Source organism: Jaculus jaculus, chromosome 12 (genome assembly GCF_020740685.1).
Source record: "Jaculus jaculus isolate mJacJac1 chromosome 12, mJacJac1.mat.Y.cur, whole genome shotgun sequence".
NCBI lineage: Eukaryota > Metazoa > Chordata > Mammalia > Rodentia > Dipodidae > Jaculus > Jaculus jaculus.
The window spans coordinates 14,445,656-14,517,744 of record NC_059113.1 but is presented as its reverse complement, the minus strand read 5'-3'; the positions used below and the strand labels follow the sequence as shown (position 1 = coordinate 14,517,744).

The 72,089-nt window shown below is 44.1% G+C and overlaps 1 protein-coding gene and 1 pseudogene across 1 annotated transcript; both read left to right on the top strand.

Moving 5' to 3' along the window:
• The first annotated feature begins 25,726 nt into the window (after nucleotides 1-25,726).
• Stc1 (stanniocalcin 1) lies at nucleotides 25,727-38,548 on the top strand. Its single transcript, XM_004665815.3, has 4 exons — nucleotides 25,727-26,001; nucleotides 28,006-28,148; nucleotides 28,859-29,070; nucleotides 35,447-38,548. Exons 1-4 carry the CDS (start codon nucleotides 25,884-25,886, stop codon nucleotides 35,715-35,717), a joined length of 744 nt encoding a protein of 247 aa, XP_004665872.1. The 5' UTR covers nucleotides 25,727-25,883; the 3' UTR covers nucleotides 35,718-38,548.
• A 21,583-nt stretch (nucleotides 38,549-60,131) lies between these two features.
• Nucleotides 60,132-60,591, top strand: LOC101602930 (annotated as a pseudogene).
• Nucleotides 60,592-72,089: the final 11,498 nt, after the last annotated feature.

The following is a 72,089-nucleotide window of genomic DNA, read 5'->3' as shown; positions in this document are numbered from 1 at the left end:
CACACTACACAAATACACACACCAAAAAGAAAGGGAGAGAGAGAGAGAGGAAAGAAGGAGGGAGGGAGGGAAGGAAGGAACAAAGGAAGGAAAGAAAGGAAGGAAGAAAGGGAGGGAGGAAGGAAAGAAAGAAAGGATGGAAGGAAAAAGGGCTGAAGGAAGGGAAGCAGCAGTCCACTGCCTTTCAAAAAAAAAGAGCATACAATCCTGTGTATTAGAAAAAAATAGAGAGTGAGAGTTATTAGGATCAGTGTGTTCTACAGTCTATCAGTATTGGGTACAAACCAGAAATTAAGTGAGCCTAAAAGTACTCGAAGATAAGAACAAGAGAGATGTGCTATGCTAGATAACTGATTTAAAAAAAAAAAAAACTGCCTGCATTTGTGGCAGAAAACTAGAATTCCTAGTCAAAGGCATGAAATTCCTAAGAGGGTTATAATGTAATATAATGAATATTTAAAATGGCACTCTAGATCTTTAGCGTTAAACTGAACTGAAAAATGTTTTAGCTCCTTACCTTTTCATTAAAAATAGAACCACCTAGTCACAAAAACATTTGTACATTCATTACCTTTAAAACCATCTCAGGCTCTTGCTAAGTACACTGTGAAAGGACTTCAGTGACAGCAGGAAATAGGAACAAAACTTACTCTAAGATTGCCAGGGAAATGCTTTCTGGGACACACTTCAAGGTGAGATCTTTACCATGCGGATGTCTTTTATTAAAACACTTATTCTGTAGCCAGGGAAAGTCAAAAGCAGTTCATACACTACAGAATGGCTATCCCCTTTACTGCCACCAAGAACCATCCCATTTCCATGGAGAAGGGAGAAGATATTTCTGGATTTGGCCTGTCACCGTAGCAACTGGAGTCACCCTTGAAGATAACTTATATCAGTTATTAGGCAATGCCCCAAGCCATCAAACGAGCAACCTTGTTTCTGTTTCATGACATGACAAGATGGTCCCCATATTGTCAGATCTTCCCATGGATAAAAGAAGCCATGGAGGCAGACTGAGATGCACATTATTTTCCCATGCTTTGCATGTTTTAAATTAGGGTATGTCTTAAAATCAATGGTTTTAAATTGGCAGCAAATTTTTCCTTCCTGGTGGTGTATAAAGTAGTAGGGTGTCTTTATAAGCAGTCATGCCATCCTAGCTTTCGTGGAACATGGAAGACAACTCTCCAGATAGCTTGTTGGCAAGAAATTCAATCATAAAATATGCCAAAAAGAAAAAGCCTAACAAAGTAACTATTCAAGGGTTGTTTCTAGCTAACAATTTTTAGTAAAAGGTCTATGGTACTTACCTTCTGCAATGTTCTTTTTTTCTGATGCAAAATTTTTAGAAATTTTTATTTATATTTCTTTTTGAGACATGTCCAGCAGACCGCCCATGCAAGAGGGCAAGAGAGAGAGAGAGAGAGAGTGAGCAAGAGAGAGAGAGAATTGGCATGCCAGGGCCTCCGCCACTGTAATCAAACTCCAGGTGCGTGTGCCACCTTGTGAGTATGTGCGACATTGTATGCCCATGTCACCTTGTGGGTCTGGCTTATGTGAGGTCTGGAGAGTGGAACATGGTTCCTTAGGCTTCACAGGCAAGCACCTTGACTGCTAAGCCATCTCTCGAGCCCTACTGGCAATTTTTATACATGTACGTAATGTATTTTGATCAGAATCCTCTATTACCTTCTTTTGTTTCCCCACCTTCACTCACCCCCTCTACTGAATCCCTTCTTTCCAACTAGTCTCTCTGCTGTTGTGATGTCTTCATTTTAGCCTCCTTAATCATCCATGTTGGTGGGACCAATATTGTACAAGTCTGATGCTGTCTGTTAAGGACACCTCCTGTGAGGCCATGAATTCAAGACCACTCCATGTCTGGAAGACAGTGTTATAAAGCACTCCTCCTGATCCATTGTCCTTTATATTCCTTTCTGCTTCCTCTTCCACAATGTGCTCTGAGCCTTGGAGAGCATGATAGATAGGTCTCACTTAGCACTGAGCACTTGATAGTTGCTTACCCTCAGCAGTTTGATAAGTTTTGAGTCTGCCTTGTAGTTACTGCCATCTGCAAAAAGAAGCTTCTCTGGCCAAACGTGAGGGAAGCACCAATCTATGGGCATATGCACAAATATTTAGGGGGCAATTCAATGGTCATAACATATCCATTTAGTCAAATAACAGTAGGACCTTCCCCCACTGGGGCATATGACCCCTCCGGCCATAGGCTTTCAATACCAAGTATGAATTCTGTCCCATGAAGCAGGCCTCAAATTCAGTCAGAAAGTAGATGCTTACCTTAGTAACACTCATACCACTATTGCACTGGGGAGCACATCTTTTCTGGCTGGTCAGTTGTCTGGCTCACAGGGTTCACTGGTGGGTAAGACTGTTGATAACTATTCACCTTGATGGTGCAGCACAGCACTTTCCAGTACTGTGACAGATCGACATCAGGAAGGAGGCTTCTAGCTCAGTTCCAGCTTGATTGTCATTAGGAACAGAGCAGAACCAAGTTTTTTTTTTTTAATTTTTTTTTATTTATTTATTTGAGAGCGACAGACACAGAGAGAAAGGCAGATAGAGGGAGAGAGAGAGAATGGGCGTGCCAGGGCTTCCAGCCTCTGCAAACGAACTCCAGACACGTGCGCCCCCTTGTGCATCTGGCTAACGTGGGACCTGGGGAACCGAGCCTCGAACCGGGGTCCTTAGGCTTCACAGGCAAGCGCTTAACCGCTAAGCCATCTCTCCAGCCCAGAACCAAGTTTTAAAAAAGCATTTTCTGCCAGGCATGGTGGCACACACCTTCAATCCCAGCAGTCAGGAGGCAGAGGTAGGTGAATTGCTGTGAGTTCAAAGCCACCCTGAGACCACATAGTGAATTCCAGGTCAGCCTGGGCTACAGTGAGACCCTACCTCAAAAACAATTTTTTTCCCATTATGTGATTGGTTGGATCCATGAATGGGAATCTCATAGATATGAAGAGACAACTGTAATGCCAGTGAATTTTCATGTTAATTAAAATACTTTGTCCAGACTGGCCTACTCCTGGGGCCATCACAATGGACTGATAGTTCCTTAAACTGTGAGTTAAAGTAAGTTCTTCCTCCCTCAAAATTTAAAAAAAAAAAAAAAAAAAAGCAGAGCTGGGGAAATGGCTCAGAAGTTAAAGGTCCTTGCTTGCAAAGCTTACTGTCCCAGGTTCCATGCCTCAGCCACATGTGTAAAGCTAGATGGGCATTTATCTGCAAGGGCAAAAAACCCTGGAGCACCCATACACTCTCACATACATGCAAATAGATAAATAAAAAAAGAAAAGAAAACCAACAACAAAACTCTAAATTTCTCTTATCTCCACCTGTTCGAATTTAATCTTATTGATAATTTGGAACAACTCCATCCATTGTCATAAATGTTCCAGCTCATCTTCCCATTCTTGATACATAGTAAATATTCAGTAATAAATGTAAGCTGAAATAAATGAATCCCAACCTTTGAGCAACTGTAGATTTGGGAATCCACAGGAGTCCTAGAACCACATTTTGGATGAGAAAACTGAAGTTCACAGAGGTTAAGATATTTCCATGTCAATGCTGGAGAGATTGCTTAGTGGCTAAGGCACTTGCCAGCAAAGCTAAAGGACCTAGGTTTGATATTCCTCAGTATCCACATAAAACCAGATGCACAAAGTGGCACATGCATCTAGAATTTATTTACAGGGTCTAGAGGTCTTGGTGCACCCATTCTCTCTCTCTCTGTCTCTCTCTCTCTCTCTCTCTCTCTCTCTCTCTCTCTCTCTCTCCCTCCCTCCCTCCCTCCCTCTCTCTCTCTCTCCTCATTTCTATCTGCCTCTTTCTCTCTCAAATAAATAAAATATTTAAAAAGATATATCCATGTCAGGTCTCTCATGTCCTAAATGACTTATGCAGGATTTATTGATTTTCACTGATTACAAGAGCTGTAGACTTCCCTCCTAAAGTCATGAAAATGTAATACCTGAAAACTCAACTTAGGTACCCAAGAGAAAAACTTTGACATTATGTGACAGTATGTGTTTGTGTAGATATTCTTACTTTGTAGCCCCATGTGACTTCAAACTGAAGACTCTCCTGCTTCAGCTTCCCAAGTGTTGGGATTAAATGTGTGTGCCAGCAATCAGCTGTGGTTGTTTGTTTTTGTTTTCTTTACTTGCTTTTTCTTTCTCCCTTTTGGCTTACAGGGTTTTTTTGTTCTGTTCTGTTGTTTATTAAGTAAAAACTTTGTATGACACATCATTGTGGTGCCATCATTTCTCTCCTCCCTGACCCCATTCCACTGAGGGCCCTCCTGATGGGATTGCTGGCATTCATCATGGGGTTCTGTGGGGGGGGGGGATAGCAGTGGGAGCAAAGCCTCTGGATATACCTACCCTGCGGCTCTTACAATCTTTCCACCCCCTCTTCCACAAAATTCCCTGAGCCTTGGTGAGTGTGTTTTAAGTCTACTGTAGTGTCGAGCTCTTGGCAGGTTCTGGATTTCCGCTTTTGTATGTGTTGAGTATCCTCAGTGTCTGTCTCCATCACCCCGGTACAGGTTATCAGGCTTGCCCTGGAAGGAGCACGGTTGCTCATCTCGCCAGTTCCTCTGTGGTTTCACCTGGGCCCTGGCTGATGTGCAAGGGGTGGCTCATCTCATGATAAGGAGTCAGCTATCTTTTCTTGTCTTGCTGATAGATTTTGGTTGTCCCCTATTCTCGCTGCTTTCTGATTTCACCCTTGCAAACCTCGCATGGTTCTGAGGCTGCCATCTTGACAAATTGCAATGCTTTGAGAAGACACTTAGCAAAAGTTTTTATGCAAAATAAAACTGCTATAATTGTTAGAAATTACTTTGTTTGTCAAAGACAGAGAAGATGATGATGATAGATATGTAGATAGATGATAGATAGATAGATAGATAGATAGATAGATAGATAGATAGATAGATAGATATTTGTATAAAGTAAAACTTAAGAGCTGTGTACCATGCACATATAGCATATATCTACTAATCTAGTAGTCTAGTAGTCAGGAAATATTTTTAAAAGTTAATCATACATTGAGCCTTTTAAAGTCTTATTTATTTACTTCTGTGTCGGTGAGTGGGTATACCAGGACCCTTTCCCACTGCAAATGAACACCAACACTAGCTGCTTATGCCACTTTTTATGTCTGGTTTACATGGGTAGCTTGGAAAATGATCCTGGGCTGGCAGACTTTGTAAGCAAGTGCCTTTAAGCACTGGGCCATCTTTCTAGTCCAATTGTTTTTTGGTTTTTTTTTTTTTTTTAAGTTACCAAACTGGGGGCTAGGGAGATAACTCCATGACTAAGGCACTTGCTACCCAGGTGTGAGGACCTGAGATCAAATCCCCAGAATTTATATAAAGCCAGAGGCAGTAGCATACATCAATCATCCCAATACTCCAACCAGCAGAATGGCAGGCAGAGATAGGAGAATTTCCAGAAGCAACCTTGTGAGACAGATAGCTTGGCAAAATGCAGAGGCAAAACCAAAAGACCCTGCCTCAAACAAGGCGGAAAGCGAGGACTGACGATTGAGGCTATCCTGGGCCCTCCACAGACGCGCTATGGTGTATGCACACAGCACCACCCCGCCCCCGCGCCATACACACACACACACACACACACACACACACACACACAGAGAGAGAGAGAGAGAGAGAGAGAGAGAGAGATTAAATTCTTCTAAAGCTCACCAAAGTGCACAAGTTAAAACTAGTTGAAACCAAAGGTCAGCAAACAGACCTGCAGACAAACTTCAGCCTGTTTTCTGCTCTTAAAAAGGAGGTTTAATTAGAAGCAACCTTTCATAGCACAATTCATGTGTTCACACAGTGTCACTGGCCGTTTTCCGGCCCTGATGACAAATCTGGGCACAATGTGGCTGTACAGACATAGTATGGGGCCCTTCATAGAAGCTTCCAACCTCCCCATCTAATCCAAGACCTGCGAGCACAATATAGTTTCTAAAACACAGAGAAAATGATAACAGCCACTTTAATTTTTTTTTTAATTCATGGGAACACACATCTTAAAAACTAGAAAACACACTATTATTCTGGATACAACTGGAAGTACAAATCTTCCGTGGTTTGAATGTAAAATGTCCCACCAGCCTCATGTATTTGTGATTTAACTTCATACTTAAACCACAGCTGGTGGAATTTTGTGGAAGGTTGAGCCTTGATGGAGTACGTATGTCACTGGGGTGGGCCTTGGGATTTTATAATCCAGACCCACTTGCCAGTGATAGCTAGCTCAATCCTCCTGTCTAGTTGTCTGCCATGTTTTCCCAACCCCATGATGAAACTTCATTTTGAATCTATAAGCCAAAATAAACCCTTTCCTTCAGTAAGTTATCCTGGTCAAGTAACTGCTGAGAAGATAATTGGTATAAAAATAGAATTACTAATGATCTACAACAATTAGCCAATAGGACACTGTGAGGGTTCAAATCAGATGTCCTCCATAAACTCATGGTTTGAGTGGTTGGTCCCCAGCTCGTGGCAATGTGGCAGGTGCAGCCTTGCTGGAGAAGGTGTGTTTCTGGGGGTGGGTTCAGGGATATTATAACCAGCTCTGCCTGCCAGAGCCCTACCCACTCTCCTGTGGCTGTTTTCCTCCTGCTATGACTGTGATGCCCAACCTCTGCTCATGCCATGCTGTCCCCTGACATCATGAAGCTTCCCCTAAAGACTGTAAGCCAAAATAAAAACCTTTCCTTCTATGGGCTGCTTTTGGTCAGGTGTTTAATCCCAGCAAGGAGAAGGTAACTGCAACAAACACAATTTTACTAAGCTCAACTTTGGGCTGACATTGTTCTTACAGGAAAACTGTTGTCTTAAGTTTTTTTTATTAAACATTCAAGCTTTCAAAAAAGTCAAAGAAAAACAATTTCTATAATGTTTAAAATAAACTAAGCCACAAGAACCAGTGGAAGGCTGATTGGTGATTTGTTTCACCAAGTTATCCAGGAAGCAGAGAGAGATGGATGTTGGTGCTCATCTAGCTTTCTCCTTTTCTCCCTTTCTGTTAGTACAGGGATCCAGCCCATTGAGATGAGGGTCAGTCTTCCCTCCTCAGCAAAACCTCTCTGGAAGTGGCCTCCAAGATATGCCCAGAGGTATGGCTGTCTTTTAACAGATTCCAAATCTAATCAAGTCTGCAATGAAGAGTCGCCACCATAATAGGATAGAGGTTAATAAATCTACCAATTATCAAGAAAAAAATTAATTAATGAAGTCATCAATTCATCCCAAAGCTATCTTTTGCTAGACTAGACTGCAAACACAGAGTTCATAGAAACATGGATTCTGCCCTCAAGGAACCTAGCCTTGCATTTCATCCAAAGGCTTACATACACACACATAACCACTGATTAAACAGCACCATGGAAAATAACTCCCTTTAAAAATATCACAACAAAAAAAAATATCAGAACAAAGATGTACCTAGATGGAAAAAATGTAGTATTGACAGATATTGCGTTGTTAAATTGATAAAGTAGCAAAATTTATTCTTGAAAACAATGACCCCAAAAAGATAAAAAAAAATGCTTACTTGGGGCTGGAGAGATGGCTTAGCGGTTAAACGCTTGCCTGTGAAGCCTAAAGACCCCAGTTCAAGGCTCGATTCCCCAGGACCCACGTTAGCCAGATGCACAAGGGGGCGCATGTGTCTGGAGTTTGTTTGCAGTGGCTGGAAGCCCTGGTACACCCATTCTCTCTCTCTCTCTCTCTCTCTCTCTCTCTCTCTCTCTCTCTCTCTCTCTCTGCCTCTTACTCTGCCTGTTGCTCTTAAATAAATAAATTTTTAAAAAATTCTTACTAAACTTAGGAACCAATTGCAAATCAAAAGGATTTTCAACTATACAAGTTGGCTTTAAAATTACTAGTAAAAATATACGAGCAATCTCTCTAATTTTGTAAAATGATTAATGAAGAGAAAATAGTTCTGTCATACATTAAAATGTATCATAAAATTACAAATAAACAATGATATATGGCATGTGAATGGATGGATCAATAAAACAGTCTAGGAGATCCAAAAATATACTCAAATAAGAATTGATATATAATAAGTTATCTGAGGCACTTCGTGTAAGTTGTTAACAATGAAAAGTTTTCTTAAATAAATGGCTTGGCTATTACAGAGTAACCATCATGAGGGGAAATGAAATTGGCTCCATATTTCATAACATGCATCATCAATATTATTTTTAGCTAAATCAGAGATTAACTTCTCTAAAATTAAAACCATAAGTAGTGCTAGAAAATCATTATTGGGTGATTTTTTATTGTAATCTCAGAGCAGTGACAGTTTGTCTAAATATCCCATGAAACTGGGATAAAAAGGCGGATGGGGCTTGTGCTTTGGGTCCCAGCAGAGTAGCAGTTGCGTCTTCAGCCCCTTGACCATCAACAATTATACAGCGGCACAAGATGCAGGAAGAGACTTTTAAGGCATTGGATAGTAGGTAGGACAAAACCTTACTTTCTGAGAGGAGGAAAATTTAAGAAATGAACAAAGCTTAACTGTACCACCGAGATAAGGAGGCAGAAGTCAGAGTTCGGAAGACTTGATTCTATGGGGGGGGGGGATGTAAGAGCATAGGGAAGGTGCATAGAGCTGAGACTGACGTACTTGTCCAGGTCTAAGTGGGGACTAGACTGTACCAACACAAGACGGGCTTATCCAACAGCAGCTGCAAGAAGGCTGAGGTGAGAGCAATACCAGAGAGTTTTAACCCTGAATGAGAGTAGCATTCTCATTCATTCTTTACCAACAAGCTGAATTATCCAAAAAGGCCTTCCTGAAGAGTTGCATAATACTTATTATTGTGAACCATTCTAAAATCAAACAGTATTTAAAATCCTATCCAGAAAAGAGAATTAGACAGACTATTCAAAGATGTCACAAAGCCTTCACAGGGAATACATCTTTCTTCAGCATATATAAAATTTTACATGCTTACACTTTGGTCCAAACATTTTGCCTTGAAGATCTTACCCTACAGGACATATGTATGCCCAAAAAAGACATCACAAGCATGCAGATTTATTCTTAATATTAAAAAATCAGTATAGGGATGGAGAGATGGCTTAGCAGTTAAGGCACTTGCCTGCAAAGCCAAAGAACCCAGGCTCAATAAACCAAGACCTATATAAGTCAGCTTTATGAGGTGGCACATGTGTCTGGAGTCTGTGGTCAAAGGCCCTGATGTGCCCATTCTCTCCCTCCCTCCCTCTCACTGTCTCTCCCCATATTTCTCTCTCAAGCAAATAAATTTTTTAAATTTTTAAATATTTTTTAATCAGAATATAGTAAACATCCTACACTAACAAGTTAGCTGTACATTTTGTATATTAATTCTATAAAAAGTTATCTCTGTGTTTATTTAAATGAAAGCTTACGACAGAAAAAAACAAATAATATAGCCACATGTACAACATAGCCACACTTAAGTTTTAAAACAATGAAAAGATGGCATAGTACACTGTATTTAGCAGAATATTTCCACAAGTTAATGGATCATCACATTAAGAAACCAAAGTGAGCAGAAAATGTGTAAAGAGAAAGTAAAAGGAAAAATAAAGACTGCAGATGTATGTATTCAAGCAGTAGACTTCCAACAAGTATGCCAAAGAAATTCAATGGTCAAAGGATAATCTTTTCAAGAAGTTATACTGGAGCAACTGGATATTCACATGCAAAAAAAATAAAAAATTAAAAGATCTCAAACTTTCCCTTACCCCATAAACAAAAGGAATCTCAAAATCAATAATAGTTCTAACTTTAAGAGCTAAACATAAAATTTCTAAGAAGATAAAATCTTTAAGGACTTTTGATTTATCAAAGACTTCATAAATGCGTGTCAAAATACACAAGCTATTTTAAAGTATGTACAAATGTGACCATCAAAATTAAAAGATGACATTAAGAAGATGATAATGGAAATCTGAGTGGGTAGCTCAGATGATAAAGTACTTGTCATGCAAACATGAGAACCTGAATTCAATCCCCAGCACCCATACTTAAAAAGCCAGGCATGGTAGTGCACAGCTGTAATCCCAACATAGGGAGACAGAGACAGGTGGCGCCCTGGAGTTTGCTGTCAAGTTAGTCTAGCCTACTTAGATTTAGCCAGCTCTAGGCTAATGAGAGACCCTGGCTCAAAAACAAAAACAAGGAGGATGTCACACTCAAAAAATAAAAATTAAAAAAAAAGAAAGAAATAGGGCTAGAAGGATGGCTACGCAGTTAAAGTGCTTGCCTGCAAAGCCAAAGGACCCAGGTTTGATTCCCCAGGATCCACATAAGCCAGATGCACAAGGGGGCACATGCATCTGGAGTTCATTTGCAGTGGCTGGAGGCCCTGGCCTGCCCATTCATTCTCTCTCTCTCTCTCTCTCTCTCTCTCTCTCTCTCTCTCTCTCTCTCTCCCTCTTTCCCTCTTTCTCTGTCAAATAAATAATAATAAGATATTTTAAAAAAAGAAGAAAGAAAGGAAGGAAGGATGGCACCTAAGAGGAGAAACATGCGATGTTGTCCCCCAGCCTCCACATACTCGTGCACACATACAAACAAAACATTTATAAAAGGAAACAAAGACTGGAGAAAATATTTTATAATCCTATATCCAAAAAAAAAGGACTCATATCTAAAATTCATGAAGGTTCTTACAACTCAGAAAAAGATCAAATATCTTTTTTTTTTAGTGTGGTAAAGATTCAACTAGATACTTGCCCCCCAAAAAATCTCTCTGGATAACACTAAACACTTTGGAAGAAACTCAACATCATCAATAAGCAAACGTGCAGGTTAAAGTCATATAAAAACCTCTTCAATTTTCACTAAAATTAAAAATACCAAGTGTTAGCAAGGCTATTTAGTTCCTATTTATTACTAATGAGAATGGTGAAATCACTTCATAAAAATACTTTTTTCAGAACTGAAGAGATGATTGAACAGTTAATAGCACTTCCTCCGCACGCATGGAGGCTTGACAGACCAGTCAAGTTCAATCCCCAGGTCCCACATAAATAGTTGGGCATGGCCATGCATGTCTATAACCTCAGTCCTATGGGGAGCAGAGACCAGAGAATGCACAAGCTTGCAAAAAGAAAGAAAGAAAGAAAGAAGGAAGGAAGGAAGGAAGGAAGGAAGGAAGGAAGGAAGGAAGGAAGGGGGGAAAGAAAGAAAGAGAGAGAGAAAGAAAGAGGTCAGCCTGAGACTCGGGCTCAAGTAAGAATGAGTGGAAGAGTGACAGACAGGAACAACCAATATTTCCCGGTAACCACCACAGGGAAATGCACAGGGCACTGTATGGGCAGAGAGAGAGAGAGAGATTGAGAGAGAGAGCACATCATTTTACATACCAAAAAAAAACCCTCTTCTTTAGGGCTGGAGAGATGGCGTAGCGGTTAAGGCATTTGCTTGCAAAGCCAAACGACCCAGGTTCGATTCTCCAGGACCCATGTAACCTAGATGCATAAGGGGTACATGCGTCTGGAGTTTGTTTGCAGTGACTAGAGGCCCTGGCATGCCCATTCTCTCTCTGTCTCTCTTCTCTCTCTCTCTCTCTCTCTCTCTCTCTCTCTCTCTCTCTCTCTCTGCTTGCAAATAAATAAATTAATTTAATTTAATTTAAAAAAAAAAAAACTTCTTCAACTTCTTAACATATGACCTAGACATGAACTCTAGATGTCTACCCTAGAAAACCTACTTGGTCACAAATGTTCCTCACATCTATATTTGTAACAGCCCAAAAGGCAAAGTAACTCCACTGTGCATCAATACTTACATAGATAAAAGCCACTCAGTAGATGCTAAGCAGCAATAAAGATGAATAACTATGGACAAACACAACATTCTGGACAAATCTGAAGGGAAGAAATGTATGCTGAATGAAATAGACCAGACTTCTTCTTTTTAAATAGAGTACATATTGTGTCGTTTCAACATTCTCTCCTCCAAGCATCCCAACCACTTCCGTGGTTTATAAACACTAACAATGATCAAGGTTACAACTCCAGCTAAGACTTCTCTCCTGAGCTCCAAGTCCAGATTCCTATCTCCTACTTAAAATCTACCATTAGACACCTTAATTTTTTTAATTCTATTTGTCCAAAACTGGAGTCACCATCTTGCATCACATGGCTCTCTTCCTGTGTGTATCATATCTCAGCGTGACCCTCATGCACCAAGTCAAGACAGTAACCCCAACATTTCCTCTATACCCAGCCCCCTTCTCTCTTTACCATCCCCACACTACAAATAAACATCAGTCATCTGGTCCTCCTAAAAGTATCATGTAACTATTGCTCAGATCCGTTCATTTTCCTCCGGTTCTACCACCAAGCCACACAACCTTCATTATCCCTCCTCTCCTATTAGCCTTCATATCCTCCCTTAGTTCTCAACCAATCCATTCTCTAATTGTTGTGTGCAGGGAAGGTGACCTTCTTCATCTCCAGCTCTATCTTTGAAGATTCAACCAAAAGTAAGTTGGAAAATACTTGGGAGGAAAACAATATCTCCAGTGAGCATGGACGGGCAACTTTGTAGCATCATTCCCTAAACACCACAGCATAATAGCTACTGATACAGCATTTACATTGGGTTGGACATTACATCCCAACCACAAGACCACTGTGGCTTATATGAAAATATACTACACCATCTTATAGAAGGGACTTCGGCATCCTTGGGGTTAGGTATAGTGGGAGAACCAATCCCTTAAGAATCTTGAAGGAGAACCATACAGATTGTTTTTCTTTTAATGAAAATCTCACCAACGTATTTGGCTATATAAAAGTCCACCTCTCCGTCATGCCCAGAAGCATTCCCTCCCCAGAAAAATTACTGAGTTTTGCTCTCACAACGCATAAACCACAAACCCATGGGGAATGCTGCAACCCCACTGAGGAGCATCCCAACGGGATGGGGGCAAGGGTAAGGGCAAAGAGGGTGCCAACACATGATGTATCCATATAAAATATGTTGTTAATAATAATAATGATAATAAACAGTTTAAAAAGCCTGTCTCTCATCCTTAGTAAAGAGCACTTACCAAAGAATACAAAGAAATGTTTAAACTAGCCCCATCCATATTCTTTGAGCCCACCTGATATTGCTCTTCCTCTCACCACACTGCACAGCTCTTGGCCATACCTGCCATTCCTCCTTCACAGGACCCTCTCGCTCGCCACCACATCTCCACACACCTCCACACTCAGGGCTAACGAGGCCGAGCAAACTAGAGCCGGTGAGCCCTAGAGGTGTGTCACCTAACCCCTGCCTCACTACCTTTTAGCTGTTGTCCAGCCTCCAGCATCCAAACATCACTCTCCAGAAAAAAAAAAAAAAAGGCTCGGGTGACTTACTAAAGCTTGCTTTGACTGTTTAGGGGGTAGCATTCAGTACATTCATGAGTATCTCTTCAGGGTCATGCTACAATTTCCATGCAGCCAAACTAGTCAAGCTAATAGAGAACGAAGAAGAGTATAGATGTAAGAATATAGTAAGACATTGCTCTCCATTTTGGACCAAGTGCCTAAGTGATAGTTAACAATGCATCCTTTATACTCGTCACCACTGATGATCTTGTCATACAAATAATGTCAAAGCAAACAATAAAATAGCACAGATAGTCCATTTCACTTTGGTTTTTTATACTATATATATTTTTTTACATATTGTATTTCTCCCATTTCAGTAATTTGGCTGTTAAATATTTTTGTCACTTTCTGCTGCTATGAAGCCTGGAGAATACAGGTGAGCAAATTTCTGTCCCCTTTGCTAATCCTCGCCACAAGAATCTGTTGTGGAAGGTTTTAGTCATACAAAACCACATAGACCTAGCCGGGCGTGGTGGCGCACATCTTTAATCCCAGCACTCGGGAGGCAGAGGTAAAAGGATCGCTGTGAGTTCGAGGCCACCCTGAGACTGCACAGTGAATTCCAGGTCAGCCTGGGCTACAGTGAGACTCTATCTCGAAAAACAAAATAACAACAAAAAAAAAAAAAAAAAAAAAAAAACCCACACCGACCAAAGGACCTTGCTGATGCAGAATTGGCCATTTGGTAGCACACAGCTGCTGGTGTGTGAAGGGAGATACTTAAAAGCACTGGAGGGCTGGAGAGATGGCTTAGCGGTTAAGTGCTTGCCTGTGAAGCCTAAGGACCCCGGTTTGAGGCTCGGTTCCCCAGGTCCCACGTTAGCCAGATGCACAAGGGGGCGCACGCGTCTGGAGTTCGTTTGCAGAGGCTGGAAGCCCTGGCACGCCCATTCTCTCTCTCTCCCTCTACCTGTCTTTCTCCCTGTGTCTGTCGCTCTCAAATAAATAAATTAAAAAATTTAAAAAAAAATTTTAAAAAAAAGCACTGGAATTTTTTTTTTTTTAACCTTCATCATATGTGCATCCTTTATGCTCCACAGGACTGAGTAAAAGTAAAAGCTTTAGAATTTTCCCAGAAATTGAGGAATGAAAACTTGAGAGACAAGTAAGCTGCAAGGATAGGTGTGACCCTTACGTCCCTCACCTCACATGGAGGGAAATCCCAGAAGCCATCACTTACTTAAACCATACCTGCTTACCATGTAAGTAGCCATCGTGGTATCCCATCCTCTTCTCAAGAAAATGCCCCTATTAATGGGGTCATTCCTTAGGCCAGAGCAATTTCAGGGGGACAAGGAAGGAAACCAATGGGTGACCCCAATAGTTCTGTTCGGCTGCAGTCATGGGGGCAGAAAGCAGCAGGCTCAGCCGTGAAAACTCCAATGAAAACATGCTCCTGAGCCTCTGGGTGCAGCCTGGCCAGACAGCCCTATACTCCTGGGAGCAGCAGAGAGTTGCCCATCTGGAGAAGTGCCTGCAGAGCCCTGTGTTTATCCCCTCTGCTCTATCCACCTGTCTGAAAGGGTTTTGCCAGTGGAAGATAGAGTTCATCATGATAAAGGACACATTCCCTTTCTCTTACTTTCCATGGTAGTAAAACAAAATAAATGTGGCACTGGCATGTCCAAGATGCCTTAATAGAGTTGTTTCTGGATGTGGTGTATTTTTTGTCTTCTATAGACTACCATTAGTTATAATCATGGCCTCTGCCATTATGGAAAACAGCATGGTGATTTGTCAGAAAGAGAGAGAGAGAAGAAAAATTCCGTATGACTCAGCATTCCCAGTACTAGGAATACATCCAAAGTAAAGAAGTGTCAAAAAGACACTTGAAGTCTCATGTTCATTGCAGCACTATTCACAATAATCAAGATATGAAGCTAGTCTAAATGCTTAATGATAAACGAATTGGAAAAAGAAAATGGACATATACATGCACAGGGATGTTGCTAATCCATATAAGTGAATGAAGAAGCTCAGGACAGAAAAACATATATGTTCTCATGCATACATAAAAGTTTAAAGGGCTGGAGGGATGGCTTAGCAGTCAAGTCACTAGCCTGCAAAGCTAAAGGACCCCAGGACCCACAAAAGCCAGATACACAAGGTGGCACATGCTTCTGGAGTTTGTTTGCAGTGGCTGATTGTCCTGGAGTGACCATTCTCTATATATCTATCTCCCTCTTTCTCTCTCAAATACAAATTTAAAAAAAAAATTTAAGTTTTAAGAGTTAAGCTCAGGTTGGAGATATGGCTTAGTGGTTAAGCACTTGTCTGTGAAGCCTAAGGACCCCGGTTCAAGGCTCAATTCCCCAGGACCCACGTAAGCCAGATGCACAAGTAGGGTCATACATCTGGAGTTCATTTGCAGTGGCTGGAGGCCCTGGAATGCCCATTCATTCTCTCTCTCTCTCTCTCTCTCTCTCTCTCTCTCTCTCTCTCTCTCTCTCTTCTCTCTCTCCCTCCCTCCCTCCCTCCCTCCCTCTTTCTCTGTCTGTCGCTCTCAAATAAATAAATAAAAATAAACAAAAAAAAAGAGTCAAGCTCATAGAAGGAGAACAGAAAAGAGGTCATCAAAGGCTACAAGGGTTGAGAGGAAGAGATATAAATGAGGGATGGACACTGGACACCAACATGCAGTGAGATGGGAGGAATATGTTCCAGTGTTCCAAAGCACTATAAGATGAAGGTTGTAGATAATAATTTACACATATCACAAATTAGACAAGAAGAATTTTGAATGTTCTTATGGTGGTTAATGTTGATTATCAACTTGACAGGATCTGGAACTTACTCAGAAACCTACATCTGGCTGGGACTATGAGGGCGTTTCCAGGGAGGAGTTTCAGAAGTGATAAGACCCTCCCCCAGAGTTGGCCGCACATTCCAGTAGCAGTCCACAAATAAAGAGGTCCCAGGAAGAAGCCATGCTACTTGCCTGCCTGCCTTCCATCTTTGCTGATGAGTGCCCCTACCCAGTGGTCGTGGCTCCTGCCATTCCTTGCTCCCATCAGAACCGGCTTCTTTAGCCTTCCAGCATGGACTAAAGACTAGATACTCTCCAGGAATGGGCTCTTGTGGGGAACATTTCATTCAAACCACCACAACCCCATAAACACATACAATTATTATGTCCACTAAAAACATCTTTTAAGTTAAAAAAAATCATGGCTGTCGAGTGTTAAGTTAGCTAGATTCTGCCAAATTTTACTCCTTGTGGACATGCTATTCCAACAGTGAAATGCCTTCAGTGAGCTACGTGCACTACTCAAAGCCCCGGAGACTCAAGTAAAGGCAGTTCTATTTTGGAGTATGACCTTGAAGAAGGACATGTGAGATTTCAAGGATACAAGCTGGTCCAAGACAGGACCAAGATACACTCAAAGGACCTAGTAGAAGCTAATGGGCTTCTAGCCACTAGTTTCCAAATTTAGTTTCAAGAAATATTATGGCCTGTGGACATTAATAAGCATTGCTCATTCTTAAATATGAAGCTCCCTGAACCAAATGCAATTTGGATTGAATATTGAATATTATAATATTGGATTGAAATGGGCATGGATGTTTCCAGGACATGAGACTTATTCTTCTTGGTGTATTAAAAGGATAATTGGAAGACTTGCTTTAATAAATTCAACTTGGTTTAAAAGAATGGTCCTCTGGATCCTGTTAACTCCTTTTCTGAACTCAACACCTAGTGCCGCCTTATTCACTAGCCCTGTGAGATTACACCCAGTGTTGCAGCTACCTTATGGCTGTTGGGACAAAACACCTGACCAAAAGCAGCATATGGGAGGGAAGAGTTTATTTCAGCTTACAGTCTTGACGTGAAGTTTCATCGTGGCAAGGCAGAGCAGAAGCTAGACATCACATCTTACTACAGCATCTGGCAGGAAGCAGCAAGAGAGTGAGACAGCTGTGCCTAGTGGAGCTTGAGCAGTAAAACCTCAAAATGCAGCCAGGCAACACGTCTCCAGAAATCCTCCACCTCCCAAACGGACATCAGCTGGGGTTGGAGCATGAGGACCAGTCATAAACACGAGAGGCTGTGGAGGATGTTTCACAGTCAATCTGCCACACCCGCCATTCATGAGCCTCTCAGAAGCTTCCAGGTGATTGAGAATTGAGGGATTCCACAGGGAAATTTAAAAAATAACAATAAAACTTTAAAATTTTGCAACAGATGCTTAGGTAAGTATCTGTAAAATATGACATTGGCCAACTAGTCAGCTATTGTTAGAGATAATAAATATCATTGCTTTTTTTGGAACACAGCTGCATTTTAACTCATCTGATATACTATGATTTAGGGGAAGCCCTACCTTTTGACCCAGGCCCAAAATTACAGCAACTTGGCAGTCTGAGACAGGAGAATTCTAAATCCAAGAACTATATGGACCATAGGATCAATACAAGTCCAGCCTAGGCAACTAGTGAGATCCTGTATCAAAATAAACAGTCTAAGAGGTAGGAGGATCACTGTGAGTTTGAGGGCACCCTGACAATACATAGTAAATTGCCAGATCAGCCTGGACTAGAGTGAGACCTACCTCAAAAAAAGAAAAAAAAAGAAAAAAAAGAAAAAAAGAAAAGAAAAAGAAAACTCCCAAAAATAAACAGTCTTAAATGGACTAGGGTTACAGATGAATGGTAGAAAACTTGCTTAACATGAAAAAAAGGTAACTGAAAATCTAAAAAGGACATGTGACTTTGATAAGGACCATATCTTTTGAACTATGTATCTACACACACACACACACACACACACACACACACACACACACGCGGGAGCTGCATAAGTTCCAACCAATAAATAGTGAAGTTTATATGCCTCACCCCTATCTAACCAGAGCAACTGCTAAGCCTCGGTTAGCTCAGCCAGCAGTAGAACAGGGCTGGTGCGTCTCCAGCCCCACCTTCCACGGCCCTCAATGCCCAAACCCACTACAATCTGGGTTCCTTGCTGAAAAAAAAAAAAAAAAAAATTCTCAGTAAACTGATGCCCTCCCTGTGAAAAGCCATTCAGGGCCCCTATTTTATAGCTAGTGGCTTGGCATTCACTGCTGCTGAAAGGAGCTGGGGTTCTCAGGGCTTCTCTGTACATGGATGGCAAGAGGCAGCATTTCAGGAGTCAAGGGAGGAGCTGAAAGAGAATACCACAGTTTCCAAAGGTCTTCCAAAGAAATGGAACTGGCTCAAGACGACATGCTCAGTTGTGACGCAAGGCACAGACACTCAGCGCCTGCTCTCTGTGGACCGGAGGCCGCTCTACAAGTCCTCTCTGCTCTGCAGCCTCAGCCTGAGGCCCAGGCGGGTGGGAACATGGAGAAGATGAACAGGGACCTCTAGAATGAGGGCTCCACCTGTATTCACCTTTCTTGTCATCCTGTCCTCCAGAATGACATGTGGGCTCAGGGATCAGCCTAAGCTACCAGTCTATTTGCAGGGGGGAAAAAGCAAAAAGGGAGAGAAAAGGGGAGAGAGAGAGAGAGAGAGAGAAAGAGAGAGAGAGAGACTCCTCTGACCTTTCTTTCAAACAATGCATTTTTCAAGGTCTGTTAAATACCATGTCATGAACTGCTCTCTTCTCACTTCTCCTACGTGAGTTTCGCGGCATGACTCATTCCTCATTGTTTCCCATATTCCAAAGTCTGTTATGAGTGGTTTAAACAGCGAATGAAAATAGGGGTAAATACGCGCGTGTGTGTGTGTGTGTGTGTGTGTGTGTGTGTGTGTGCATGCACACACACACACACACGCACGTACGCACATATGCACGAATGTTAATCTAACAAGAGAAATGGTGAAGATGGTTGACTCTGGCAACCTGTTATTTGCACAAACAGGAGAGGCAATGAATACATTATTCAAATGAGCTGCCTGCAAAGGGCCCTCTTCTGAGGCTACACACTTTTTTTTTTTTTTTTTTTTGAGCTAAATTTCCCTGTCTTAGCAGTGGTGCCTACCCTCATGGCAATTTTGCCCTGAAGGATTTCACCATTCCTCTGAAAGTTCAACTTTCTCTATCTGTCTTTCATCTATCTCTCCCTCTCCCTCCCTGTGATCACCACAGAGTACAGAACAATGTATTCAAGAAAATGCCTGCCTGTGTCCTTTGCACTTGGATTTTTCCATTTATTCCACTACATTTCCTAACAGTTTTTAAAAGGCTAAGAGAGTGTGCTTCTCAAACAGCTGACAAGAAGTGTGCTCCCCGGAAGCTCGTGAAATGGCACTTGGAAACCATTTTTGCTGCCACTATAAATTCATGATGATATAAGTTCTGACTGCACGTTATACTTTAGTACCCTGGTAGAGAGTTGGCAATATGTTTACACTCCCAAGATGCCCATCCAGAGTGAACAACTGGTTTATCTTAACTGCACTTTAGCCTAAAGCATATTAAATGCAACTTGATTATAAAATGCATCTGAATTGCCACAATAAATTTCTTGGCAACCTTTCCAAACATCAGGCAAAGAAATCTTTAATCTCCAATCTGGCCCTTTTGCCAACTTGTCAGGTAACTTTATATAAAGGCTGTTCTCTCTCCACACCTCTCTTTCTCGGCCAGTACGCTAGTAATAATAGATTTGTCTAGCACTAGAGATGGCTGCAAGACAACTCTTTATGTTTGAACAGCATTGCACAAATGTAAGCTGGTTTCAGGCTCAATGTGTCAGGATGATGATTTGGCACAGACTTTTAGAATGGACATTTCTTTCATTTATACTTCACAAACTCATTGGCACCCTCAACCATCCCTGCCCTGTGGGCTCACAGTTTGACACTGGACATATGCTGCTCTGTGTTCAGGTCCACATATCCATGTCTTACCCCACAACTTGACTAGACTCTTAGAGCACTAATGTAACTCCAAGAGGGTATAAAGGATGCACGTGAATGGATGGATTAGGTGACTGAAGCGACAAATCCTGAGTCTCTCACTATAGGTGTTTGCACTAACTGGGTACAAAGTCTTCTCAAACATGCACCCTCAACAGTCAGCCTGATCCCAGCTGCCACTTCCAATACGATGCAAACCCCTTCTTCACAAAGGTGGTTGAGGGACAGGACCAAGAAGCAGAACACTGGTGCACAAGCGTGTCCCTATCTGTCTCCCACACTCCTTCGGAAAACTTCCCAGATACATGGCAGGCACCCAAAAATGACGACAAAAAAAAAAAAAAATCACAGGAAAAGTCATTCTGCCTTGAATTCTACCAAGCGATAACTGGAATAAAAAATGTTAAGAATGAAGGAAGCGTCTCTACTTTCAGTGAAAAGGAGTGATGTTCACTCCTCCACCTTGACTTGGAATCTCTTTTGTAAACCCGGTCACTCAAAATACCCGAATGGACAATCTGACACACCCTCTCGTTTGCCCTATACTGTTGAGACAGAGGACTGGGGAAAAAACATTTAAGAAATTTGCCTGCAACCTATTTTTGGAGCATATAATCCTAGAATAGTATCTGTAAATTACACAAACATGGCCTGATAGTTCACTGGAGGAGTCACAGGTCAGGGTCGTAAGCCACAGACAAGCATAGCCCACTAAGAAGTATTCCTACCGCTGGAGACAATAACCAGGGAATCAGTTCCACATTGTTGGTTGGTTTGAGCGCCCTCGTGTGTATCAACAGAGAAGTGTCACTTGAGGTCTTCCAAGGAGCTACTTTTAAAGGACAAATTAATTGACACGCAAATCCTCTTAGCACTTATTTCTGGAGCCTCGTGTGGAACTCTAGAGGGTCGCAGGGTTTCCAGTCTCTGCTATGTCAAGTGACATCACAGTTTGTACCTGGGGGAATGAGAAGCAGGTGCTAACAGCAGTGGAGGTTAATTTTCAACTTGTCTGCTGTGGTTTAAGCCTGTCAGGTCATCCTGTCTTTTTCTTTTTTCCTGCCCGGTCCAGCTCCCCCAGCACCTTGAGGGGCAGGGTTCCAGATATGCGTGCTTTGTATACCACTGTGGTGGCCACGTTATTTCTACAGTGAACAAATCTCAGAAGAATTTTCCACGCCCACACTATGGCCAAGAGTAAGCCATGCTTCTCCTCGGTCCCCGTCTACTGACAGAAGACAAAAGAACAATCCTTCTCTCCCAACTGCAGGGATGCCTGGTATACAAGACAGAGCCACCCAGTAAATGCTAATTGAATCCAAACCTGTGTGCTCTGTTCCAATCTGCTTGCCTTATGATATCTCCAGAAAATAGTTATGAAATGCTTCCCTTAACAGCTAGCTTTGGGGAGCACAGAGGAAAGAGCAGCCAATTCTGCATTTCCCAGCACACCTGACCAGGGCTGGGTACACAGCTCCCCTCCACAAACCAGAGGAGGCTGTGGTGAGTGGGGAGCAGACACTGGAAAGGGAGGTTTGCCTTCCTAATATAGTTTCTTGCATTGTATCCTTGGTAGAGCTTAAGACAGTCAAAGATTCTGGAGACAGCTCACATAGAAAATCTTGCATCTTCATAGAAAAAAAGAAACGGGGGGAAATGTTTCCCCTCTCATCCTCGTCCTTCCTTCACCCCCTCTTTGTCTTGAGGTGAGGAAGGCATGAGTCAACAGTCCAACAGAAAACATGCAGGCCTGGAACTGCCAGGGAAACGTGGTCCAACGTGGACCAGTGTCGTCAGACCAACGGGTCTTGCGTTCTGTTAGCAGAAAGAACGTTTACCAAGAACCCATGCTCCTGGGCTCCTCTCACCAGAAACGCACAGAGCTGTTCTCTGCTGAGCTTGACGCTAGCCAAATCCAGCAAAGCCTTAGAGATTTTTTTGGCTTAATCTTCTCACTGAACTCAAGCCAGCTCTACACGAGCACAGCCAGGGCACCATCGCCCAGCCTTCGCTGCTGCCAGCTTCTCTCTCACGCTTCTTAGCACTTTCTCAGCTCGGGGCAATGGCAGAGGTACCTTCCCCTCCTACCCACTGGCCCTGGGGGAGCACCTCCAACTGTGCAGCCTGGCTCTGGAAGGTTCCCCACCTACTGAGAGTACAGTCGAGACCTTTGGTTAGGAAATTCTACACCTCTAACCAGAATGCCAGAAACTGCTTGCCTTGTGGCGATGCTAGATTATGTCTTGCAACTAAAAATTAAAGCCAAAAGTGGGGTGGGAAAAGTCTGACAAGCATGGTCTCCAACATCATTAAACTGGGAGAAAAGGTCTTTTCAAAAAAAAGAAAAGTCCTTAGGTTCATTGCTAAAATCCATGTGTTTAAAACATCTCTACTACCTACCGATCTCCTATCCTTCCCTACTGCCACCATGGTAATAAGCTCATGGGAACCCCTAAAGCCTCCTCTTTTCTTTCTCTAAACCATGATGAAAAGACTGGCTGAGGAAGAGCCCGAATGTTCCCCTGCTGCTTGCAAGAGAAAACTGAGACTCAACTCTGGCATCCAATCTCCCCTACATTCTCTCAGACTTTCAGGAAAAGTGCAAAGAAACACAGGTATAGAGTCCCAAAGGCTTGTGTCATTGCTTTCGCAAAGTCTGACACTCAGAGCAATGGTTGTGGGCACTCCAATATCCTCAAAGTGTAGGCCCCTGGAAAGGAACTTTGCATCGGGCAGTTCCTCTTGTGTGTCGGCTCCCTCCCAGTCTCAAGTACAGGGACGATCGCATTCTGGTGACATTCTATCAGTGTGGCTGAACGTCATTGTGTTTCTTCAGACAGACGGCTGACCGGCCCTTGTAAACACTTAAGACACCTAGCAGTGAACCCCTTGCTGTGAGGAGGTAAGTGAGCAAAATAAGGAAGAGTACAGCAAGCACAAAACATCCCCTAATACATTGTGTTCTGACGAGAGCCTCAGAGAACTGTGACACACACACACACACACACACAGAGAGAGAGAGAGAGAGAGAGAGAGAGAGAGAGAGAGAGAGAGAGAGAATGGTCCGAGGTAAGCCATCACCTACCAAACCAGTGGATCAACCCAGAGAAAACCCAACCCAAAGAACAAACGCAATGCCCTGAACAGTGAATAATGGCTAACGGCATAGGGAAGGTCAAGGGACAGCAGCCCAGGCGCTCTGAAAGAGTGTGCAGCTGTCTTCTTTTTCCCTCCCAGAACACAACACTGAAGAACCTCTTTTGCATTGTCATCTATCCACCACTTCTCTCTAAAGCAACCAGTGAACAACCTCAGAACTTTCCAGAACAAGCCTTTTATAAAGCATGAGATGCCATCACTTGTTCCTAAAGTCGGAAACAGTAACCCCAGAGGTTCTCATCCTCCCCCACAGATTGTTCCTTGAAGGTCTTCCCATGATCCTTCTCCACATCTCCAGCTGTCTTGCAGCCAAAGCCCTGACATCCTGAACCTTTGGGAGGTGTCACCAAGACTGGCCATCTTCCCAAGTAGATTGCAAAGACCTCAAGGTGAAAATTCCTCAGTGTGTCTTCTTCCTCATCTCTCCTATCTTTGCACACACACTTCCTCCAGCACACAGTCTGGAAAGCATCAGAGAAAAATAACAACATTGTTAGTGAACACTGAAATGCACACCTTCATTAATTATTAAAATATGAAATGAAATTATTGAAATAGAAACATTCAAACATTCCTTCCTTTTTTACATATTTCCTGTAACTATTTTCCTTCTACTTCTTATAGCAAACATCTCTGTTTTCCAGCAATCGTCTTTGCAAGGGTGGGCTATAGATTACCTGGAAACTCTCCTCCCCCCCACCCCCCACCAAACACACACATGTAGAGCTGATTCTTGGTTTGGTTTGTGATTAACAGAATCAGCATTCCTTTTTTTATCTTTTGTGTAAAAGCTTTAGGACCGAAACCTAAGCCACTGTCTCAATCTCTTCGCAAACTCATCCGACTCAAGTCTGTACCATCACCAATAGCCCTTTCTCAGTTACCTCCAGAAAATTGTTAAAGGTTTTATTGTTTAATCCTTTCACCTCACCCGAGCCTTAATGACCACCTTTCTACTCTGAGAAGTCCTCACACAGATCATTAACCTCCTTCACAAGCTACAGACAAGCCTTGGTGTCGCCTACAGCCCACTTATAAGAAAATATGAGCTGCTGCACTCACTGGGCATGATTCGTGAGGCCACTGTAATTTTCCCATTAAGTTGAGAGTTGATCAGTCTTCTACACATTCTGGTCTCTCCCTACTCCTTCTTCCTACCCCCCCATACACCTCCACCCCACCCCCCAAGTAGTGAACTGGTTTACCTAGCAGGTTTAGTCTTGCTTTGACCAGCTTATTGTTTCAACGTGATTATGAAGTGACTGGGCTTGAATACACAGTTTATTAATTCTCAGGCATTCACGAGGTCCCTCTGTGGAGTGTGGTGTGAGTAGGTGTGCATGTGTGTGCTGGCAATAACCAACGCTCTGCAAGTTGGCAGGGCTGTTGGCCACCAAGAAGACAGTATTAACTCGTCCTGGAGAACCATGTCATTGTGGAGGTGTGGGGGATAACAGAGTCCAACTCGAGTATTTCACAGATTTGAAAAGAGAGGTGGCTGGACAGAAGGATATGACCAAGGTCACAGACCTCATTAATGGAGAAATTGAGGCTGAAGCCTAGAGCTATCACATCTCAGCTCACTCCCAAGCCTCCACTCACATGCATACCTCTTCCAGGGCTCATACATATGACAAGTCAGGGTGCCCACGGATGACAGCAATGTGTCGTAGGTGCATAGTACGTGGAAACACTTACATGCAGAGATGATACAGCGGTATTTCAGAGAACCCTCTGTCAAAATGACAGGAAAACTGCTATGATCAGGTTGACTTCTGAGATCACCCCTCCCCACCTAACCCTACGACCTGCTGTCTGTTCCTGCTAGCTCATAAAAAAAAGAATTCCAAAGTACCTTGAAAAGATTTTCACGTTTTTCCCTTTAAGTTTGATCAATACAAAGTTATCACTGAATCCCATGAAAATATCTTTTGCACACATCCCTGCACATATAGCCACACACACACACACACATACACACACACGTAAAACATTGGCAGCAGGTACTTTTAATTTGCTGGAAAATATTTCTAAGAAGTCAAAAAGCTCCAGCTGAATAAGCTTGTCCTCCTATTGGCTAAACAGACCAGTTGAAGGATCTGATTGGTTCCTGATCCCCAGGCCCGATAAGAAGGGCTATAAAATCCCTGGGTGCAGCTCTTGGGCCCCCAGTTTGCAAAAGCCAGAGGTGCAAGCAGCAGCAGCAGCAGCAGGGGCAGCAGCAGCCAAAAAAAAAAAAAAAAAAAATTTAAAAAAATTTAAATAAATAAATAAATAAATAAATTTTTTTGAAAAATCCTCAGCTAATCCTCACCTAAGCTCTCAGCATATCCAGCTCCGCATCTTCACTCAAGCCGGGGAGAGGGAAAGAGGAAAGGGGGGGAGGAAAGGAAAAAAAAAAACCAACAACTTAGCGGAAACTTCTCAGAGAATGCTCCAAAAGCCAGCAGTGTTTCTGGTGCTGGTGATCAGTGTGTCTGCAACCCACGAGGCGGAGCAGAATGACTCTGTGAGACCCAGGAAGCCCCGAGCGGCAGCTCAGAACTCAGGTAAGCAGAAAACCCAGGACCGGTTTCTCTCCCCCACCCCACCCCTGCAAAGAGTTGTCCTTATCTGCCTCGCTTACTTTTGCAACTGTGTATGTGACGGCTGATCTGGATAATAAATGTGCTTCGATGCCTGGTGGCAACAAACTGCCGGTGTAATCCAATAGCCTTAGGAAGTGGAGTGCCTTTGTTTAATAAATTGCATGCAACTAACGAAGAAGCTGGGCGCTCTGCTGAGGGTATTTCATTGCATAAGCCTAGCCTGATTGCCTGAAATCTGGCACGTACCCTTTTTGGGGGGGAGGGGCGGGGAATGGCTTGAATGTTGGCATGCCTCAAAGCGCTCTCTATACTCCAGAAGCCAGTCTTAAGGTGAGGCGTAGCTTGTCTACTGTTCTCCCTTCCCTAAGACCTTGTAACTTGACTTCTCTCCCTCCTCTGAGAACATGCTAAGAAACCCCCTCTTGCACTGGTTTTTGGAACCATAGACTTCAAGTAAAAAAAAAAAATCAGGGTGGATTCAGAGAAAACCCTACACATCCCAGCCTCTGTTACACCCTGCCTATCTCCTTCCCACTGTCTCTGGCTCCATTCAATCTCCCATGCAGCCCATGTGGCCAGGGAGCCCTTGAAAGAGAAGCAGCTCTTTTTTTTCAAGGGTAAGGTCTCACTTTCGTCCTGACTCCTAGAGCAGTTTTATTGTACATCCTCCTGGCCTCCAGAGGGAAAGAGGCAGTAAGGACACCTCTGACCCTTGACCCCTGACATCCCGTGCCCTCCTGTGCCCTTTCTGTCCTCTCTCCCCCAACCGTCTGCATAGACCGGGATCACAGGTGTCAAACGCTGCAGATGCGCCCCTTAGAAGAGGTCCCTGCCCAGAGGAGGCCTTTGCCTCACTTCCTTTTGTACTTAGTTGCTATAGCAATGCTGTGATTCACAATTCAGGCTAAAACAATAGCAGCCCTAATGCATATTAAAACTGCTTAAAGCAAAGTTATAATTTGAACCCGTGGAAATATATAATTAGGGAAATGACTTGTAACATCCCAGAGGCTGCGGGTGGTGGGAGGGGGCGGGGAATCCTAACTGAACCACGCTTTTGATCTCCGGAGGAGAATCCTACGGTATGAAGGCTGCAGATCATTTCTTGCTGAGCTGCCTGCCAGAACGCCCCTCCTTCTGGGGGAGAGAAATTACTTTTATGGGAGATCTTATCCAGAATGTAGAAGGCCTCATGCAAGTTCTTTGCGGTTTTCTTCCAGTCTTGCACAAGGGGTGCCTTGGACTTGTTACTCCACACCTGTGTTGCTCTGTTTAAAAGGAAGGCTTTTAATATGAGAGATTATGCATACCTCTAAGCACTGGGCTGGAGTGGGGGTGGGGTAGACATGAACAGATCAGATTCCTTTCTGCCAATGCCATGGTAGGGCCGAGACCCCAGCTGGAAGGGTCTCCTGCCAGGTGGACTGCTGGTAGATTCTTCTTGGCCATTGGGGTTAAAATCCAGGGTTTGTTTTTTGTTTTTTGTGGTTTTTTTTTTACTCTAGATTACTTTTATTTATTTATTTTTTCAAAAGCCAGCCATATTCCCTGGCCCTTTCTCCTCCTTAAGCTGACCAGCAATCACTGCTTTCTCCCTTCCCATGCTTTCAAGTGCCAAGTGACAGCCTTGGGTCCTATAAAGCCAACAAAGGCAGTGTGTGTCTGCAGGGTCTCCAGCCCTCCTTGTCCAGCCACCAAGATGTGTGGAACTCTGACACCCAGAAGACGTGGCTCCAAAGAGAATTCAGCCCTTATGCTGTGACCCTTAGCAACCCAAGGGGCCTGCCCATCCCCTCTCTTCCCTGCACGTCTCATCAAATGGACCTATCTATCTAGCAGCCCTCAGGACAGGACTTCTAAGATGAGTTCTGATTCCCCTGGCCTTGAACTTTGCCTCTGTGCCCACTGGACCCCATCCACAGTCTCTCAGTTTGACCCAGACTGGGTGTTGCTTGTCTCTTCCAGCTGAAGTGGTTCGCTGCCTCAACAGCGCTCTGCAGGTTGGCTGCGGAGCTTTTGCATGCCTGGAAAACTCCACGTGTGACACAGACGGGATGTATGACATCTGTAAATCCTTCTTGTACAGCGCTGCTAAATTTGACACTCAGGTAATAAGACCTTGACCCCTGCGCCCACTAGCTGCCTGTCTTGTAGCAGAATTTTCGACTGCTATTCCTAGGACCTAATCTTACAGGGAACCAGCCCTATTGCTAATCAGTCCCAAGCCCATCCAGGTAGTTCCAGGGCTAACCCAGCCACCCCCACTCAGAACGTCCATCCCAGAGTGTACACACACACACACACACACACACACACACACACACACACACGAGTTTATGCCAGAAAAGAGGTTCTATGTAAGGCACTCCCCAACCCCAAGGCATGACGGTAAGGAGTTGAAAGAGGCTACTCTATAACAGGAGGGATGAGAAGAGAACTCCTCCTCCTTGAAAGGAAATAAAAATATTCTTCTAACAAAGAAGATTCGCCTGTATGTTCTGCCAACCACCCTGTCATGTGAATTATAAAAGCCTTAACCCCCAGAGTATATAAACCGGCACTGTGACTGTTTTCAGGCCTCACGATGGTTGCTGAAGGCTTTCTCCCATCTTATTTTCTTCTCATGGAGCTCAATTCTCAAGGGAATCCAAGGGAGAAGGGATTTTTTTGTATTTTTTATTTATTTATTTATTTTTTTTTTACTTCTTGCCCACGGTAGCCCAGCAAGCCCCCAAGAAGGTTCCCATGCCCCCGATCCCGACTGCTTCTTCGTTCAGCCAAGCTAAAGTTTCTCACTCTCCTCACCCCTCTCCTACAGGGAAAAGCATTTGTCAAAGAGAGTTTAAAGTGCATCGCCAACGGGGTCACTTCCAGGGTCTTCCTCGCCATTCGGAGGTGCTCCTCCTTCCAGAGGATGATTGCGGAAGTGCAGGAAGAATGCTACAGCAAGCTGAACGTGTGCAGCATCGCCAAGCGGAACCCCGAAGCCATCGCGGAAGTTGTACAGCTGCCCAACCACTTCTCCAACAGGTATGGACTGGGGTCCCCTGCTCTGCAGCCGGGGGGAGGGGGTGGGCGGGGAGACCAGTGAGCAGAGCCAGACTTGGAAGCAGGGTTAATTGCCAAAGTCATGCTCTTATTTTAGTTTACAGTCTTCTCAGCTTTTTTCAGAAAAGAAAAAAAAAAAAAGTATGTTTGTAATTGGTTGTGACCACTTGAGCAGCTTGAATTTTCTCCCAGTGTTCTAGGAAAAGGTCCCCCATGCAGCAAGCAGACAGGCTGGTTTGCAGCATTACTTGGGTGCGCTTCTCTGTCCACTTTCAGTTGTAAGCCTAAAAGAAATGGTGGAGATTCTAGAAAGCATCTTACGGTGCAGATCTGACTGAAGCCGTGACTTCAGAGCAGCGCAGTGTGCTATGATGGAAACAAAACCGTTTTCAACTGGTCCAATGTCATAATGCAGGCTTTTATCAAATCTGCAAGGGTTTCACACCAGTCCTAAGCCCCTCCAGATATTTCCATGGCTAACCCAGCCATCTCATTTCCGTGAGACTTTGAATGTTTCTCTATGAAAATGTCTAGACAGAACCACTTTTGCATTCCCTTGGAGTCTTTATGTCATCTCATCCCGCTGGCCCAAGACACCCTAAAGGGAAACTCTGGTGGCTGCCCAGGTCACATTTGCATCTCAGGTGACCCAAAGCCACCAAGTTCATACTTGAGGTCTTTGCCAGCCAAAAGTGAACCCCTTATGCTTGAGAGGTTTGGCATCCTGTGTGGGTGGCTTGAAAAGATTTCCAGCAAGAACTGAGAGATACAGTTTGGGCTGACATCTCACTCCTGGCCCTGAAAGTCTGTGCCTCTGAACACGTGGCCAAGCCTGCATGCATTCACAAAGATCAGTCGGTCCCCTGAGAGTTACCACATACTTATCTGATAAACTTCCTAGCCAAGTAAATCCCTCAGTCCTTCAGAGAGTAGCAACTGCCAGATCCTTCTGGGATTAGCAGTGATGTAGTCTTGTACGTGTGTACAGGTCTGCTGATGAGCACGGTAGCTCTTCCTTGGAGCCTACAGACCTGTGTGAAATTTCTGATCCAGTCTTAAGTGCAGCAGCTCTTGGAAATCATCTGTCAGGTTCATGATACAAAAATCAACCTCACCCTATATCTTAAATATCTTCTCTCTTTTTAATTTTTTTAAACTTATTCTGTATACACACATGTGTGTAAAAGTGTTGGGGAGGTTAGCAAGGATTCTTAACCACCGCAACTGAATGCTGGATGCTTGCACCACTTTTTGTGTTTGGCTTACTTGAGTGACTGGGGAATTGAATCTAGGCTGGCAGGCTTTGCAAGCAAGTACTTTTAACCACTAAGCCATTCCCCAGCCTGCTCATTGCTTTATATCAACTTTGATTTTACAACTCTCCTGGGAAGATTGTTGTTCCAGAGAGGAGGGGTTAGGCTTGGCTCTTTGTTGGAGACTCCCTTCACCATAAGGAAAAAAATGAAGAATGCTTAGTAAGACAATAGCTAGGGAAAAGGATGTATTTATGTGGTAGTTAGGAAGGGAGGGGTGTGTCAACAGAGCCGTTATTACAAATTCAGATCCTTAAGGATCCTGCAATGCACATGATCTCTAATATGCTATGTAACCGATTTCAAAGAAACATGGAAGTCTCATTTTCCCTGATGAAGGGAGAGTCATTGTAGAAAGAAAGCTATAGGTTTTGGACTAGATATTTCTACTTACCTTGTGCTGGGTAGCTGGCTCTGTGGATAAAACCACTTGCTGCCTAATCATGAAGACCTGAGTTCAATCCCTAGCACCTCCCTACAAAACTGGTATGGTCATGCATGCTTGTAACCCCAGTGCTGAGGAAAGTGGAGGCAGAAGGAGCACTAGGGCTCTCTGGTCAGCCAGACTAACTGAAAAGTGAGGAGCTACAAGTTCAATGACAGAGTTTCTGAGAGAAGTAAGGTGGAGGAGCCACAGAGGATGACATATGACATCTTCTTCTGGCCTATACATGCAGGCATGCACATGGGACACTGGCACCTCCACACACATGTACATACGCTACACACAACCACATACTACATATACACAGCTAAGGGATAAAAAGAGCATCATTACTTTTGTAATGTGTGCTTTATTTTCAACACTTTTCGAAAATGGTCCCAAAGATAGTCTTTTTATCTTCCTCTTTGATCTTAAGTGACCAACACTTAACAGAAAGGTCAATGTGGAAAGAGTGACAAGTTCTTGAAAACCAGAACCTCTCATACCTTTCTCCAAGTATTTTACTTTAGCAGGCAAATATTGTTCCTGTTCAGGACTGTAGAGCTTTCCGGTTCCAGGCCGGGCTTCACTTGCTCTGTTTAAGCTTCTCACTTGCCTGAAACATCCTGCTTTCCCAGCCTCTGTCCCACCATAGACACACGCAAAGTTGCTGCCAATTGGCATAGGACTGCAAAAGGAAGTAGTTACGGGTTCATTCCGCCTTCCTGTGGCTTATCTAGCATGAGACTTAGGGCTGTGAGAAGCTAAATCCTGTGACTGGACCTAGAGGCAGAGCAGAGGAGTTTTCCAGGACAGAGGTGTGTCTGGAAGAGAGAAGGGAGTTGGAGTGTCCCCTACACCTGTAGCCATGAGAGCAGAATTGATGAGACGGAATTGATGAAACAGGCAGGGCAGTACGAAGCTTGGGAACCAATTAGACCAGCCCAGATCCAGAGTGGGAAAACTGGCAAAGCGTCCAACTCTCTAGGGCATGGATAGGGAACAGGAAACAGAAGAATAATATTGACCAAGGGAAACAAAGGACTATTTATAAACGCTCACCCAGAACGTTCCTAGGCAGTGTGTGTGCATTGGGGTAAGCATGGCTGACACTGTAGCTATGGAGAATATCTGATCTTATTCTTTACCAAGAAAAAAAAAGTCAGACATGGAATTTTCAAAGTGAGATGAAAGAAACATGCTTTAGAACAGGTCCCTCCCAGCCGAGTGATCAGAACACTTAACGCACCACATCTTGAAGCGCACCCCTTCCACACGCCATAAAGACAATCAAGATAAAGACATCATCTTACACAGTCCCAACTCCCCCCGCAAAAAGGGAGTGTCCCCTGAGACACACTATCTTTTGTTACACTGAAGAGGAAAATGTGCGTTGACTCCCTAGAAACATCAAATACCACAGCTGGATGTCACTGGCCTACACTAGCTGCCCCAACTTACTGACGAAAGAACAGAGGCTCCACAGCTTGTGAGTCACAGAACTGGGCCCAGAACGCACATGGCCTTGAGCCAAGCTATTTTCATTTCTACTTCAAAAATGGCAGCCAGAAAACCCTGCAAGAAATCCCCACAATCCAAAAATAGAATACCGCACATAATTGAATATATATGCACCATTGTGTTCAGGGATGAATTTTGTGGGCATTCTCTCCTAAAAGAAAAGACGCATCTTCCCCATATCTCTAGTAGCCATAAGCTCTTGGTACAAGAGTGGGCTAAAGGAATATGTGATCATTACTAAGTCAACTTTCGCCAGAGGCACAACTGAAATAACCTGGGTTGCTTGGAGACCTGTGGGGAAGAACTGCTCATTGACCTGCACGACCAGAGGTGAATGCCACAATCCAGGTTCCATGGAGACAACAGTGTTAGCTCCACTGACATCAGCCTAGCATGTGTTTCAGCTTCTGAGGAGCATCTAATAGTGTGATATACTATTTTCTATTTTAAGATGCTCTTGTAGAGCTGGAGTGATGGCTCGGTGGGACTGGGGAGATGGCTCAGTGGTTAAAGGAGCTTGCTTGCAAAGCCTGCCTGCCACCCACATAAAGCCAGACAGACATTCACTTGCAGCTGCAAAACACCCTGGAATGCATGCACACACACACACACACACACACACACAAATGAAAATAAAATAAAATTTTAATAAAAAGATGTCTTTCCACCCTGACCCCACTGAGTTAACAATGTTTCACAAGGGAAGCCAAAAGGATATATGAGGCCAGGAAGGGAGTGAGGACTCATCACTAAGAATAGTCAGACTGATGGGGGTCATTGTCAAGAAACACTGACACTACTTATTATATCTAGGCTAGCAGAGAAGGCAGGACCAAAGGCAAGAGTCTTCAGAACCAGAGAGCCGGCATTTTGACAAAATGGGACCATAGGGAGACATGCACATGGCCCAAGACAGGCTGAATCTTCATGCAGACGATTCCCTTCAAATCTTTCTGTTTCGAAGGACAGATCAGATTTTCCAGCCCACTTGGAGGCTCTTAATGTAGAAGAGCTGTGTTCTCAGCTACAAAGTCCTTCACTGGACCTTATCTTCCAAGAACTGACTGCCCCCTCTGACTTAGCCACCACAATCCAGGGGAGCCCAAAAGTTAGGAGATGCCTAGAGCTCACTGGGGGTGTGTACATTTGAAGTTATTGGGACAAATTATTTATTCTCAGTTTTTCCAAAACCAGTTTTCTTCCCATTTCCCCGTCCAAGTAAACTCCACTTGACTCATAATTCCACAGGGTTGGAAAATGTTCCTCTGAGCCAGAGAATCCCAGTTGTGCTCACAGCTGGATGTAATTGTCCCTGGCTGGCAGGAGGGGAGTAGCCAGGAATGTGGGTGACCCAGATGCTGCTCGTCTCTCCCCGTCCCCAACTTCATTTGCTCACCCACGGAAGAGTGACCTCTTTGCCTCATTACTCACGATCCACTCGACTTACTGTCCATCCTTGAAAGGACCTCTCTGGGGTTAAGTTATTCTGGAAATATGTTTGATGCTGGGGCTCGGGAAGGTGAGTTAAAAATAAATGGGGTTGTTTTCATGGGTGAACCTATGGCCCCACAGAACCTCAAACACCTCTGTCTGGAAAAAGGGTCTCTCTCCACATCACTGCCATAGGTCACTGACAGCAGTACAGTCTCCTATTAGTGAACACAGAGCTAATGCATTTTGACTACCATTTTGTCAAAATGGTGCAAACACATCCCAACTCAATTTGGAAAACACCTATATTAAATTCTCAAAGAACCCTAAGTATCATACAGCTTAGTCTTTTCTGAGCCATAACATGTAACTGCACCATTTGGGATATTTAAAGAATTTGTTCCATTAATGAAAGGGCTTTGGGCACAAATATACCAAACCTACAGATAATTTTTCTTCAGGAAATCATAAATTGTTTGATAGATTTATGTGTTATGAGGACTTGATTTTTGAAGCCATGTTGGATATATTGATAAAGGGTTGTTTTGTTTTGTTTTGTTTTGTTTTGTTTTGTTTTGTTTTGTTTTGTTTTGTTTTGTTTTGTTTTGTTTTGTTTTTTGAGGTAGGATCTCGTCCTAGCCCAGGCTGACCTGGGATTCACTATGTAGTCTCAGGCTGGCCCTGAACTCACACCAATCCTTCTACCTCAGCCTTATGAGTGCTGGGATTAAAGGTATATGCCACCACACCTGGCAGAGAGAAAGAGAGAGAGAAGGAGAATTGTAGGGCCTCTAGCCACTGCAACAAACCCCAGAAGCATGAGCCATTTTGTGCATCTGGCTTTACGTGGGTGCTAGAGAATTGAACTCAGGTCATTAGGCTTTGCAAGAAATCCCCTTAACCACTGAGCCATCCCTCCAGCCCAAGAGTTTTGAGACAGATTTTAGCACAGGCGCAGAGTCTAAGGGGCCTAAGAAAAGGTTAGCATTATGCATACCAAACAAGGATTGGTGTGGGCTTTTCAAGCAAGAGAACCGCTACGTGTTTCAATTTCCAGTTCCTTAACAACCACAAAATAAATTATAAAATCAACAGAGACCAAACAATAAAGCCTGATAACAGCCACTTAGACACAAGGAGTAAGCTCAGAAATCCTGCCTTCATCAAGTCCTCAGCATAGTCAGGCAAAGAGGCAAGAGAACTGAAAATCCATGTACAGCGGGTGTTAGCACAAGCATTGAATTTTGGGGTTACCTCATTCTATTCATGTTATCTAAGTAAACCCCATTTCTGCCATGAACTTGCTGCATGACCTTGGGCAAGTCATTTCAGTTCTCCTACCCTGGTTTCTTCGATACAAATATAAGCATTTTGTGCTGTCCAAATTAGCTCTAAGAATCTAGGTCTTTCCAAACTTCAGACACCCCAGTCAACCTCCTACTGAACTTCTGAAGTTCTCATCATGAATGTTGACTTACCTTGTATGGTGTGGGAAACCAGCCAGGGTACATGCTTACACTGACAAGACACTGGTTAAGTCAGGAGGCAGAACCCACCTGCAGCTAATGAACTATGAATGGTCTGAAACTGGGAATGAGTGTTGGCTGGACCTGGTTCTTCTCTGGCTTTTCCCAAGTGTTCATCACACAATGTCTCTTTCCCAATACAGATACTATAACAGACTTGTCCGCAGCCTTCTGGAATGTGATGCTGACACAGTTGTCACAATCAGAGACAGCCTGATGGAGAAAATTGGACCCAACATGGCCAACCTCTTCCACATCCTGCAGACGGACCAATGTGCCCATGCACACCCGAGAGCTGACTTCAACAGGAGGCGCACCAACGAGCCACAGAAGCTGAAAGTCCTCCTCAGGAACCTCCGAGGTGAGGGGGACGCTCCCTCCCACATCAAACGCACCTCCCATGAGAGTTCATAACCAGGGAGAGGTATTCCCAGCCTCCCCAAACTAATAACATTTTAGGAGTGTTGACACACCAACTTTGAGTGTACTGTGCCTGGTTTGATCTTTTTTTTTTTCTTAAGTAGTTCCTATTTTCTATCCCCCTTAAAGAAACTGCATGAAACTAAGCTTCTGTAATCAGTACCCCAACATTCTGCAGTGGCAGCATTCCCACAAACAGAATCCACGTGATCATTCTGCCTCTCTTCCCGAGAACGTACCCTCTTTCATCCCATTCCTCTATGAAGTCTTTTCCTGGCTCTCCACCAACTACCCTCACACACAAAACATTCATGTAACTGCCCCAGTCATTGTAATTTGATGATGTGGAGCCCTTTAGAATGGTTGCCCAGTAGAGTTAGCTGATATGAAACAACTTTATTTAAATGCATGTCTTAAATACTCATAAAGATGTTAAATGGAATTTCGTGTTATGAATCTGTGCTGGCCATGGACGAATATGAATGTCATGTTTGAATTCTTGATCTCTAATGAGCTAGTAGTGTCTTATGGTCTCAGTCCTCCAATGTCTAATTTCCTTTCTGACATACTTACCAAATTGCTCAAACCTGGTCCCTCCTGCCAGACGTTGAGCCAGCATCTTCTTGCATCTAATGAAAAACGAAAACAAAAGCTAACATCTTCGTGTACTGTAACTGCTCAGAGCTTTAAAAGTATCTTTAACAATTGTCTTAAAACCAGAGAATCTTAAGGTCTAACTGTGGAATATAAATAGCTGAAAACTAATGTACTGTACATAAATTCCAGAGGACTCTGCTTAACCAAGCAGTATATAATAACTTTATTGCATATAGATTTAGTTTTGTAACTTAGCTTTATTTTTCTTTTCCTGGGAATGGAATAGCTATCTCACTTCCAGATATCCACAGAAATGCTCCTTGTGGCCTTTTTTTTATAACTAAGGGGTTAGAAGTAGTTTTAACTCAACATCAGAATTTTAAGACGGGCCTATAAAAGATAGAAAAACCCAGCAGGTTTATCTGAAGGACCCCAGGTAAGATGTTAATCTCCCAGCCCACCTTAGCCCAGAGGCTACACTTGACTTAGATGTATGCTGAAGCAGTTCTGTCACATCCAACTGTGAGTTACAGGAACTAAAAAGATCATCCCTTTGGGCTTCGGCCACTGAGTGTGACAAGGCCCACTGTACTGTGGAAGTGACAGTTCTTAACTTAGCACCTTCCATCAGTGCCAGGCACTCTGATAAATGATGATGGGGTGGGAGATTTTTTTTTTCCACTAACCCAATCAGGAATGAGTCAATCAGCCTTTGGGTCTTGAGTCCAGGGGGACTTGGGGCCGAGGGAGGATAAATAACCCTGGGCTGTCCAGCCTTAATAGACTCCTCTTACATTTTTGTCCTGTAGCACGCTGCCTGCCAAAGTAGTCCTGGCAGCTGGATCATCTCTGTAGGATCTTAAAAAAAAAAAAAAATAGAAAAAAAGCAAAAAAAAGAAATATATATATAGAATGAAGGAGCGCATAAGAGCTGGTGGTTTGATCATTTCTACCACGATGTTTACAAGATGGTGACCACCAAAGCCAAACGATTAACCTGTCTATGAACAACAGTAGTTTCTCAGGGTCATTGTCCTTGAACCCAATAGCCCCTTACGAGTGTCACTGCCCACCCAAAGGTCAATGCTAAGAGAGGAAGGAGGAGGAAGGGTAGTTCTGCAGGGGCCCGCTCCAGACTTGCTTGGGTGGAAACTATTGGTGCTTGACTCCCACTAGGCTAAACCCTAGAGTTGACCAAATCGAGCGAAAGGGTCCCTGGGTGGGAGGAGGGAGAGCACCTCTCCAGGAAAATGAAAAGCAATACAACTTTACCATAAAGCCTTTAAAACCACTAACGCGCTGCTCCAGGACCGAGACCAACTGCGGCAGCCCCGGCAGCAGCAGCCCGGGCACACGCGTTGCCGCCTTCGCCCCCACACAGCCTCTCCGCGTGCTGACATCGGATTGTTAAGGGCATTTTTATACTTAGAACTGTCCCATCCCCAGGTCCCAAACAAATGGACACTGCCTTAGCCTCTTGGAAATCAGGTAGAGTGTATTCTAAGCTAGACTCGCCCCTCTTTCCCCCCAACTTCCCGCCCACCCCAGGCAAGGCTGACTTCCTGAATCAGAAAAGCTAATCAAGTATGTGTGTTTTGTCCATCTTTGCAAACCCACGAAGCCGGAACCCAAAGTGACAAAGTAGTTTGTGAGGATTCCTAGCAAAATGCTTATTTAAGTCCAGTAGATTCTCTCTCTCCCTCTCTCTCTTTTCTCTACTTTCTTTTTCTTTTTGCTATGACCTCTTTAAACCGTGGTACCCCCTTCCTGCCCCCACAGTGATATTTATGTATGTATCTATAATACACATATCAACACACACAGAAAGATGCGTTGTGAGCACAGCGTCGCTGGTCTTTTGGTTCTCTCCCCCCTCTCGCTCCCTGGGACTCTTCCTTAAACGTCCAAAGCTTTGCCTTCAGTTTGCCGCCGAGTGGCCCTGGGCTACCTAGACCACTTTGCATGATTTCCTCTGTCGTGATTTGGTTGCACTTTAGACATTTTTGTGCCATTATATTTGCATTATGTATTTATAATTTAAATGATATTTAGGTTTTTGGCTGAGTACTGGAATAAACAGTGAGCATATCTGGTATATGTCATTATTTATTGTTAAATTACATTTTTAAGCTCCATGTGCATATAAAGGTTATGAAACATATCATGGTAATGACAGATGCAAGTTATTTTATTTGCTTATTTTTATAATTAAAGATGCCATAGCATAATATGAAGCCTTTGTGAATTCCTTCTAAGATAATAATAAAGTGTTACATTTTATTGGCTTTTCCCCCCCTACGTCTTTCATTGTTATTCTTTACAGACTTCATAAACAAGAGTTTGTTTAAGAACATAAAGTCACTAGCTGATTCTTTTTCTGTGAGGCATTAATTCCATGACAACATGAAAATGAACGTGGTTTAAATCGACATTTGCCAAATTTGTTTAAGATCAGTGAGTAGTTCCCATGAATCCTCATAATAAAAGTGAAACCTAAAATCCTTCCCAAGGCTGGACAAGGCTTTCAGGGTCCACGGACTGCTCATTCATATAGGGGTAACCCTTCTCTTGGCTTAGTGATCTCTGCATACCAGCTACGCTAGCAGAGTGGAAAGCAGTACTCCTTTCCAGGTCACTTTGTGGAAGATACATCACTTTACTCTCTTACTAGTCTGGAAGTTCCTGGGTGGCAGGTGTGTTCCAAACATAAAGAGAACTCCTTGTTGCTGTAAATGAAGGATTTAGAAAACAACAGAAGGGCTGGGGAGATGGCTCAGTGAGTAAAGTGCTTGACACACAAAAATGAGAACCTGAGTTCAAATCCTCAGCACCTTTGTAAAGTAGCCAGACAAAAAGGAAGGTAGAAAGTAATGGAGGAGGGCTCCTGATGTCTACCTCTGACCTCAACACACACATACATGAGGATGACACACATATACACAAACAAAAAAGATACTTAAAACAGTGGCTAACACAGAGCAAATGCCCTTAGAGGAATATTTATTGGGCAATCAACAAATGTAACTACTGCCATTTACATTCATGCCATCACCACCACTTAGCTTGTACTCCAACCCTCAACATGAGTTTTGGCATATCATTTTGGAAAGAGGAATTTTTTTTCTTACTCTTTTTCCTTTTGTGGATCTCTACCCATTACCATTTAATCAGGGTTTTATGAATTCCAATTATAAAAGAGCAGAGCCTACAAGAAAAATGGAAAATTACACAACGATGACCCTGCTTCCCATCACCAGGCTTAAGAAACAAAATAAGAGATTCCACGGCCTCCTGCAGTGGCCTCCTGTCCACACGCTAACAGCCTGTGACTTTTAAGACATTTTTGAAGAACCATGGCTGCAAGGGGTAGAGTCTTTCATGATACTGATTTTTTTTTTAACTTTCAATCAGCTGTTCCCAAAAGAGATAGCAGAGGCCAGGATGTGATCTATAAGTCTATGCTACATGAGAAGAAAATCAAACAAGTCATTCCTTCTGTAAATTCTACACAAATGTCATAAGGAGCAGGATTCCTGAGTCAGGGATTCTTGGAATTCTTAGAGATCCCCTTAAAGTGATGGGTGTGTCCAGGGTTCCCAGAGCTCTCATTTAATACTGCTTCCAGGAGAAGGTTCTGAGGAGTAAGGTTACAGTTTTGACGATGCCTCTAAATCAGCCCACTACCAGCCACAGCAGAGATGCTGTGGGGTGCAAGCTTGATCATGTCGAGTCCTTTCCTTAATAGGTCCCCATGGCTTGAGAGGTAAAAATCAAGCATCTTGACTTCAAGTGGAAACCCCTTCAAAACATGAAGCCTCTGAAAGCACTCTGAATTCAACTGATAGCATTCCCTCAAAGACACTGTGACCTTTGTCGTCTCATTATTTTCACATATAATCTTCACACAGTCTTATCCTTAAGATCCTTCTCATTCACCAAGTCCATGGCTCCTCCTAGAACCTTCCCCAGAACAGCCATGAATATTGTACTTGCACCACTGATGTTTTTAACCCAAAGCCAGCGCTAAGCATTTGCAAACGGAATGAGAAGAATTTTTTTTTTACACCACCACTAATTAACCCATGACTTTTCCTCCAATACGATAGGAATGCCTTCACAGCAACAGCAAAGTACGCGGGAGGGTGGAGGGTACGTTGCCATGGTGGTTAGATATGTTGAGGGCACGGAAGGTATGTTACCCCAGTGGGTACAGCATACTAGGGAAAGAAAGGTATGTTGCCATGGTATGTAGAGTTGCTGGGGAATGGAGGCTGTATTGCAATAGTGAACACGGAAACTAATTCCACCTACTAGTTTCCTGAAATTCATTTCAGGTATCCTCAAGTTTCCAGCTTACAGCAATAATGCATAACATTTTCCCATGCTGCCCATGTTTGTTAAAAGCTATTCCTTTCTCCTACCAATCTGAGCAGCAAACAACTCGTCAACCAACAAGTTTAGGAATTTGCTAAGTCGACACCTGTCATCATACTAGAGAGCTGAGATGGGAAGACAATATGACCCTCTGCAGGTAATTACATCATGTTTCTTGCATTTCCAGTTATGTTATCATGTGGTCATTGTTTAACACTCCTCAGTTCACCAGTTATTCTTCCCTAAGCTCAAGCTCTGCGATGAACCACATCCTCCATGGTCCTTTGACTTTCTTCTCCCAAGAAAGAAATTGAGGGCCAGGACATACATGGCCTAAGCCCTAAGGAGCAATGCTGTAATAACTAACTGAAGCTCAATTATCAACTAAGAACTGAGCACTTCTGTGAACTCAACACTGTTCCCAGGGCCAGCATGGAGCATCGTGGACTCACAACTCATTAATTCCATTCCTTGCCTGTCAATCAAATGCATCTGTGCTCCCCGTCTGTACCTAGGGGTTTATGGCTTCCAGTAAGGACAGAGTGCTATTCTCAACTCTAGCACAATTAAATCACACTGCAGGTGTCCAGTGCTGAAGGAAAACCAGATACAGTATATGTCCCATAAGAGACCGTCATTATTTCCAACACGTGCTCAACATCCTGGAATCAGTTCCAATGAAAGCTTGAGATTTCTTGGAAGCCAGGAATTCCAGGCTATAGCTTCCTCCCTCCACACTGCTGAGCTCCTTTCCTCCCTATCCTTATCCACGGGGAGGATGTTGGGAATAATACTCTAGAAACCTTGCATACCACTGACCCCTCCATGCCTTATGTCCCTCGTCACCAAAGTCACCACCCAGAATGCGAGCCTCTCGGCCGTGTAGCTCCCCACAGCCGGCGCATTGCCGTATTGCTATATGTCACCTCTCAGGATGACTGTCCCCCTATGTTCTCTTCCCTCCAGCGTCTTCCCCTTCCTGGGTAAACGTGTTTGTTTGTTTGTTTCCAAATGTCAAGGTTGGCAGGTGGGTTCTGTGAGTCTCACTTTCCCAATGCTGCTCCACACTGTTTCTGCCACTGCCCTACAACACTTCTGATGGAGTGAAGCATAGGCCACCTCTGCCATGCCCCCATCCTCTCTTTATCACACTGACCCAGACCCAAACACTTTGGAATGATATTGAAAAGACTTGCCTCTTACTCACTGATGAGAACTGTGGGCACATGACTTTCCCTCTCCCTCCAAAGTCCCATGCTAAGTTGAGAAAAGTCAGAATCTTCCTAGGAGTGACTGACCGAGTGCTCAGACACCCAATCAATCACCAGTCCCACCAGCGCCACCAAGTACCCCATATCTACACCCTGGAAGCAGAAGAGACTCTCCAGAATGGCTATACCAGTCTTTTCCTCTAATGGGTCATTGCTCCTGTGGCACCTGTTGAGTATGTTGACTGTAACCCTTCTGTGAAGGTCCTTTAGGTGCAAAGTTTCCTGTTGCAAACACAATTCCCTTATAGCACTCCTGCCCTTTTCTTTGCACTGTACCAGTTATTTAATCTTATGCCTACTTCCAGGACATGGACCCTAAAACATTTTCTTGATTTTCCTCTCCCATCTTGTGACCAGCTTCTTCCTGCTCAGCCTTGAACCCACAGCTGATCAGCTCAACCACACTGCTGCATTGCCCTCAAGTAGCCTGCTTCATCAGTAGCTCATCACACCCGTGCCCAGCCATGGTGTGTGCCTTCTCAGCTAAGGAGGGTGAATCAGAAAGCCTTGACTAGAATTGATTTCACTTAAAATCTGTCAGCTTCAAACTCCACAGGACCAAGAATGCTACCCTGGGAATTTTCTCAGGTTCAGCTCCATTTCCTGCTCTCCATAGCAACCATTATAACCTTCTCCAGTCCAGCCCAACCTCCCACTGAACCACCTTCTTTTCTAATACCCAGCAGAAAATCTTGCCTCCTACTGCACAGACAAAATTTTAAAAAGTCATGTATATGGAATATTCTCAGTTCTCCCCCACTGTACCTATCCACTTTCATCATTGCTATTTCCTTGCCATCAAGTATAAGGTCTCATTCCCTGTGACACTAATACATAACTGAAGCTAGCTAGAGGTCGCTGATAAAGCTATAGATGACTGTAGGCTATAGGCCCCTGATACACAGCCCATACTTGAGTTCTAGATGCCAGTCAGGCAGGATCAACTACATGTAAGTATCCACCATTAGCAACATTCTATCAGTGTGGCCACTTGAATGTAAAATGTCCTCCGTAGTCTCAAGCATTTGGGAGGAAGCCTCCTCTTAGTCCCCAGCTGGTGGAGCCTTTGGGAGGGGGAGCCTTGCTGAAGGAGGTGTCTCTCTGGGGGAGGACCTTGAGGTTCATTAGTCCCGAGCCAGCTCTGTGCTTCCAATTCGTCCTTTCTGCAGATACGTGACAATGCGAGCCTTCCTGCTCCTGCCTTGCTATCCCAACCATGATAAAGCTTCCCCTCAAAACTGTAAGCCAAAACAAACCCTGTCTTCCCACAAGCAGCTTCTGTTTGAGGTGTTTTGTCCAAGCAACTAGAATTAACAGCGACATTGAGCCTCTGTCATCCCTTGAGTCTATACCAGTGGCCTACAGTCTTCGGTTATCCGCACAGCCTAAATCAATTGCTTACGGCCTGTAGTCATCCATACAACCTAGGTCAGAGACTCCAGTCAACCATACAGTTTATATCAAAGATGCACAGTCTCCGGTCACCCCAACAACTTATGTCAGGGATCTACAGCCTGCAGCCATCCCCACAGCCTACATCAGTGACCAACAGATGGCATTCATCATTCAGCCTGTATCAGGAATATATAGCCTACAATCATCCACACAGCTCATTTCAGAGACTTACTACCTACAGTTATCCATACAGTCTTCATCAGGGAACTACAGCCTGCAGTCCTCCTTACAACTTATATCAGGAACCTATAGCTTACAGTTATTCCCACAACCTGTATCAGTGACTTACAGCCTTCAGTCATCCACACTGCCTACATCAGTAACTTACAGCCTATAGTCATCTCTACTGCCTGTAGCAGCAACCCCTTCCACTCCATTTCTGCTCTTCTGGCTATCACCCTTTTTCTCACATTCCTCCACAGCCTGCCTTCTTCAAAGAGATGCACATAGATCAGTGAAACAGAATTTAAAACCCAAGTATGAGTTTGAGTAACTACAGCAACCTGATCATTGACAAAAGGGACAAAAACATTCGCTGGAGCAAAGACAGCATCTTCAGCAATGGTGCTGGAGAAACTAGACAGCCACACATAGAAGACTGAAGTTGGACCCCCTCCTCTCAGCTTACACACAAAAAAAGCAATTTCAAATGGATCGAGGACCTCAAAATAAGACCTGAAACTCTAAATCAACTAAAAGAAAAAGCAGGGAGAACACTCCAAGATATATAGGCATAATGAAAGACTTTCTGAATAAGATTCAAGTAGCTCAGGGAATTAGGCAAACACTCAACAACTGGAACTTCATGGAAAGAAAAGGCTACTGCCTAGATAAGCAATCCAGCAACAGTGTCAGGGCCCAGGAGAGATTGCAGAGGAAAGGGCCCCATGTACACTGCTCTTACTGCCAGTCTGACAACCAGCTCCAGGGTGATGGTGACAGACTCTGTAATCAATCAAAATGGCTCAATGCAGAAATCCACGGGCTATAGAAAACTCAAGACTAAGAGTGCCAACAGGCCTGCCCTGGCTCAGGGTACACTGCGGAAGAGGGCGTGGAAAGATTGCTAAGAGTCACAGAGTGGGTAGGAAAATCTTGAGACACAGTTCCCCTGCTACTCTTCAGGGACTAACTGAGACTTTCATGCCCCACAGTGAATACAATGACACCATTGAGGAGGACCCCCTCCCCAGGGGGGTAATGTGAGCTGAGACAAGGGGATAAAAGAGTATGACCTGTTATATTATATACAAAATACATTTTAAAAAAAGAGATGCCTGTATTTCCTTTCTTTATTTCCTCATCTTCAGTTCAGTCCCCAGCGTTTTAGAATGTGATCCCACCCACACTGAAATGTCTATCAATCAGGTTAAAAGAAAGAAAAAAACCATAAAAACCTCATGGCTAAAATCCAAAAGAGCTTCGTATCCACTTGTCATGTTTTGATTGATCTGTGACACTTTGCATCAATGATCATGTTGTCCTCAAAGACTTTCCAGACCACTTCTTTTTTTCTCTGTGTGTTCCATTTCAGTCGTTACCTCCTCTCCCTGTTGCTTAGATACGGGACTTCCTCAGTTTCCTTCCTGTGCTCATTTTCTTCCCACTTCGTATGCTTTTCCTAGGCATCATTGCCTACCTCTTCCTTTCAAGTGTGTTCTATATGTTAACAATTCTGAAATCCTGTGTTTACCTTGAACAATTCCATGAAGCTTCAGATCCACATATTGAACTAGATGGGGGCTAGACACCCTGATGCACCAAAATCTTCAGAGCAGATCCCCTGACCTCCCTCGCTGTCCACATCTGCTCCTGGTCTGTGTTCCCAAACTCATCAAGTATCCCCATTCACTAGTTTTGATACCTCTCTCCTTCCCCTCAACAAATACTACTGTGACTTTTTTTTCAGCCAGGAATCTTTCATTTCTGTCCATTTATTCACATTCTCGCTGTTTTATTTTGATTTAGTCCCCAGCCTTAAGAGACTCACAATTTTTCTGTCAGATTTTAGGAATCCTATGTCCCTAACCTCAAATCCATCCCCTCTGTTGAGACCACCAGACTCTTTCCGGAGAGTAAAATGTGATTCTATCACTGCACTACTTGAAAACCACCAGTAGCCATTTTAAAATAGCAAAAGGAAGATGCACACCAGAGTTTGGTCAGGGTTGGAGTGTTTCCCGAGGTCTCATGGTGATGGGAGGATCTGTCAAGGGGTTGGTGTTATCAGCATGTGAAATATATTTAAGGAAGTGATCCAAGGAAAAGTCCTTAGGTCATTGGAGATGTGTCCTAGAAAAAGATTACTGTCTTCTCTTCTCTCTCCCTCCTCCCTCTTTCCTTCTCGCTCTCCTTTTTTCTCCTTGCTGGCTTGAAACGTGACTGCTTGCGGCAACATGTGCTCCTGCACCTGCCACCTTCCACTCACCACGAGGTCCTTCCAGAACGAGCTGAGCTGATGTAAGCATCGCACCCTTGAACTTGCAAAGCTGTGAGTTGAGTGAACGTTTCATTTTTATGAGTTGACCACCTCGGGTGTTGCGCTGCAGTAACACAAAGATGACTAATACAGCACATGACACGGAGTGCTTCACATTATCTGGTCACTAATTCCTTTTGAGCCTCATCACTACCTATCCTATTGCTTTAACTTCTGACTTCCAGGCAAATATGTAGTGTGTGTGTTTGTGTGTGTGTGTATAAGCTCATTGAAAATGATAACATAGCACTTAATCACTAAAAGGGGACAAGTTATATGTATATATTGTGATGGTTTGGCTATGAAGCAGGCCCCATAAAGCTTGTATGTTAGGACCAAGTCACCAGCTAGTGGCACAATTTTGAGGTTCTGGAAATTTTAGGAGTGGGATCTATCTCCTGGAAGTAGGTCACTGGGAAGTCCTTACAGATACCTTGTCTCTGGCTGTTTCCTGTATTTCAGTTTGCTTCTCAGAACACAGGAACATTCCAGAGGTTCTCCCCTCATTCACACTCCCTCTATGGGCCCAGAAACAAGAGACCATGGACTGAACCCTCTGAGATTGTGAGCCAAAATAAATCTTTCTCAGATATTTTGGTCACAGCAATGAGAATTCTAACATGCATTAAAAATGCACTTGTAAAAAAAGAGAATGTAGGGCTGGAGAGATGGCTTAGCAGTTAAGGTGTTTGCCTGCAAAGCCAAAGGATGCAAGTATGATTCCCCAGGACCCACATTAGCCAGATTCACAAGGGGCACATGCACCTGGAGTTCGTTTGTGATGGCTACAGGCCCTGACATGCCCACTCTCCACTCTCTCTGTCTCTCTCTATCTCTCTCTGCTTGCAAATAAAGAAGTAAAAATAAAAATTAATTACTTTTAAAAAGAGAGAATGTAGCACAAAGTATATATTCTTTATTTTTTTAAATATATATATATACACACACGAATGTGTGTGTGTATATATGTATATATATATATAATATAAAAATACTAGAAAGTTTTATTTTTAAATGCTGATAATGTTTTTATCTTTGTTTCAGAAAGTTACTTACCATTTTCAGTTTAGGAAGTTTCTTCCAATATTTCTTACAGGGCACTATAGTTTTCTATTAAGACTGTGGGAGGTTGAATGTAAAATGTCCAAGTCATGTGTTTGAATACTTAATCCCCAGCTAATGGTGCTGTTCTGGAAAGTTGCGGAACTTACAGGAGGTGGACGCTTGCTGGAAGAAGTGTGTCAATGGTGGAGAACCTTGAGATTTTATAACCTAGCCCTGCTTTCTTCTTTTCTCTCTCTCTCTTTCTCACTCTCTCTCTTTCTCTCCCCTTCTCCTCCCCCTCCCTTTCCCTCTCTCTACTTACTCTCTGCTGATGACACGACAGGATACTGGCTTCCTGCTCCTGTCATGCGTTCCCTGCCACCATGAGCTTCCTTGAAAAACTGTAGACCAAAAATAAACCCTTTCCTTCCACGAGCTGCTTTTGATTGTGTATCTTGTCCCAAGGAACAAGAAAGAAAGTAATACAAAGACAAAAGGAAAAATTTTAAGAATCATTATTAAAAATAAATGTGTCTTCAACAAATCATTCATATATTATCAGAAAACTATTGTAGCTTGACCTTTAATGATCCAAAACACTGATAAAAAAAAATGTCCTCACCTAGCTGGGCATTGTGGCGCACGCCTTTAATCCCAGCACTTGAGAGGCAGAGGTAGGAGGATCGCCGTGAGTTAGAGGCCAGCCTGAGACTACAGAGTGAATTTCAGGTCAGCCTGGACTAGAGAGTGAGACTCTCCCTCAAAAAAAAAAAAAAAAAGTCCTCACCTTATATATTTGTATCAAAGGCTCTTGAAAGTAGAAAACTATCCTCATATTTGATTGCAAGCTGCATTGTGTACACATTCATTTCTCCAATTCTAATACTCAAGAGATGCAGGTCTATTCTGAGAAACCTGCTGAATTACACAACTCAAGGTCAAGGCATTTCTTTTTTAAAATATTTTTAATATTTTATCTTGTTTATTTATTTATTTGACAGAGAAAGAGGGAGAGAGAGAGAATGGGTATACCAGTGCCTCCAGTCACTGCAAACAAACTCCAAATGCATGTGCCCCCTTGTGCATCTGGCTAATGTGGGTTCTGGAGAGTCAAACCTGGGTCCTTTGAATTTGCAGGCAAATGCCTTAACCACTAAGCCATCCCTCCTGCCTCATTTCTTTTTTATTTCTTTTTACAACAGGCATCACCATTATAGAACTCCTACTAAGTACCAGGCTCTGAAATGATCACAGTCCATGATGAACAATCACCCTCACCACAACAAGTGTTAAGAATTTCTCATCTTTTCTTCAGCTTGAGCAAAAAAGTCCTTCCTACTAGATTAATCCACCCTTCCTTGTAAAAGATGATGAAGCCCTGTGGTTTCCCAGGTAGACACATCCACTCACACCTGGCTTTGCCCCTCCCTCACTCTCTCCTGGGCTCTATTATAACCAAAGGGACATTCTCCAGGTGACAGGTTTCTGCATTTTCTTAGAAGCCAGAGAAAAGAACGGCCAACCGCTCCTGATGAAACCCATTGCTCCTTCTAGTCTATTGAATGATGCACTTCTTCAATCCCCTAAGGAACTCAGAATACCTGGGTTTGCTAGACTCAACATGGGCAAGTAGCAGAGCTGCAAGTGAAAACGATTTACATGAGCCAAAGCCACTCAGTAACTGACCATTGGATACATAAAAACAAGGGTCCCCAACTCCTGAATCCCAGACATGTGGTTTCACAAGTGAGTTCAAGAAGCCAGCTGAAGCCGGGCGTGGTGGTGCACGCTTTTAATCCCAGCAGTTGGGAGGCAGAGGTAGGAGGATCACCATGAGTTCGAGGCCACTCTGAGACTATAGTCCCAGATCAGCCTGGAGGGTGAGACCCTACCTCAAAAAAAAAAAAAAAAAAAACAAACAAGAAGAAGCCAGCTGGACATGGTGGCACACGCGGGGGACAGAAGTAGGACGATCACTGTGAGTTCGAGGCCAGCCTGAGACTAACTAGTGAATTCCAGGTGAGCCTAGGGCAGAGTGAGATCCATCCCTGAATAGGGATGAAGCGGACCATGGAGAACCAGCAAAGTGAGGTCATCACTTGAAGGCTTTCTCCGCCTTAACCTGCGCCTCCATCTTTTAGGAATATTCATGCTCTAACACCAAGAAATAGAAGGGTAAGCCTAGGGCTCGGAGCTCAGTTCCAAGGCTCCTCCCAGCTCTGCCTCACCTCGCCTTCCCTGCGAGAGCCTGTTCTGCCAGCACAGGCCTTTGGCCTGGGGCTCCAGGCGCTGTGGCATTAGTGTGCATAATCCTCAGTCCAATCTCTCTTGAACCTTCTGACCCTTCTCTGCAAACCCTGCCTCATGCCAAAGAAGGCCAAGTCTTATCATCCCCACTGCCCACTCCTTCCTCCGGCTTGCTGCCCTGCTTCCCTGTGCTCCTGGAAGAGCAATACGTTATGTAACGCAACTGGGTTTTCTGAAGCTTGTCTGAACAGCAGCCTCAGTACACTCAGATAGTGGAAATGATCTCCCTGTAAAATAAATCCGCGGGGCCACTTAACAGAGTAGCTGCAGGGGCCTGGCAGGGAGCCGGCGTCTCTTGCTGCCAAAAGCTGGTTTTCCTTTATCTCTCCTTCCATGCCACTTTCTTTTCATTTCAGGTTAATGCTTCCAGGATTTTTGAAACAGGTGACTCGAGCCATGCTCATAAAGCAAGGTGTGATAGCATCTTCTATGATTTCAAATGCCAAATACTGAAGAGAAGAAGCAGGGAAAACACTTTTAAATGACCACATCCTCTTAATAACATTCCAGGGGAGAGAGACTGCTTATCTTGATTTTAATTTTTCAGGCTTCTTTCATCTCTTCCTTTAAAAACATAGCTCAGAGAAAGATCACCCATGAAGTACTTATCAGAAAGGCATTGCTAACGTTTAGTGGAAGAGACTGTGGGTGGCGGGGAGTTCTGACAGTGGGGCCTGGTGAGAATACGCTTTTGGACCTTGGAAACCCAGGCACGGACACAACCACGGACTTGAACCAACCTGAACTTTAAGGTAAGGGCAGCAAAGCAGAGCCCAGCGGGCGCCTCCGTGTGGCCTCTGAGGCGGGCTACTCGTGTGAGATGTGTGTGCAGGACAGGGAGTAAAAGTTGAGCTTGCTGACGAAGTTAAACTGTTTTTAGTCTCCAAGGAAGCTCTGGGTTTAGACAAGTCCTCCTGGCCTGGCCTGAAACCTGTGACTTTAAGTGTCTATTGGACAATAAGGCAATATTACCCTCTGTGGGAAAGTCAGACTTGCAGAACTGTTAAGTATTGCCAGGGCTGCTTAGGGAATGTGGTCCAGGCACCACCTGTACTAGAAGCACCTGGAGGTCTAGATGGTCTCTAGGCTATCCATTTCATCTGCTCCTCATCACCCCATCACCCCAACATCTTCCCTAACCAACCTGCCAAGCCAGAACCCAGCAAGGCCTTTCTGGCAGAGGCTGTCTGGTCATGTAGGCCAATAGAGTTTGGCCTCTAAAAGTTCTGAATCTAGGCACTCAGCTGAAATTCATGGTCAAAAATCCTGAACATGGGCTGGAGAGATGCCTTAGCATTTAAGGCACTTGCCTGCAAAAAACCTAAGGACCCATGTTCAACCCTCCAGATCCCACGTCAGCCATACGCACAAAGGTGAGGCAAGTGCCAGGTCACACATGCCCAATAGGTAACAAAAGCATCTGGAGTTTGATTGCAATGGTTGAGGCCCTAGCACACCAATTCTCTCTCTCTCTCTCTCTCTCTCTCTCTCTCTCTCTCTCTCTGTTACTCACTCACACACTCTCTCTAAAATAATGCTTCCCTTTTTCAGAGGGATGCAGGACCTGAGGAGAGAATCAGCTCATCACATTTCACCTTCACCAGGGCCCCAGCTGAAACCATAGAGGAACTGGGGAGATGAGTAAGAATGCTGCTTTCTTGGTGAACTTGATATCAGCACAACGGTGAAGGAGATAGACACAGAGGACACTCAACTCCTACCAACCAGAGATATAGAGATACAGAGACACAGAGGCTCCCAAGAGCCCATCACTGAAGTAGACCTAAAACAAACCCAACATGGCTCAGGCAAATTCACAGAAGAGGGGGCGGAGAGATTGTTAGAGCCACAAGTTGGGACATTACGCACAGAGACATCGCCTCTTCCGCATTACTGATGGCTACCACCACAATGCACCACCCACAATCCCCATGGGGATAACCAGCATCCCCAGTGAGGAGGGTTCCTTTGGAGGAGGGAGCCAGGGATGAGGGTAAGGATGATAACAAAATGTGTTGTTTTCATACTGAGTATGCCCATAATTAATAAAAATAATTAAATAAATAGTTAAAAACATCTTGAACATTCAGTGTCAAAGACACAAGTACTGAGCCATGACCAGTAGCATTTTCAGTCTTGAAAGACAACAAGGAGGATCTTGGAGAGGCTTCTAGATCACATGTGTTAACATGTTAGACCGGGACCAATCCCTCCATCTTGTAAGCAGAGGTTCGAGCCCATAGATAGGAATCCTGAACCATTGATCAGAACCTAGACAGAGCAGCCAGTCAACACATGTGTAAAGAGCTGTGCTTAGCAGCAAGCATTAACAAGGAGGGTCTAATGGGAGGGGGTAGATCACAGATGAGCCTAAATAATGGTACCAAACTGCCTGTATTCACTGAAATGAAAACTAATAAATTAAATTAAAAAAAAAAAAAGATGAACATGATGTGAGAAGAAGGTCTTTCTGCCAAAGGGGTTAGGATAAGGTTCTTTGGTCCACAAGCTGAAACATGTTCATAGATGTTCATCTGATTAATAGGAGCAAATGGGGCTGCAGATATGGCTTAGTGATTAAAGCACTTTCCTACAAAGCCAAAGGACCCAGGTTTGATTCCCCAGGTCCCACGTAAGCTGGATGCACAAGGTGGAGCGTGCATCTGGAGTTTATTTACAGTGGCTAGAGGCCATGGGGCACCCATTCTCTCTCTCTCTCTCTCTCTCTCAAACTCTCTGTCTCTCTCCTCTCTCTCCCTCTCTCTCTCTCTCTCTCTCTCTCTCTCTCTCTCTCTCTCTCTCTCTCTCTCTGTTTCTCTAATAAATAATACTTTAAAAATAGGAACAAATGACTGAGGAGAGATCCAGGCTGCTACAAGACTCAAGGCAACACAAGTTTCTACAACAATGCCTTGTGCTGCATACACAAGATCACCACAGGATGGAGGATAAGAATAAGAGATCTGAGTACTTGGGAGGAGGGATCGCATCCCTTTCTATCCCCAGACTGTCTTTTGTTGTTGTCGTTGTTAACATTTTATTTATTTTTATTTATTTTATTAGAGGCAGAGAGAGAGAGAGAGAATGGGTGTGCCAGGGCCTCCAGCCACTGCAAACAAACTCCAGACGCATGCGCCCCCTGGACCTGGAGAATCTAACCGGGATCCTTAGGCAAATGCCATAACCGCTAAGCCATCTCTCCAGCCCCAGACTTTTTTTTTTTTTTTTTTGCTTGTGAGTATTTGTTGGGGGGGGGCAATGTACATGCCCTCGTAATGCCCCATGAGATCATCGTGGCAGGGGGCACTCACCCACGTGGACAGACCAGAACTTCACATGTCCCACTCCGTCATTCTTCCGCCCATTCTCATTTTGAGCAGAAGTCTCTTACCCCGTAGCTTACTATTTTTCACGAACCAGGGAGATTCCCTTGTCTCTGATGCCCATCTGTGAGACTGGGTTAGAGGCACTAGTGGCCACATCTAGCTTTTTACTGGGATCTGGCAACTCAAACTCGGGCACTTTGCAGCCCCTCAGGCCCTCATGCTTGCACAGGAAGCACACTTAGCCTTTAAGCTATCTCCCCAGCCCTTTTTAAAAGTTACTTGTGGGGCTGGAGAGATGGCTTAGCGGTTAAGCGCTTGCCTGTGAAGCCTAAGGACCCCGGTTCGAGGCTCGGTTCCCCAGGTCCCACGTTAGCCAGATGCACAAGGGGGCGCACGCGTCTGGAGTTCGTTTGCAGAGGCTGGAGGCCCTGGCGCGCCCACTCTCTCTCTTTCCCTCTATCTGTCTTTCTCTCTGTCTCTGTCGCTCTCAAATAAATAAATAAAAAAATTTTTAAAAATAAATAAATAAAAAATAAAAGTTATTTGTGCACACCCATGCAAATGTGCACGTGCAGCCGTGCTGGGGTCTCTTGCCTCTGCAAACATCAGACTCGTGTGTCACGTTGTGTCTGACTTTGCGTGGTTAATGAGGAATTGCGAAGCAGGCTTTGCAAGCGAGTGTCTTTAACCGCTGAGCCATCTCCCCTGGTCCCAGATTGAGGTTTAACAATTGGAGAAAAAAAAAAAAAAAAACTCACTAGCGCAGTGTGCAAGTCCTGTCGTCCAGACATCCCACCCTGCCCAGGGGCTTGCACGTCTGTCAGGAGGAAGTTTTGTTCCTCAGCTTTGAGCAACTGGCCACACAAGGGACGAGAACGGAAAGGAGAACCTTTTCCTCTCTGCCTCTTCCTGCTGCTTCCCTGCCTACGCCAGCGCTGCCCGCAGGAAATGATGGAAAATTAGCATTGCTTGAGAACATGCAGGACCACTGTGCTGACGGCTTTCAGATTCGCTAGCAGACCCAAGAACACTGCAAAGTGCACTGTGATGTGCCCATCTTGCAGGTAAGAAAGTCAAGGTCGATGTGGGAACTTTTTACATTTTTGTGAGTCCCGGAGCCCACTCATAGTTTGAACTCATTTCTGCTCAACTCCAAAGCCATACTTTGCCTATGACACCACACCGTATTCCTTACCCGTGGACCTCCCCTCGCCACTCCAGAGTTCTGCTCTAACTTGATTGAGGTCACCCTAACCTCAAGTCCCAGTTCAGTGCCTATCACTGTAGGAAACTTCTCAGCCTGTGTTTGCTCTTTTTTCTGAGCATAGGCAGGGGGAGGAGGCAAGGGGATCAAAGTTAAGACCAAGATAGATAAAAACCAGAGAGGGTACAAAGTCAGGATGCTCAGAATGAACATGGACATCAGAATACAGTTAAGACACCCAAAATAAAGCAGGTCCAAAGACCAATTAACAAGCAAGGCAAAAAAATAAAATCAATGGGTGGGAGAGATGGCTTGACAGTTAAGATGCTTGTCTGTGAAGCCTGAGGAACCATGTTTGACTCTCCAGATCCCACATAAGCCAGATGCACAAAGGTGAGGCAGGTGCAAGATCACACGTGCCCACTAGGTGGTGCAGGCGTCTGGAGTTCAATTTCAGTGGCTAAGGCCCTGGTGTGCCAATTCTCTCTCTCTCTCTTTCCCAATCTCTCTCTCTCTCTCTCTCTCTCAAACAAACTAAAAATAATTGTGCTTGGCAGAAAATGAGGATAGGAAGAGTCCATAGGTCCATGCAGGGTTTGAGATGGTCAGAGATGGCAGTGGACCAGGCCTGGAGCAGATGTCCACTGGCCAGAGTCACTGAGGCTGCCTTTGAAGAGGAGGGCTCCTTGTCACGGGGGTGCTATTACCCCAACCCCCGAACCCAGAATCAGACACCATAATTTCAGTGAGCAACCCTCGCCCAGAGACAGAACAATATTCACCTTTACAACACAATTTTAGGAGCCCTGGGTATCACACTGCCAGTCTCCAAAGTGCCGCTGACATCACCACCTCACTGATGCCCAAAATGCCTTTGGTTGGGGAACAGAACAGAAAGAACCTTTCACCCACTCTGTCTTGCCTTCATCAGCACCATTCCAGTCATGCCTTCCTGTTCCTCCAGGGAAAACTATAATGATGCATAAGTGTACCAACAGTCTGCGAAACCTAACTGAAGGAGAAAATGTGCATGTTTATACACACACACACACACTCACACCAATTATATGAACAGCTGACAGTAAGCCTGTAAGTCTAGAGATGTCAGTACTGCTCTTGGCTGTCAGGATTTTTTCTCTGTGATGTTTGATAAGTGCCTAAACTTTTCTGTACTTTCATTAGTTCATGGACAGTACCTCTAATCCTTGTCTCACAAGAATGCTGTGAAAATTAATGAGCATGTAAAAAAAAAATCTAAACAAAACTGACGTGAAAGCCCTTTGTATACCCTAGAGATGCTATAAACGCCAGGTGACCCAACTTAGAATACACATCTGTGTTTGCATTTACAAGAGGAAACAAGAACACTCAGCTTTACAAAGCCAAGTGGAAAACAGGACTTTCTAAGGGTATGAAAATTATGTTAATGACTGAGCTTAACATTTAAATATTCAATGTTTACTGAAGGCCTACACTGTGCTAGGTGTTGTGCTGAGCTCATATTATCTAACTAAAGTCACAGAGTAATCCATTCGGTGACTTCCTCCTAGTTCCCGCACTGCCTCGCTTCTTGCCCATTTTTCTCTCTATTTAACCTCCTTCAACAAGGATGTACACCCCATAGCATGCTTAATGGCTCTCAGCATTAAATGCAAGAAATAAGCGAAAACAAAGCTTGGCAGCACATGTAAGGAAGGAGGCTCAGAAATCGTCTAAGTGGGGTTTGTGGAGATTGCTCAGTAGGTCAAGTGCTTGCTATTTAAGCATAGGGACCTGAGTTCAGATCCCTAGCAACCATGTGAAATGCCAACCATGGTGGCATGCCTATTTAATCATAGCACTGGGGAGGCAGAGACAGGAAAGCCTTTGGGCTCACTGGCTAGCTAGACCAGCCAAAATGGTGAGCTCTAAGTTCAATGAGAGATTTTGTCTCAATACATAAGGTGGAGAGCAATCCAGTAAGACACCTGATGTCAACCTCTGGCCTCCATTCACATGTACACATGCACACATACTTGAGTATATACACACACATATGAACGTTCATACATATATGCACTTACCACACACACACACACACACACACACACACACACACACACACACACACAAAGAAAGAAATCTGGTCTGGAGAGATGGCTTAGCAGTTAAGGCACTTAACTGCAAAGCCAAAGGACCCAGGTTCAATTCCCCAGGACCCATGTAAGCCAGATGCACAAGGTGGTACATACATCAGGAGTTCATTTACAGTGGCTGAAGGCCCTGGTGTGCCCATTCTCTCTCCCTCTCTCTCTCTCTCTCTCTCTCTCTCTCTCTCTCTCTCTCTCTCTCTCTCTCACTCTCTCCCTCTCTTTCCCTCTTTCTCTCAAGTAAATAAGTAAGGGGCTGAAGAGATGGATTAGCAGTTAAGGCATTTGACTGCAAAGCCAAAAGAAAACCGGTTCAATTCCCCAAGACCCACATAAGCCAGATGCACCGGAGGGGCACATGCATCTGGAGTTTGTTTGCAGTGGCTGAAGACCCTGATGCACCCATTCTCTCCCTCTCTCTTTCTCTCTCTCAGATAAATAAATTAATTAATTAAAAATAAATAAATAAATAAAATTTAAAAATAAAGGAGTTTCCTCCCTAGATCTGTATTTAAAAAAAAAGAAAGAAATCTAAGTTTCATTAATTCTAAAGACAATTCATAAGACAAATTATGAAACTAACAAATCAATAGGAAAATAGCATGTGATAGATGAAATTCTTATTTACAACTCACTGCCACTGGGTTCATTCTAGTCATGACGGCCATTTCCCATTTGACAGAATTCCACGTCAGCTACAGAAAGGTGCACCCACCACCTGGAACCAGATGTCCTCTGGTCCTTTCATGCTGTACAGCCGTGAACAGGTCACCTCTCTCCTCCATAAAATCCAGTAGCTTTGAATGGAAATGGTAAGACCCCATAAATAACCAACTAGCATTCCCTTCAACTCCAAAGTCCCACAGCTCCATGAAGGCACCTTGGAAGTGTCATCCACAAGTGTAAATTGCCATGTCAGTTCTCTCCTGTGTCTAATGTATCTATCATTAGGAAGGAGAAATACTAAAAGGGCCTCTCACCTGACTCTTAAGTTCCGCTCTCTGCTGCCTGACAGCTCAGCAACCCGATGATTCACACACCAGGCTCCAGAGGGAGCAATCGCCTCCCAGCCCCAGGGTGGGTCACTGACCCCCAACTTCCTGCAGCCCACGTGGTATCCACCTGTTTCCTCTTTCTCAGCCATGCAGTCCTCAAGACACTGCCTCAAGTCCAGAAGCAGACAGGAATTCGGTCCTCTGTCCTGAGCCTAAAGGCAAGCTGGGTTTAGGTTCACCTTTCGGGATGGAGCTGGGATCTCCCTTGGCAGCCTCCAGAGCTAAGCCTGAGACCACTGGGGCTCCTCCAAGCCACCTGCAGACTCATTCCTGCTCTCAGCCAGGAAGTGCATGATATTGGGAGGAGAGGGGAGGGCATATTATTCTCACACAAGAAAGGAACGGGCAGAAGAGGTCAAAAATCCAAAATGCGAGCATCTGCAGTGTCAAGTTCACCTATGAAATTTAAAGAAAACAGGCAGCTTCCTACAGGTGAGATTTTTAAAAACACCAAAAAGCCCTACCCAAGCTGCCTTCTCCACAAACCTTCATGGATAGCTGATAGATAGATACTAGAGAGAGGGAGGGAAAGAGAGAAGGCATGGGCGTGCAAGCGCCTCTTGTCCTGCAAACAAACTCCAGATGCATAACACCACTTTGTGCATCTGGCTTTACTTGGGTACCAGGGAATTGAACCCCAGGCCCACAGGCTTTGCAAGCATGTGTCTTTTACTGCTGAGCCATCTCCCCAGCTTTCCACAAACCTAATGCCTAAAATTCAAGTGCTGTGTCTGCTCACAGGCTTCCGGTCTTTGTGGTCATTTGACATGGCACAGGCTGAGGTGAGTCCTGTTTGCAGAAATATCTGCTTCTGTGATAGGTTCTGAGATAGGAACTAAAAGCTAAGGTGCATGAAGATGTCACCATTGACAGAACATGTCCAGGAGAGGAGACCAGAGCATGTTGGAGAGTGTCCGTACTGTCCTGTGACCCTTCCACAAATCATGGGACCCAAAACCACAAGTAAAAAGGTTAAGCATGTTGGCTTCACTCAAAGGCACTGCCTTAGGCTTTCTAGACTTTTCTGGCCCTTATTTTCTCGTGTGTGTGTGTGTGTGTGTGTGTGTTGGAGGAGGACAGGTAATGTGTGGGAATACATATATGTAGTATAGTGAATGCACATGTGTGTTCAGGTGTGTGCACATATGTGCAGATGCCAGAGGAAGGTGATGTCAGGTGTCCTCCACTGCTCTTCCACCTTAGTCACCGAAGTCAGAGTCTCAGGCCGAACCTGGCGATGCTGCTGTCTCCATCCCCCTTACAACTGGGGCTTCAGGTGCGTACAACCGTACCCAGCTTTTACATGGGAGCTAGGCCATCTCTCAGGCCCTCACACTTGCCAGCAAGAGCGCTAACCCACCAAGCATCTCCCCAGTCCAAGACGGCTGATCTCGATTGTATACTTGATTGTCCTGGGAGACATGGAGGAGATGGGGAAAGCTCCCTGTGAGGAACCAGCACACGGGAATGGCATGTAGGACAACAGAGGAGAAAAGACCCACCCTGAATGCACGCAGCACAGTCCGGTGGCTGGAGACCTGAGTGGAACAAAGGCGGAAGAGAGAGAAAGCCAGCCCCTGCCTTCATTGTTCTCTATCAGTTATCTGCTGCCACTCTCTGGGAACATCGGACTCCAGCTTCTTCAACCCCTCGACTTGGAGTCACACCAGTGACTCTTCAGAGAAACTCTCGGCCATTGGTCCGAGCAGATCATTGGTCCCCTTGTTCTGAGGGTCCCAGCTCCTTGGACTGAGCTGCCAAGTTTCCCAGATCCCTGTACCCAGCCATTGGCAGACTACCCAGCTTCTCTGATTTTGTTCTGATTTTGATTAGGCCGATTTAATTAGTCAGATAGGTAGATAGATAGATGTCCATCCTTAACACTTTTTATGTTGTATGTCTCTGAAAATCTGGTGAATGCTATCAACTCCCTCTGAGTACACAGTAGAGACATTAGGTTAAGAACCCCTGGAATAAACGATTTCTAAAATAAGAATTTAATCCTAACACTATATAAACATACACATGTGAAGCCAATTAAGAAAATAAGACACTCGATGGGGAAATAATATCCATCTGTTATATAATGCTCTCTCTGGGAATCTTCACATTTTAAAATAACCTCTTTCTAGGTAACAAATGCATCTGTTCCAAAGCAATCCCAGTTCTGTGCTCTTTTCTATTTTGTCCATGCTGGCCACTCCCTCCCCCCCCCCCCCAGGTGACAAAGACATCCTCATCATCTAACAGCCTAAAGGAAATGTGTACTACAGACAGGGATGCCAGGAACCCTGGGCTAGCATGAGGGCCAGCACCCTTGAGATCACTTAGATATCAAAGTGAAGGCAGAGACTGGGAAGAATTCTGCTTGGAGAGCAGTGGTAACTTAAGGGATCAGGACTTTGCCCCATCCTCAACATGACTCCGCTCCTAATCTCATCACACTGCGTCGTTCCCAATCTGCCCAGCCTCGCAGAGCAAAATGAAACATCAGAAAGTACAAAAGCCAAGGAGTATTGGGTTTTGTCCTGGCTACTACATTTAACTTCTCAGAGTCCCAGGGGCCCTACCTAACTCCAGGGTTATTTAATACCAAGAGAAATTTGGGAGGGGGGGACATCATTTTCTCCTAAAAATTTTAGGAGCATTTTCAGAATACTTTTACAATAATGTGATGTGGTTAGAATGATGGAAACATATCATGTGAGAAAAAAAAAAAATCAAGCTTTTCATCCCATTTAAAATCAAGCTGCTTTTCTATCATGGGAGGAACCCCAGATTTCTTAGCTTGTCATTCAAGATGCTTCCCCAGGCTGGACTCCCTAAGAGCTCGACATGGAAAACGTAATATATTAGAATGCAAATGGACATCTGATGTTTCACATTTCTTTTCATTTTCCTCAGGATCCAGGCCAATTACAAAAAAATCTCCAACTTCATCAGCCTTTTATTTCCATCCTTCGCTCAAATTAACTGATAAGAATTCGTTCCTGCTAGAAGCAACAGAGGATCATGTAAGCTACAAAAATCAACCAACCAGGCAACATGTGGCACACGGGCTGTAGAGGTTATCAACTGTTCTCTGATTGGATACGAGGCCAGTTCAGTGGGAGGGAATTCATAGCTGGTTCTGAGAACCCATCAAAAAAAGAGTGGCAGCTGCCAAAATGAAGTTCAATCCCTTTGTGACTTCTGACAGAAGCAAGAACTGTAAAAGGCCTTTCAATGCACCTTCCCACATCTGGAGGAAGACTATGTCTTCCCCTTTTTCCAAAGAGCTGAGACAGAGGTACAGTGTTCGTTCCTATCTGAAAGGATGATGAAGTTCAGGTGGTACGAGGACACTATGAAGGTCAGCAGACTGGCAAAGTAGTCCAGGTGTACAGGAAGAAATATGTCATCTACATTGAACGGGTGCAGAAGGAAAAGGCTAATGGCACAACTGTCCATGTGGGCATCCACCCCAGCAAGGTGGTGATCACCAGGCTAAAACTGGATAAAGATCGCAAGAAGATCCTGGAACAGAAAGCCAAATCTCGCCAAGTAGGAAAGGAGAAGGGCAAGTACAAGGAGGAAGCACTTGAGAAGACGCAGGAGTGGAGCCGTCTTGTGTACAGCTTTCCCTGAACACTTAAGATTCAATGATCCTGGCCATTAAAAAAAAAAAAAAAAAGTCTTCTAAACCAGGCGTAGTGGCGCACACCTTTAATCCCAGCACTTGGGAGGCAGAGGTAGGAGGATCGCAGTGAGTTCAAGGCCAACCTGAGACTACATAGTGAATTCCAGGCCAGCCTGAGCTAGAGTGAGACCCTACCTCGAAAAACCAAAATATAAAAAAAAAAAAATTTAAGTCTTCTAAATGTCTAAGTTTAGCTGTCCCCTTTGATCCATGCTGCTCTCACTCTTGGCTAAAGAATCTGCTTTTTACAGATGGCAGTGAATGCTAGGGACACCAAGATTCATCATTATGACAAGAAAAGAAAGCTAACTGTCTGGCAAAAGGTGGGTCATCTTTATCACATCTGCCAGAAGCCAGGAAACATTACAGAGGAAGTAAAGAATCAGACCTGAGTGCTGCTCTCACTGCTAGGCTGGAATCCTCCACCAAGGAGACGGAAGTAGACACTGAGAAGACTCAAAACCCACCAAAGCAAAGAGTCAGAGGCTGCTGAAAGCTCAACACTAAAGGAGACTTTATAACATGTCCTCCAAAGCTCAGGGAACATTGCAGAAGAGGAGATGGAAAGAATATAAGAGCCACATGGTGGGACTGTGTATACTAAGGCACTGTCCAACCCACAGAGACCAACTGGTGCGTTCGTGACCCCGCAGTGACTATAAGTTCAATGAAGAGGGTCCTTCAGGGGAAGGGTGTGGAGGAGAAGAAACATAAAAGTATAACTCAATAGGAATGTGATCAATTTGCAATATGGTTATATAATAAAGTTCTCAATTAAAAAAAAAAAAGACAGAAAGATAGGTCCTATACAAAGCACCTTCTCAAAACCAGCTTAAGCTCAGGATTTCCTGAACTGCCCCTCCCCCAGAACAGCTGGAAGCAGTTTGTTCCAACATTTTCTAGCCAAAGGCCTCTCCCTCATGTGCAGTAAGTTAAAACGTCTGAGCATTTTGCGTGCCAGACGATCGTCCCGTCTATCAGAATGTCCACCTTCAACATCTCAAGAGCACTCAGCCTCGGATCATCCGAGGGCCAATGCAACGACCTCCTGATGGGTCTTCCTAAAGTCTGTCTTGGCTCCTCAGCGCCATTCCCCACTCTGTTCCCAAAGTGACCTGTCTGGTATCAGTTCTCTGCTTCAAAAGGAAACCTGAAGTTCTCCAGTGCTTAGAAAACAAAGGTTAGGTGTTTCAGCCCAATGAGGCTTCCTGTGAGTGATAGCCTGTCTTCTGCTGCTATCTTCATTCTTAACTTGCAAGCTACATTTTTGTTAAACCTAAACCACTTATAGTTCCTACCTTATCTGACATGGTGTTCCACACTGACCCATCTTTTTTATATATTTTATTTTTATTTATTTATTTGAGGGAGAGCGATACAGAAATGGGCAGGTAGGAGAGACAGAGAGAGAATGGGTGCTCCAGGGCCTCCAGCCACTGCAAACAAACTCCAGATGTGTGAGCCCCCTTGTGCATCTGGCTTACATGGGTTCTGGGGAATCAAACCTGGGTCCTTTGGCTTTTCAGGCAAGCACCTTAACCACTAAGCCATCTCTCCAGCCCCACACTGACCCATCTTTATGCATGGTGGGGCTTTGGCCTCCACTATCCTCCCCTCTCACCATGACTTCTTTATTATGTAGTATTTGCACAGTCTTCAAGGATTGCTTTAGTGTCCAGAAAGGTTTCACTCTGTACCCAAGTATAGGTTAAGAGCCTCACTTTGGAGCTCCCATAGAAATTTTCTCACACTTCTTACAACAATGTACAAAAATGCCATATTTTGACTGCCCACATTATCTACTATCTCAGAGATCACAATCTGGTGGCCTAAGTACTAAATGAAACCCCAGGTGAGTTTTGTTTGCTCAGAGCATATCACTTTATTTCTGTTACTGTGACAACATGTAATGAATTCAGTACAACTTCTACCAAGAGAACTTGGGAGGAGTCTAAGTGGATAAAGTGGATGAGGACTTGAGTTTGGATCCCCAGCACCCACAGAATAATGTTGGGTGTGGTTTCAGTGCCCACCTATAATCACTGCAATGGGGATGCCAGACAGGGAATCCCTGGAGCTTGCTGACTAGATAATCTAGCCAGGTCAGTAAGCTTTAGGTTGAACAAGGGACTCTGTCTCAAAGACTAAAGAAGAATCCAACTCATAAAGAACCCCTCAGAACACTTACCCACTGCTAGTAGGAGTGTAAACTTGTGCAGCCACCATGGAAATTAATATAGATACTCCTGAAATGATGAAACTAGATATACTATTTGATCCAGCTCTACCACTTCTGGGCATACACCTAAAGACTCCACTCTTTACTACAAAGATACTTGCTCAACTATATTTGTTGCTGCTCTAGTCACAACAGCTAGGAACTGGAATCAGCCCAGATACCCATCAACTGACAGATGGATAATGAAGACGTGGCGTGTATGCACAATGGGACTCTTCTACTTGGCAGCAAGGAAACATGAAATGATAAAGTTTTCAGGAGAATAGACGGAATTGGAAAAGAAAAATCATTCTAAGTGACGTCACACAGGAACAGAAAGACAAGCATGTACTCTTTCATCTGTGGTTCCTAATGGGGATCAAGTGGAGATCAGTAACAATGGTCGTAACCACGAGAAATGCGGACCTAAAACTAGGATGAGCCCACAAGAGAGAAGAAACATGGAGAGAACAGAGGAGTTACTCGACAGACTAGGGGAGGGACAGAATGTTGGGGTGGGAGGGGCTTGGAGAGGTAGGAGGCAGAGGGTAGGGAGGGAATTACACAAAAGTTAAAACATGAGTCAGTTCAATAGAAGCCCTCCTTCAGACTAAATACCCAAAAGGGAGGAGGAGGGCTACTCCTGACAAAGTGGCCCCAAAAAGGTGGACAAACTTAACCTTAAAACCATGAACTCCTGTGCTAGAGAGATGGCTTAGCAGTTAAGCACTTGCCTATGAAGCCTAAGGACTCTGGTTCGAGGCTCGATTCCCCAGGACCCACGTTAGCCAGATACACAAGGGGGCGCACGCGTATGGAGTTTGTTTGAAGTGGCTGGAGACCCTGGCGTGCCTATTCTCCCTCTCTCTCTCTATCTGCCTCTCTCTCTCTCTCTCTCTCTCTCTCTTTCTGTTGCTCTCAAATAAATAAATAAAAATAAACAAAAGAAAAATTAAAAAAAAAAAAAACATGGACTCTACCTGATAAATCCCAGTCCAGGAATTGGATTACACCCAAAGTGAGCTGTTCACCAGGGAGATCCATGAGGCCCTCAAAACAATGTAGGCCATTGCTAAAACACTTGATTACCTCCCAGAGCTAAAAGGTAAAACCCTACTTATTGCTAAAGACAACACAGGTGGTGGTCACAGGACATCAAAAGTCCATTCTGGAACTGAAAGGGAAACTAGCTACCTCCTGGCTAGTCCCCATAGTGCTAGAAAGCCCTTGGAGGACAGTGATCACTAACAGGCTGAATAATCAGGGGACCACGCAGACTATAAAATCAACCAGGCAGACAAGAAGTACAAACGTGTGCAATAGTATCACACAGTCTCTGCAGGTAAGCAACTGCTCTCTGATTGGACATGAGGCCCACTCAGTGGGAAAGAATTCATCTGGAACTGGAAACCAAGTCAGAAATCTATGGTCAAGAAACACACAGACTTCAGGGGGAAGACCCCACTGCTCTCTGGAGAAAGAGAATGGGCTTATACACCCAAAAAGTCTCTCAAATAACTATGCATACCCCCTTCAGCCCAAGCTCCTCTCACTCTTGGTCGAAGAACCTGTTTTCTTTTATAGTTGACAGAGAAAGTGAAGGAGAACCATGATCCTTAGATAAGAGAAGAAGATTGCTGACTACCCACCATGGGATGTGTCACCTGTACCACGTATGCCATGGCCCAGGAGAAATTGCAGAGGCAGCCAAAACAGGAATACTACTCTCACTTCTAGCCTGACAACCAGTTCCAGGGTGATGGTAACAGGTACAGTGCTCATCCAAACCCATCAAAGCAGAAATCCAGAGGCTACAAAGAACCAAACACTAAATAAGACTGCCAACAGGCCTGCCATAGCTCAGGGAACATTGTGAAAGAGGGGGTGGAAAGATTGTAGGAGCCACAGAGTGGGTAGGAATATCTTTAAGCACAGTCCTCCCACTACCTACCCAGAGTCTGACTGAGGCCTTCATGATCCTACAGTGAAGCACAATGAATACCATAACCCCACTGACAAAGGTCCCAGAGGAACAGGAGCAGGGGTGAAGGGATAAAATATATATATATAACGTAGCTGGGCATGGTGGGTGCACACCTTTAATCCCAGCACTCAGGAGGCAGAGTAGGAGGATTACTGTGAGTTTGAGGCCATCCTGAGACTACATAGTGAATTTCAGGTCAGCCTGACCTAGAGTGAGACGCTACCTAGAAAAAATATATGTGTGTGTGTGTGTGTGTGTGTGTGTGTGTGTGTGTGTGTGTGTGTATTTTTATGTATATTCTGTTATAAAAAAGTAATTTTTTAAAAAAAGAGTCCCTCAGACAACTTCTGGCCTCCACATACACACATGTGCATGCGCACCCACTTATATAATCAAGACCACACACACACACACACACACACACACACACACATACAAATATACAGAATACCAAGTAGGGGGGCTAGAGAGATGACTTAGCAATTAAGGCATTTGCCTGCAAAGCCGAAGGATTCCAGTTTGATTCTCCAGGACCCAACCACATAAGCCAAATGCACAAGATGGCACATGCATCTGGACTTTGTTTGCAGCGGCTGGAGGCCCTGGTGCATGCTCACTCTCTCTCTCTCTCTCTCTCTCTCTCTCTCTCTCTCTCTCTGTCTCTCTCTCCCTTAAATAAATATAAAATATTTTTAAATACCAAGTAAGTATATAAAGAAGTACATAGAAAACGTTGATTCCATTATCAAAAAAGCTACAGTAATCAAAATAGTATAGTACTTTGATTTTAATTTTTTTAAAAAGGCCAGAGGCTGGGAGATGGCTCAGTGTTAAAGACTCTTGCTTGCAAACCTACTGGCCCAAGTTCAGTTCCCCAGTACCCATGCAAAGCCAGATACAAAGTGGTGCATGTGTCTGTGATTCCCAACATGCCTTCATCAACAGGAGGCTGAGGCAGGAAGCTTAAGGGCCACCTGGATTGATGTACATACAGCCACAGAGGAAACACAACAGGGGAAACTAGACTTACACACACACACACACACACACACCTGTACGTATGTATGCATGTTTGTGTGTGTGTGTGTGTGTGTGTGTGTGTGTGTGTGTGTGTGTGTGTGTACATACATATGTATAAAATTAGGCCAAATGAAGTCGAAAAAATGTCTGCCATTACATCTTGACACATTCTGTGAAATAATAATAAATTTATAAAAAAAAAATCTCAGGGCACCAGACCCAATTTCATGCATGGCAGCGATCAACTCCAGCCACACATAGTCTGTGGGTGGCCATCGACCTAGTTACTCTGTTTTTTCTCATGGATCCAACATTTTCCTCTTTTTCTGTCCTCATGGTCTCCATGAACACTCAACCATTTGATTCCTGCACTGTCTTAACTGCTGTTGTAATCTTCTCTCTATGAAAGCGAGCTGATAATGTACCAGAAAAGTCAAGATGTTTAGTTTGGGTTTTCTCAAAAAAAAAAAAAAAAGGTAATGTTATTCTCACTTATTATTGATGGAAATGTAAAAGAATGTGGATACTTCTGCATATAGTTTGTCATTTTCTTACCAGGAGACATGGAAGTTTTGCCCCCAGATATTTAACCAAATGATCTAAAAACTTGGGTCCAGGGCTGGAGAGATGGCATAGCAGGTAAGGTGATTGCCTACAAGGCCTAAGAACCCATGTTCCACTCCCTAGAACCCAACTTGGCCAGGTGCACAAGGTGACACACGTGCACAAAATGGGACACGTGTCTAGAGTTCAGGTGTGATGGCTAGAGGCCCTGGCATGATGGCATGGCAATTCTCCCTCTCTCTCTCTCTCTCTCTCTCTTAAAAACAAACACTTAGGTTCCTATGGAAGACTGCAAGTGAATGCTCATAGTAGCTTTATCCATCATCACCCCAAACCAGAAGCAGATGAGATGTGCCTCAATAACTAAACAAATAGATAAGCTCGTTTGATCCACACAATGAATATTATTCAGTGACTTTATTTTTTTATTATTTATTTGAGAGCGACAGACACAGAGAGAAAGACAGATAGAGGGAGAGAGAGAGAATGGGCGCGCCAGGGCTTCCAGCCTCTGCAAACGAACTCCAGACGCGTGCGCCCCCTTGTGCATCTGGCCAACGTGGGACCTGGGGAACCGAGCCTTGAACCGGGGTCCTTAGGCTTCACAGGCAAGCGCTTAACCGCTAAGCCACCTCTCCAGCCCTCAGTGACTTTTTTTTAGAAAAAAAAAAAAGCTACAAAAAAAATGTGGAAGAATCTCAAATGTGTATTCATAAATGAAAGAAGCCAGTCTGAAAAGACTATATTACTGTAATATTCCAACTGTATGTATGGCAGTCAGGAAAAGGTTTAAAAAATAAAATATATGAATAAATCAATAAACAAATAATTAAATAGGATGGGGGACAGTGTTTTCCAGGGTTCCAGGAGAAAGAGATAGGGTTGCATAGGTAAAGCCCAGGAAATATGTTGAGGATGGTAAAATTGTTCTGTCTGGTTTTATGGTGGTAAATGGATGGTAGAAGGCCACAGGACAGAGATAACCTTGTGCTTACATTCCTCTTCAAAGCCACTCGGGGGGTTGGTGAGATGGCTCAATCAGTAAAGCACTTGCCACACCAAGAATGAGGACTGGAATTCAGAGTCACAGCGCCCGTGTAAATGCCAGGTGGGTATGGAGGCCACCTGTAATGCCAGTGTGTGAGAGGCAGTGATGGGGTTCCCAGAGCAAGCTGGAAATCCAGACTAGTTGAAGTGGGGAATGAGAGGCCTGCCTCAATAACGTTTAAAAAAAAAAAAGGAAGAGAGAAGTCAGGATGACACCCGATGTCAACCTCTGGCCTCCACACACACATGCACCCATATGCACACACATGTATGTACACACAAAAAAAGTATTGAGGTGTTTGGGAGGATCCCAAGATGGAATTCAGAGTGTGGTACAATAATAAAGAACGTCAGGAAAGGGGTTGGGGAAAAGATGTTACCTACAGAGTGTGCAAGCAGGTAGAAGCTGTAAGATCAGAGGCAAAAATAAAGTTACATAATCACTGGATTCTAGTTGATGAACTCATTTCCCAGCAGGTATAGATTGATAATTTTGATACCACTGTAAATGTATTGTTCAAATTGAACAAGTAACAGATACCAGGTGATGGAAGCCAGGTTCTTCCTGTTGAAGTGAGAGGTGACAGGTAAGCAAAGGGAATAAGCCAGAGCGCCTCACCTAGAAATGCGGCAGCATTAGAGAAGTGCATCTTATCCAGGGTTATCCACATATGTGAGGGGCTAGCAAGAGGCTGGGTCACACGATCACACAGGATGAAAATTCCCCAGGGCGCTACCCGCAAGCTGGAACACCAGAGATGTCGGCAGCATCATTTAGCCCAAGAATGTGGAAATCACAGACGGCAATGGTGCAGCGTCCAGTTTGAGGCCAAAGGCCCAGGAGGCCTAGGTGTCTGCTGGTGCCACTCCCAGGCCTGTAAGGTTGGCGGTGCCCAAGGTGTTGCCATGTCCTTTGCACTGCTGGCATGGAAACACCCAACCAAGAGCAGGTGATGGGAGGAAAGCGTTCATTTTGGCTCCCAGTCTCGAGGGGAAAGCTCATGATGGCAGGAGAAAGGATGGCAGAACAAGGCTGCATGTCATCTCTGCCACAGCAGAAACAGCAGAAGAGTGATCCACCAGCACTGGCAGGCTGAGCTAATAAACCTCAAGATCCACCCCTCCTCAGAGACACACCTCCTCCAGCAAGGCTCTGCCTCCCAAGTGGCCACCAGCTGGGAAGCCAGCATCCAGGCTTATGGAGGACATCAGACTCAAACCCCCACACAGGGGCGGCATCAGGAGAGATGCACCTACCCCAGAAAGGAGAGGTGGAGTTCCCCCTTCTGCCACTTGCTCATGCCATCCAGGCCCCCAGCCGATTGAGGTTGATGACACCGTCTACAGTGACAGCGAGTCTCAGTTCACTGACTCACAGGCCAGTCTTCTCTGGAAATAACTTCACAGACACCCACGATCGATGCTTTACCAGCACTTTCAGCACTGTTCAATCCACTTCAAACTGACACACAAAGCCAGACATCACAACATAGCTGGTAAGTGCGTATATACAGCAGGTGAGTTTGCATGCAGAAATTGTCTTCCTTTATAAGCAGACAAGGCTTTGACGTAACAACAGCCCAGTGTCAATAAACACACCTAACATCTAGGCACTTCTCTTAACCATTTCCTACTTCCTCTGGTCCCTCCATTTCTGTCTTCAAAAGTACGCCTAGGTGTGGTTTATACTGATTTTCAAATTGACAGGATATCGAATCACACAAGAAACAACCCTTGGACATGCCTGTGAGGGATGATCTTTTTTTTTTTTTTAATTTAATTTATTAGTTTTCTTTTCAGTAAATACAGGCAGTTTCGTACCATTATTTAGGCTCATCTGTGATCTACCCCCTCCCATTAGACCCTCCTTGTTATTGAAAATGGGTCGTGCATTGTGGAGTTAGCCCCCAGTTATTAGTATGATAAATGTCTCTGCAAATCATGACCCAACATGTGACTCTGACATTCTTTCCGCCCCTTCTTCCGCAAGATTTCCCTGAGCCATGTTGGGTTCATTTTTGGTCTGCTTCAGTGCTGAGGTGTTGGGGGCCTCTGAGGCTCTGGCTCTCTGATTTGGTAGGAGTTGATTTTTCTCTGCATTGATCTCCTTCCCCTTTGTGCTGGTATCCAGTTCACAGGAAAACATCACCCTTGCTTATTTCGCCAGTTGTCCTTAGTTTCAGTTGGGCCCCTTCTGAGGTATGTTGGGGCAGCTCTCTTCTTAGGATCTGCATCTATCTTTTTTTCCCTCGTTGTTTGTAGCGCAGCTAGGCGGTCGCCATCTTAGGGATGATCTTGATCAGGTTAATTGAGGTGGGAAGACCCGCCTCAGCTGTGGGCAGCACCCAGGTCCTGGACTGTCTGCAAAGGAGAAAGATGACTGTACACCATATTCATCACTCTGCTTCCTCACTGTGGACCGAGTGTGACCAGCTCTGCTTCACGGTCCTGCTACCATGGGCTGCAACTTTGTACTATAAGCCTTCCTCCCTTAAACTGATTTTTGTCCCAGCACCTGAGACATCTGGACATCATTTATTTCAATTCTTTCAGTCCTCAGACATGAAACAGGGACACAAAAAGGTGACACGTGCTTTCCAAAATCATACAGCCAATTGACCCTAAGGCCAGCACTGGCAAGTCTTGCTATTATGCCAGAGGCTTTTGTTTACAGGGTAAACTCCCAAACTGCAGCTCTATGGTCACCATATTTTGTAGAGGAAGAGAGCTTTGGACCAGTCCTTCCCAGTAAACATTTCCCAGTGCCTTTCTTAGGGCTATCAGACAATACCGGAGAGAAATTTGCTGGGTTCCTTTTGGTATTCATTTTAACAAAAACTGTTTCTCCTCTCAATTTCACAAGACTTTCTTTGACAGGTGCTGTGTTTTCTTATGAGCATAAATGTTCTTGCAAGAAGAAGCAAATGGATTAGAGTTTGTTAATAGGAATCTCTTCAGAAAAAAAAAAATGAGCAAACAGAACAGAGGACATTTCAACTTGGCCCAAAATCAAAGAAACTGATTGACTGATGCGCTTATCTTCTTTTTTTTTTTTTTAAGTTTCATTATATAACAAGGGAAAAACCATCTCAAATTTTCCTGGCCCTCACCCTTCCTGCCTCTCTTTGCTTTCTTTATAGTTAAGCAAAGACACTCAAAAAATTGGCTCTCAAAAATGTCTTCAGAGAAAGAGCCTGGTTGTGAGGTAGGTAATGTACTTTGCTTCCTGCTTACTCTGGAGCTCTGCAGATATTAAAACTCAAATTTCTTAATCATTCTCGTTGTTTTGCTTGATTGGAAGTAATTATAATAATTCACAGTGACCCATTAAATCACCTTTTCCAGTGGCATCCCATCTTCTCCTTTCCACATGTTTGTAATGTAACCTGAGAAACACGTGTTTTCCAAGCTCTTGCATCAATCAAGAGCCTATTTTATCCAACTTATTCCTCATTTTTCTCCAGCAGCCCTCGCAATTTATCCAAGTTAAAATGTCTTTATTTTATCCTCCCTTCTTCTCTGTCTCTCTTTCTTTCTGACCTACTCTACCCTCTCTTTTTCTCCCTCTCTCTCTCTCTGTCTCTCTCTCTCTCTCTCTCTCTCTCTCTCTCACACACACACACACACACACACACACACACACACACACAGGCACATGTACACACGTGTACACCTTCTATTACAGTTACCTTCCCCTTGCTGGAACAAAACACCCAATCAGAAGCAGCAGGTGGGAGGATAGAGTTTATTTCAGGCTTAGAGTTCTGAGGGGAAGCTGCATCATGGCAGGTAAATACGGCAGACAGTTAGGCATCACATCCAGTAACATACCAGGAGAACACGGGCATCAGCAAGAGTTAGCTGGCTGGCTAACACCCAGTAGAGCTGGACTAATAAGCCCCAAGGTCCACTCCAACTGATACACCTTCTGCAGCAAGAATCCACTTCCCAAAGGCTCCACTAGCTGGAGATTACATGAGTCTTAATCATAGATACATGAGGTCATGGGAAACATTTCAGATTCAAACCGTCACACCTGGTTTACAATCACATTCTCAGGTCCTCACCCTTTCTCTATCAATTCCGGCTCACCCTCTAGGCCTTACAAAAGTTTCACTTTTTTCCATAAACATTCCCACTACTCTCATGGAGCTAAGGGTTTTCATTAGACCTAAAGAGATGTCTCTCCTCACCATAAGTGCCACAGCATGTAGAGTATGCCTTACCATTCTCTGCCTCAACAACAGACTGTTAGGACAGAAATTCTACATGACATTCAGAAGTCTTTGCTGCCCTGTTCCAACTTAGAGGAGAGAGGGATGGTAGAGAGAAGAAAATGGGTAAACAGCCAAGGACCCAGGTATCACCCAACCACCTTCACTTCTCATGCTGGACTGAGTACGTGGTTAGGACTCCACATGCTCCACGGCAGAAGTCCAACTGGGATCCAGGTATGACATGTTCACACATTTAAAAGTTGTTCAAGAAAATAACCTGAGGGGTATACCCCTATAACTACAAAGCTGAAAGGTATACTTACAACTAGGAATTAATGTAACTGAATGTCACAAAAGAGTAATGACTGAATATGCCTACTGGCTTTAAGTTGTATT

Coding starts and splice junctions, on each gene's coding strand:
- Stc1 (XM_004665815.3), top strand. CDS start 25,884: ATGCTCCAAAAGCCAGCAGTGTTTCTGGTGCTGGTGATCAGTGTGTCT. Junction 28,149..28,858: donor CTGCTAAATTTGACACTCAG/GTAATAAGACCT, acceptor CCTCTCCTACAG/GGAAAAGCATTTGTCAAAGA. Junction 29,071..35,446: donor CCCAACCACTTCTCCAACAG/GTATGGACTGGG, acceptor TTCCCAATACAG/ATACTATAACAGACTTGTCC.